This window comes from Aegilops tauschii, chromosome 2, assembly GCF_002575655.3.
Source record: "Aegilops tauschii subsp. strangulata cultivar AL8/78 chromosome 2, Aet v6.0, whole genome shotgun sequence".
In the NCBI taxonomy this organism is placed as follows: Eukaryota; Viridiplantae; Streptophyta; class Magnoliopsida; order Poales; family Poaceae; genus Aegilops; species Aegilops tauschii.
The window spans coordinates 398,490,648-398,562,473 of NC_053036.3; the positions used below are offsets into that span (position 1 = coordinate 398,490,648).

The window sequence follows — 71,826 nt, forward strand, 5'->3', positions numbered from 1 at the left end:
AGAAATTGCATCGTCATGTTCATCGGGAGCCAAACGGCTTGGATGGAACAGCCGATCGAAACGAGGCCTGGCGTACCGGAGAACGGAGGAAACAGCCTTGTGTTCGACCGGTCACGGTCGAAACGGGATCCTGTTCATCGGGAGGGGTGTGGCATACCGCAAAACGGAGGAAACGGACTTCTCTTGGACCTCCTACGGTCGAAACAGGGTCCTGTTGATCGGGAGGGTTGTGGCGTACCGCAAAACGGAGGAAATGGACTTGTGTTGGAGCGCTACGGTCGAAATGGGGGTCCTGTTCAGCGAGAGGGGTGTGGCGTACCGCAAAACGGAGGAAATGGACTTGTGTTGGAGCGCTACGGTCGAAATGGGGGTCCTGTTCAGTGGGAGGGGTGTGGCGTACCGCAAAACGGGACTCCATGGGATACTGTTCATGTCCATCGTCGACTGCCTCCAAGGGCTACTGTTCATCCACCGTCGACCTCCTCCAGCTTCCACCTGCGACTGTTCATCCACGGGCTCCTGTTCATCCAGCATCCACCGCTCCTCCACCGGCTACTGTTCAACCAACCCTCTCCACGGGGTCCTGTTCAACCACCCCTCCACGAGCTACTGTTCATCCAGCCCTCCACCAGCTACTGTTCAACCAGCCCTCCATGGGGTCGTCCTGTTCATCCAGCCCTCCACGGGGTCCTGTTCATCCACCCCCAACCGGCTCGATCGATTGGGGTCCTGTTCATCTAGCGGCAACGGCCTCTACTACCATGGGGTCCTGTTCATCCACCCCCCCACACCGGGAACTGTTCATCCAACCCCCCCCCCCAACAACGCTCACTATTCATCAAGGAAAGGAGGTAGCAAGGTTCGATCGGCTTCAGTTAGCAGCAGTAGCGAAGGAATCACTCGGGTTCAGTTAACAGCAAGGGATCAATCGGGGTTCAGTAACGTAGCTAGTGCAATCGCTCGGGTTCAGTTAGAGCCCAATGCCTCGCTCGGGTTCAGTTAGAGCGCAACGCTTCGCACACACGCGCGTACGTGTACGAGAGAAACGCGCAAACCTCCGTTTATCGCTCGGCCCAGACCACCCACCATAACCGGGAACTCCCCGATATTTTCCTCGCCCTCGCTTCTACCACGGTTTTTTCCGTCATGGACGGCCCAAAGAATGTCATGCAGCTGCGTCTCCGGCCCGCCCAGGATGAAAAGCCCATTTTCTGTCATGATTTTTTGTCATAGAAGTAGGAGCCCACCACATCTATGATGATACTGGGTTTTGTCACAATTATCGTCATAGAAGTGTCATAAGCATGACAGGAAAAAAATTCGTTCGGCCCAAAATGTCACGGATGTGTCTCTTTTTTGTAGTGTGTCAAACGTTTCCGCTTTCGGTCTACGAGGGTACGTAGACACACTCTCCCCCTCTCATTGCTTTGCATCTCCTAGATAGATCTTGCGTGAACGTAAGAATTTTTTTGAAATTGCATGCTACGTTTCCCAACAGTCGAGAGGTATGAAACCTCTGACAAGTACTTTGCCTACAAGATGGAGGAGAATGGCTCAGCCAGTGAGAATGTGCTCAAAATGTCTGGGTACTATAATCGCTTGAATCAAGTGGGACTTAATCTTCCAGATAAGATAGTGATTGATAAATTCTCTAGTCACTATCACCAAGCTACTAGAACTTCGTGATGAACTATAATATGCAAGGGATGATGAAAACGATCCCCAAGCTCTTCGCAATGCTGAAATCAGCGAAGGTAGAAATCAAGAAAGAGCATCAAGTGTTGATGATTAACACGACCACTAGTTTCAAGAAAAAGGGCAAGGGGAAGAAAGGGAACTTCAAGAAGAATGGCAAGCAAGTTGCCACTTGATACGTCTCCAACGTATCTATAATTTTTGATTGTTCCATGCTATTATATTATTTGTTTTGGATGTTTAATGGGCTTTATTATACACTTTTATATTATTTTTGGGACTAACCTACTAACCCAAGGCCCAGTGCAAATTGCTGTTTTTTTGCCTATTTCAGTGTTTCGCAGAAAAGGAATATCAAACGGAATCCAAACGGAATGAAACCTTCGGGAGAGTGATTTTTGGAACAAACATGATCTAGAGGACTTGGAGTGGATGTCAATAAAGAAGCGAGGAGGCCACGAGGCAGGGAGGCGTGCCTGCCCCCCTGGGCACGCCCCCCACCCTCGTGGGCCCCTCGCAGCTCCACCGACCTACTTCTTCCTCCTATATATACCCATATACCCCGAAACCATCCAGGAGCACCACGAAACCCTATTTCCACGGCCGCAACCTTGTGTACCCGTGAGATCCCATCTTGGGGCCTTTTCCGGCGCTCCGCCGGAGGGGAAATCGATCACGGAGGGCTTCTACATCAACACCATGGCCTCTCCGATGATGTGTGAGTAGTTTACCTCAGACCTTCGGGTCCATAGTTATTAGCTAGATGGATTCTTCTCTCTCTTTGGATCTCAATACAAAGTTCTCCTCGATCTTCTTGGAGATCTATTTGATGTAACTCTTTTTGCGGTGTGTTTGTCGAGATCCGATGAATTGTGGGTTTATGATCAAGATTATCTATGAACAATATTTGAATCTCCTCTGAATTCTTTTATGTATGATTTGTTATCTTTGCAAGTCTCTTCGAATTATCAGTTTGGTTTGGCCTACTAGATTGATCTTTCTTGCAATGGGAGAAGTGCTTAGCTTTGGGTTCAATCTTCGTTGCTCGATCCCAGTGACAGTAGGGAAACAACATGTATTGTATTGTTGCCATCGAGGATAAAAAGATGGGGTTTATATCATATTGCTTGAGTTTATCCCTCTACATCATGTCATCTTGCCTAATGCGTTACTCTGTTCATAAGAACTTAATACTCTAGATGCATGCTGGATAGCGGTCGATGTGTGGAGTAATAGTAGTAGATGCAGAATCGTTTCGGTCTACTTGTCACGGACGTGATGCCTATATACATGATCATGCCTAGATATTCTCATAACTATGCACTTTTCTATCAATTGCTCGACAGTAATTTGTTCACCCAACGTAATACTTATGCTATCTTGAGAGAAGCCACTAGTGAAACCTATGGCCCCCGGGTCTATTTTCCATCATATAAGTTTCCAATCTATTTTATTTTGCAATATTTACTTTCAATCTTTATCATAAAAATACCAAAAATATTATCTTATCATCTCTATCAGATCTCACTTTTGCAAGTGACCGTGAAGGGATTGACAACCCCTTTATCGCGTTGGTTGCAAGGTTCTTATTTGTTTGTGTAGGTACGAGGGACTTGTGTGTGGCCTCCTACTGGATTGATACCTTGGTTCTCAAAAACTGAGGGAATACTTACGCTACTTTGTTGCATCACCCTTTCCTCTTCAAGGGAAAACCAACGCATGCTCAAGAGGTAGCACCACTCCCGGGAAGAAGCCCAAAGCTGTACCCAAGCCTGAAACTGAGTGATTCTACTACAAAGGGAATGGTCACTGGAAGCGGAACTGCGCCAGATACTTGGCGGATAACAAGCATGGCAAAGTGAACAAAGGTATATTTGATATACATGTTATTGATGTGTACTTTACAAGTGTTTATAGCAACCCCTCGGAATTTGATGCGACTAGTTAAGAACGAGGTGACGATGTGTGTTGGAAGTAATTCCAAGGTTGATACGATCACCATCGTACATTCCCTCTACCTTCGGGATTAGTGTTGAACCTAAATAAATGTTATTTGGTGTTTGCGTTGAGCATGAATATGATTAGATCATGCTTATTGCAATACGGTTATTCATTTAAGTCAGAGAATAATTGTTGTTCTGTTTATATGAATAGAACCTTCTATGGTCATACACCCAATGTGAATGGTTTATTGAATCTCAATCGTAGTGATACACATATTCATAATATTGATGCCAAAAGATGCAAAGTTGATAATGATAGTGCAACATATTTGTGGCACTGCCGTTTAGGTCATATTGGTGTAAAGCGCATGAAGAAACTCCATGCAGATGGACTTTTGGAATCACTTGATTAGGAATCATTTGATACTTGCGAACCATGCCTCATGGGCAACATGGCTAAAACTCCGTTCTCCGGAACAATGGAGCAAGCTAACTAATGACTTACAGGAAATGTATGCGGTCCGATGAGTGTTGAAGCACGCGGTGGGCATCGTTATTTTCTGACCTTCATAGATGATCTGAGCAGATATGGGTATATCTACTTAATGAAACACAAGTCTGAAACATTTGAAAAGTTCAAAGAATTTCATAGTGAAGTGGAGAATCATCGTAACAAGAAAATAAAGTTTCTATGATCTGATCGCGGAGGCGAATATTTGAGTTACGAGTTTGGCCTTCATTTAAAACAATGCTGAATAGTTTCACAACTCATGCCACCTAGAACACCACAGCGAAATGGTTTGTCTGAACGTCGTAATCGTACCTTATTGGACATGGTGTGTTCTATGATGTCTCTTACCGATTTACCACAATTGTTTTGGGGTTATGCATTAGAGACAACTGCATTCACGTTAAATAGGGCACCGTCTAAATCCATTGAGACGACACCGTATGAACTGTGGTTTGGCAAGAAACCTAAGTTGTCGTTTCTTAAAGTTTGGGGTTGCGACACTTATATAAAAGGCTTCAGCCTAATAAGCTCGAACCAAAATCGAAGAAGTGTGTCTTCATAGGATACCCTAAGGAAACAATTGGGTACACCTTCTAGCACATATCCGAAGGCAAGATTTTTGTTGTCAAGAATGGAACCTTTCTAGAGAAGGAGTTTTCTCTCGAAAGAAGTGAGTGGGAGGAAAGTAGAACTTGATGAGGTAATTGTACCTTCTCTCGAATTGGAAAGTAGTACATCAGAGAAATCGTTCCCGTGATGCCTACACCAACTAAAGAGAGGAAGCTAATGATGATGATCATGAAACTTCAGATCAAGTTACTACTAGACCTCGTAGGTCGAACAGAGCACGATCCGCACCAGAGTGGTATGGTAATCCTGTCCTGGAAGTCATGTTACTAGACCATGGCGAACCTACGAACTATGAAGAAGTTATGATGAGCCCAGATTTCGACAGATGGCTTGAGGCCATGAAATCTGAGATAGGATCCATGTATGAGGAAAGTGTGGACTTTGGTGGACTTGCCCGATAATTGACAAGCCATAGAGAATAAATGGATCTTCAAGAAGAAGAATGACGCTAATGGTAATGTTACTGTCTACAGAGCTCGACTTGTCGCAAAAGGTTTTCGACAAGTTCAAGGGTTGACTACGATGAGAATTTCTCACCTGTAGCGATGCATAAGTCCATCCGAATCATGTTAGCAATTACCGCATTTTATGATTATGAAATCTGGCAAATGGACGTCAAAACCGCATTCCTTAATGCATTTCTTAAAGAAGAGTTATATATGATGCAACAGAAGGTTTTGTCGATCCTAAAGGTGCTAACAAAGTGTGCAAACTCCAGCGATCCATCTATGGACTGGTGCAAGCATCTCGGAGTTGGAATATACGCTTTGATGAGGTGATCAAAGCATATGGTTTTATACAGACTTTCGGTGAAGCCTCTATTTACAAGAAAGTGAGTGGGAGCTCTCTAGCATTTCTAATATTATATGTGGATGACATATTGTTGATTGGAAATGATATAGAATTTCTGGATAGCATAAAAGGATACTTGAATAAGAATTTTTCAACGAAAGACCTCGGTGAAGCTGCTTATATATTAGGCATCAAGATCTATAAAGATAGATCAAGACGCTTGATAAGATTTTTCAATGAGTACATACCTTGACAAGATTTTGAGGAGTTCAAAATGGATCAGTCAAAGAAGGATTTCTTGCCTGTATTGTAAGGTGTGAAGTTGAGTAAGACTCATAGCCTGACCACGGCATAAGATAGAAAGAGAATGAAAGTCATTCCTGTTGGGAAACGTAGCATGCAATTTCAAAAAAAATCCTACGCTCACGCAAGATCTATCTAGGAGATGCATAGCAACGAGAGAGAGTGTGTCTACGTACCCTCGTAGACCGAAAGCGGAAGCGTTTGACAATGCGGTTGATGTAGTCGAACTTCTTCACGTTCCGACCGATCAAGTACCAAACATACGGCACCTCCGAGTTCTACACACGTTCAGCTTGATGACGTCCCTCAAACTCTTGATCCAGCAAAGTGTCAAGGAAGTAGATGAGTTCCATCAGCACGACAGCGTGGTGACATTGATGGTGAAGTGATCCGCGCAGGGCTTCGCCTAAGCACTGCGAGAATATGACCGAGGGTGTAATCTGTGGAGGGGGGGCGCCGCACACGACTAACAGATGTTGTTATGTGTTCTGGGCGCCCCCTCCCCATGTATATATAGGTGGGACAGGGAGGGGAGCAGAAAGGAGGCGCCCCAAGTAGGAGGAATCCTACTTGGGCGCCTCCCCAATTCAGCCTTCCCCCTTCCATAAGTTCCGGAGGGGGAAGGAAGGAGGAGGGAGGAGGGAAGGAAGGGGGAGGCCGAATTCGTCCCCTTCCTTCTCTCTTCCCCTCTTTCCTTCTCCTATGGTTCGGCCCATATGGGGGGCGCAACAGCCCCTGCTGGCTGCTGCATTTCCCCTCTTGGCCCATTAGGCCCATATCTTTTGCCGGGGGTGCCCGGACCCCTTCCGGTGACCCGATATGTACTCGGTACCCTCCGGAACACTTCCGGTGTCTGAATACTATCGTCCTATATATCAGTCATTACCTCTCGGCCATTTTTAGACTCCTCGTCATGTACGTGATCTCATCTGGGACTCCGAACAACATTCACTCACCAAATCACATAACTCATATAATACAAAATCGTCATGGAACGTTAAGCGTGCGGACCCTATGGGTTCGAGAACTATGTAGACATGACTGAGACACATCTCTGGTCAATAACCAATAGCGGAATCTGGATGCTCATATTGGTTCCTACATATTTTACGAAGATCTTTATCGGTCGAACCGTTATGACAACATACGTTATTCCCTTTGTCATCGGTATGTTACTTGCCCGAGATTCGATCATCGGTATCCACATACCTAGTTCAATCTCGTTACCAGCAAGTCTCTTTACTCGTTCTGCAATACATCATCCTGCAACTAACTCATTAGTCACTTTGCTTGCAAGGCTTCTTATGATGTGTATTACCGAGAGGGCCCAGAGATACCTCTCCAATACTCAGAGTGACAAATCCTAATCTCGATCTATGCCAACCCAAGAAACACCTTTGGAGATACCTGTAGAGCATCTTTATAATCACCCAGTTACGTTGTGATGTTTGATAACACACAAGGCATTCCTCCGGTATTCGGGAGTTGCATAATCTCATAGTCGAAGGAATATGTATTTGACATGAAGAAAGCAATAGCAATAAAACTGAACGATCAAAATGCTATGCTAACGGATGGGTCTTGTACATCACATCATTCTCCTAATGATGTGATCCCGTTCATCAAATGACAACACATGTCTATGGTTAGGAAACTTAACCGTCTTTGATTAACGAGCTAGTCTAGTAGAGGCTTACTAGGGACACTGTGTTTTGTCTATGTATCCACACATGTATCAAGTTTCCGGTTAATACAATTCTAGCATGAATAATAAACATTTATCATGATATAAGGAAATATAAAATAACAACTTTATTATTGCCTCTAGGGCATATTTCCTTCAGTCTCCCACTTGCACTAGAGTCAATAATCTAATTCACATCGCCATGTGATTTAACACCAATAGTTCACATCTTTATGTGATTAACACCCATAGTTCACATCGCCATGTGACCAACACCCAAAGGTTTTACTAGAGTCAGTAATCTAGTTCACATTTCTATGTGATTAACACCCAAAGTGTACTAAGGTGTGATCATGTTTTGCTTGTGAGAGAAGTTTAGTCAACGGGTCTGCCACATTCAGATCCGTATGTATTTTGAAAATTTCAGTCTACAATGCTCTGCATGGAGCTACTCTAACTAATTGCTCCCACTTTCAATACGTATCCAGATTGAGACTCAGAGTTATCTTTATCGTTGTAAAAGCTTGCATCGACATAACTCTTTACGATGAACTCTTTATCACCTCCATAACAAAGAAATATTTCCTTAGTCCTCTAAGGATAATTTTGACCGTTGTCTAGTGATCTACTCCTGGATCACTATTGTACCCCCTTGCCAAACTCATGGCAAGGTACACAACAGTTTTGGTACACAACATGGCATACTTTATAGAACCTATGGCTGAGCCATAGGGAATGACTTTCATTCTCTCTCTATCTTCTGTCGTGGTCGGGCTTTGAGTCTTACTCAACTTCACACCTTACAATATAGGCTAGAACTCCTTCTTTGACTGATCCATTTTGAACTCCTTCAAAATCTTGTCAAGGTATGTACTCATTGAAAATCTTATCAAGCGTCTTGATCTATCTCTATAGATTTGATGCCCAATATGTAAGCAGCTTCACCGAGGTCTTTCATTGAAAAATTCTTATTCAAGTATCCTTTTATGCTATCCATAAATTCTACATCATTTCCAATCAGCAATATGTCATCCACATATAATATCAAAAATGCCATAGAGCTCCCACTCACTTTCTTGTAAATACAGGCTTCACCGTAAGTCTGTATAAACCATATGCTTCGATCACCTTATCAAAGCGTATATTCCAACTCCGAGATGCTTGCACCAGTCCATAGATGGATCGCTGGAGCTTGCACACTTTGTTAACACCTTTAGGATTGACAAAGCCTTCTGGTTGCATCATATACAACTCTTCTTTGAGATATCCGTGAAGGAATGCAGTTTGGCATCCATTTGCCAAATTTCATAATCATAAAATGTGGCAATTGCTAACATGATTCGGACGGACTTATGCATCGCTATGGGTGAGAAAGTCTCATCGTAGTCAACTCCTTGAACTTGTCGAAAACCTTTCGCGACAAGTCGAGCTTAGTAGACAGTAACATTACCATTAGCGTCAATCTTCTTCTTGAAGATCCATTTATTCTATATGGCTTGCCGATCATCGGGCATGTCCACCAAAGTCCACACTTTGTTCTTATACATGGATCCTATCTCGCATTTCATGGCCTCAAGCCATCTGTAGGAATCTGGTCTCATCATAGCTTCTTCATAGTTCGTAGGTTCGCCATGGTCTAGTAACATGACTTCCAGAACAGGTTATCGTACCACTCTGGTGCGAAACGTGCTCTGTTCGACCTACGAGGTCCAGTAGTAACTTGATATGAAGTTTCATGATCATCATCATTAGCTTCCTCTCTAGTTGGTGTAGGCATCACGGGAACAGATTTCTCCGATGTGCTACTTTCAAATTGAGAGAAGGTACTCCCTCTCTAGAAAAGACCCATTCTTAGCAACAAAGATCTTGCCTTCGGATCTGTGGTACAAGGTGTACCCAATAGTTTCCTTAGGGTATCCTATGAATACGCACTCTCCGATTTAGATTTGAGCTTATCAGGTTGAAGCCTTTTGACATAAGCGTCGCATCCCCAAACTTTAAGAAATGACAGCTTAGGTTTCTTGCCAAACCACACTTCATACGGTGTCGTCTCAATGGTTTTAGACGGTGCCCTATTTAATGTGAATGCACCTGTCTCTAATGCATTAACCCCAAAATGATAGTGGTAAATCGATAAGAGACATCATAGAACGCACCATATCCAATCAAGTGCGGCTACGATGTTCGGACACACCATTACGTTGTGGTGTTCCAGGTGGCATGAGTTGTGAAATAATTCCACATTGTTTTAAATGAAGGCCAAACTTGTAACTCAAATATTCGCCTCTGCGATCAGATCGTAGAAACTTTATTTTCTTGCTATGATGATTCTCTACTTCACTCTGAAATTCCTTGAACTTTTCAAATGTTTCAGACTTGTGTTTCATTAAGTAGATATACCCATATCTGCTTAAATCATCTGTGAAGGTCAGAAAATAATGATACCCGCCGCGTGCCTCAACACTCATCGGACCGCATACATCGGTATTATTTCCAATAAGTCATTGGCTCGCTCCATTGTTCCGGAAAACAGAGTTTTAGCCATCTTGCCCATGAGGCATGGTTTGCAAGCATCAAATGATTCATAATCAAGTGATTCCAAAAGCCCATCTGCATGGAGTTTCTTCATGCGCTTTTATACCAATATGACCTAAACGGCAGTACCACAAATATGTTGCACTATCATTATCAACTTTGCATCTTTTGGCATCCATATTATGAATATGTGTATCACTACGATTGAGATTCAATAAACCAATTACATTGGGTGTATGACCATAGAAGGTTTTATTCATGTAAACAGAACAATAATTATTCTCTGACTTAAATGAATAATCGTATCGCAATAAACATGATCCAATCATATTCATGCTCAACGCAAACACCAAATAATATTTATTTAGGTCCAAAACTAATACAATACCGAAGGTAGAGGGAGTGTGCGATGGTGATCTTATCAACCTTGGAATCACTTCCAACACACATCGTCACCTCGTCCTTAACTAGTTTCTGTTCATTTTGCAACTCCTGTTTCGAGTTACTAATCTTAGCAACTAAACCAGTATCAAATACCCAGGGACTACTATGAACACTAGTAAAGTACACATCAATGACATGTATATCAAATACACCTTTGTTCACTTTGCCATCCTTCTTATCCGCCAAGTATTTGGGGCAGTTCGGCTTCCAGTGACCAGTCCCTTTGCAGTAGAAGCACTCCATTTCATGCTTGGGTCTAGCTTTGGGCTTCTTCACGGGAGCGGCAACTTGCTTTCCATTCTTCTTTAAGTTCCCTTTCTTCCCCTTTTGCCCTTTTCTTGAAACTAGTGGTCTTGTTAACCATCAACATTTGATGTTCTTTCTTGATTTCCACCTTCACTGATTTCAGCATCGCGAAGAGCTCGGGAATCGTTTTCGTCATCCCTTGCATATTATAGTTCATCACAAAGTTCTAGCAGCTTGGTAATAGTGACTAGAGAACTCTGTCAATCACTATCTTATCTGGAAGATTAACTCCCACTTGATTCAAGCGATTGTACTACCCAGACATTCTGAGCATAGGCTCACTGGCTGAGCTATTCTCCTCCATCTTGTAGGCAAAGTACTTTTCAGAGGTCTCATACCTCTCGACACGAGCATGAGTCTGAAATAAATATTTCAGCTCTTGGAACATCTCATATGTTTCATGGCGTTCAAAACGTCTTTGAAGCCCCGATTCTAAGCCTTAAAGCATGGCACACTAAACTATCAAGTAGTCATCATATTGAGCTTGTCAAACGTTCATAACGTCTGCATCAGCTCCTGCAATAGGTCTGTCACCTAGCGGTGCATCAAGGACATAATTCTTCTGTGCAACAATGAGGATAATCCTCAGATCAAGGACCCAATCCGCATCATTGCTACTTTCATCTTTCAACTTAGTTTTCTCTTGGAACATATCAAAAACAAAGGGGAGCTGCAACGCGAGCTATTGATCTACAACATAATTTGCAAACCCTATCAGGACTAAGTTCATGATAAATTAAGTTCAATTAATCAAATTACTTAAGAACTCCCACTTAGATAGACATCCCTCAAGTCATCTAAATGATGTGTGATCCAAATCAACTAAACCATGTCTGATCATCACATCAGATGGAGTAGTCTTCAATGGTGAACATCTCTATGTTGATCATATCTACTATATGATTCACATTCGACCTTTCGGTCTCCAGTCTTCCAAGGCCATGTATGTACATGCCAGGCTCGTCAAGTTTAACCCGAGTATTCCGCATGTGCAAAACTATCTTGCACCCGTTGTATGTGAATGTAGAGCCTATCACACCCGATCATCACGTGGTGTCTCAACACGAAGAACTGTCGCAACGGTGCATACTCAGGGAGAACACTTATACCTTGAAATTTAGTTAAGGGATCATCTTATAATGCTACCGCCGTACTAAGCAAAATAAGATGCATAAAAGATAAACATCACATGCAATCAAAATATGTGACATGATATGGCCATCATCATGTTGTGCTTTTGATCTTCATCTCCAAAGCATCGTCATGATCTCCATTGTCACCGGCTCGACACCTTTATCTCCATCGTAGCGTCGTGGTCGTCTCGCCAACTATTGCTTCTACAACTATCGCTAACGCATAGTGATAAAGTAAAGCAATTACATGGCGTTTACATTTCATACAATAAAGAGACAACCATAAGGCTCCTGCCGGTTGCCGATAACTTTTACAAAACATGATCATCTCATACAAATAACGTATATCACATCATGTCTTTTTTTGACTATTATCACATCATGTCTTGACCATATAACATCACAACATGCCCTGCAAAAACAAGTTAGACGTCCTCCACTTTGTTGTTGCAAGTTTTACGTGGCTGCTATGGGCTTCTAGCAAGAACCGTTCTTACCTATGCATCAAAACCACAACGGTGATTTATCAAGTTTGTTGTTTTAACCTTCAACAAGGACCGACCAAAGTCAAATTCGATTCAACTAAAGTTGGAGAAACAGACACCCGTCAGCCACCTTTATGCAAAACTAGTTGCATGTCTGTCGATGGAACCGGTCTCATGAACGTGGTCATGTAAGGTTGGTCCCGGCCGCTTCATCCAACAATACCGCCGAACCAAAATAAGACATTGGTGGTAAGCAGTATGACTATCACCGCCCACAACTCTTTGTGTTCTACTCGTGCATATCATCTACGCATAGACCTTGCTTTGATACCACTATTGGGAAACGTAGCATGCAATTTCAAAAAAATTCCTACGCTCACGCAAGATCTATCTAGGAGATGCATATCAACGAGAGGGGGAGAGTGTGTCTATGTACCCTTGTAGACCGAAAGCGGAAGCGTTTAACAATGCGGTTGATGTAGTCGAACTTCTTCTCGTTCCGGCCGATCAAGTACCGAACGTACGGCACCTCCGAGTTCTGCACACGTTCAGCTCGATGACGTCCCTCGAACTCTTGATTCAGCAAAGTGTCGAGGAAGTAGATGAGTTCCTTCAGCACGACGGCGTGGTGACGGTGATGGTGAAGTGATCCGCGCAGGGCTTCGCCTAAGCACTGCGAGAATATGACCGAGGGTGTAATCTGTGGAGGGGGGGCGCCGCACACGACTAACAGATGTTGTTATGTGTTCTGGGCGCCCCCTCCCCATGTATATATAGGTGGGACAGGGAGGGGAGCAGAAAGGAGGCGCCCCAAGTAGGAGGAATCCTACTTGGGCGCCTCCCCAATTCAGCCTTCCCCCTTCCATAAGTTCCGGAGGGGGAAGGAAGGAGGAGGGAGGAGGGAAGGAAGGGGGAGGCCGAATTCGTCCCCTTCCTTCTCTCTTCCCCTCTTTCCTTCTCCTATGGTTCGGCCCATATGGGGGGCGCAACAGCCCCTGCTGGCTGCTGCATTTCCCCTCTTGGCCCATTAGGCCCATATCTTTTGCCGGGGGTGCCCGAAACCCCTTCCGGTGACCCAATATGTACCCGATACCCTCCGAAACACTTCCGGTGTCCGAATACTATCATACTATATATCAATATTTACCTCTCGACCATTTCGAGACTCCTCGTCATGTCCGTGGTCTCATCCGGGACTCCGGACAACATTCGGTCACCAAATCACATAACTCATATAATACAAAATCGTCATCGAACGTTAAGCGTGCGGACCCTACGGGTTCGAGAACTATGTAGACATGACTGAGAGACATCTCTGGTCAATAACCAATAGCGGAACCTAGATGCTCATATTGGTTCCTACATATTCTACGAAGATCTTTATCGGTCGAACCGTTATGACAACATACGTTATTCCCTTTGTCATCGGTATGTTACTTGCTCGAGATTCGATCGTCGGTATCCACATACCTAGTTCAATCTCGTTACCGGCAAGTCTCTTTACTCATTTCGTGATAGATCATCCTGCAACTAACTCATTAGTCACTTTGCTTGCAAGGCTTCTTATGATGTGTATTACTGAGAGGGCCCAGAGATACCTCTCCGGTACTTGGAGTGACAAATCCTAATCTCGATCTATGCCAACCCAACAAACACCTTCGGAGATACCTGTAGAGCATATTTATAATCACCCAGTTACGTTGTGACTTTTGATAGCACACAAGACATTCCTCCGGTATTCGGCAGTTGCATAATCTCATAGTCGAAGGAATATGTATTTGACATGAAGAAAGCAATAGGAATAAAACTGAACGATCAAAATGCTATGCTAACGGATGGGTCTTGTCCATCACATCATTCTCCTAATGATGTGACCATGTTCATCAAATGACAACATATGTCTATGGTTAGGAAACTTAACCATCTTTGATTAACGAGCTAGTCTAGTAGAGGCTTACTAGGGACACGGTGTTCTGTCTATGTATCCACACATGTATCAAGTTTCCGGTTAATACAATTCTAGCATGAATAATAAACATTTATCATGATAGAAATATAAAATAACAACTTTATTATTGCCTCTAGGGAATATTACCTTCAATTCCCTATGCCTCAGCCATAGGTTCTATAAACTACGCCATGCTGTGTACCAGACCTATTGTGTACCTTACCATGAGTTTGGCAAGGGGGTACAATAGTGATCCAGGAGTAGATCACTGGACAGCGGTCAAAATTATCCTTAGAGGACTAAGGAAATATTTCTCGGTTATGGAGGTGATAAAGAGTTCGTCGTAAAGAGTTACGTCGATGCAAGCTTTGACACCGATCTGGATGACTCTGAGTCTCGATCTGTATACATATTGAAAGTGGGATCAATTAGCTAGAGTAGTTCAATGCAGAGCATTGTAGACATAGAAATTTGCAAAATACATACGGATCTGAATGTGACTAAACTTCTCTCACAAGCAAAACATGATCACACCTTAGTACTCTTTGGGTGTTAATCACATGGCGATGTGAACTAGATTATTGACTCTAGTAAACCCTTTGGGTGTTGGTCACATGGCGATGTGAACTATGGGTGTTAATCACAAGACGATGTGAACTATTGGTGTTAAATCACATGGCGATGTGAACTAGATTATTGACTCTAGTGCAAGTGGGAGACTGAAGGAAATATGCCCTAGAGGCAATAATAAAGTTATTATTTTATATTTCCTTATTCATGATAAAGGTTTATTATTCATGCTAGAATTGTATTGATCGAAAACTTAAATACATGTGTGAATACATAAACAAATACCGTGTCCCTAGTAAGCCTCTACTAGACTAGCTCGTTGATCAAAGATGGATAAGGTTTCCTAACCATGGACATGTGTTGTCATTTGATAATGGAATCACATCATTAGGAGAATGATGTGATGGACAAGACCCACCCGTTAGCTTAGCATAATGATCGTTCAGTTTATTGCTATTGCTTTCTTCATGTCAAATACTTATTCCTTCGATTATGAGATTATGCAACTCCCGGAAACTGGAGGAATACCTTATGTGCTATCAAACGTCACAACGTAACTGGGTGATCACAAGGATACTCTACAGGTATCTACGAAGGTGTTTGAGTTGGCATAGATCGAGATTAGGATTGGTCATTCCGAGTATCGGAGAGGTATCTCTGGGCCCTCTCGGTAATACACATCATAAGCTTGCAAGCAAATGACTAAGGAGTTAGTCGCGAGGTGATGTATTATGGAACGAGTAAAGAGACTTGCCGGTAACGAGATTGAACTAGGTATGAAGATACCGACGATCGAATCTCGGGCAAGTAACATACCGATGACAAAGGGAATTACATATGTTGTCATAACGGTTCGATCGATAAAGATCTTCGTAGAATATGTAGGAGCCAATATGGGCATCCAGGTTCCGCTATTGGTTATTGACCGGAGAGGTGTCTCGGGCATGTCAACATAGTTCTCGAACCCGTAGGGTCCGCACGCTTAATGTTCGTTGACGATATATTGTTATATGAGTTATATGTTTTGGTGACCGAATGTTGTTCAGAGTCCTGGATGAGATCACGGACATGACGAGGAGTCTCGAAATGGTCGAGAGGTAAAGATTGATATATAGAACGATGGTATTTGGACACCGGAAGTGTTTCGGGACGTACCGGGAAAAAATCGGGTCACCAGAAGGGGTTCCGGGCACCCCCGGCATGTATTTGGGCTTAATGGGCCAAGGGAGGGACAGACCAGCCCACAGGGGGCTGGTGCGCCCCTTTCCCTAGCCAAACAACCCTAGGGAAGGAAAAGGGGGAGGGCTAGCCCCTCATGCCTTTCCCTCTCATGGGAGAAAGGAAGGGGGGCGCCACCCTCCCCTGCCATTCCCCCGCTCCTATATATGGCAGGGGGGCACCACCTTGGGAGAGACCCCAAGTAGGATTCCTCCTACTTGGGCTCCCCCTTGGCTGCTCCTCCCTCCCTCCCACCTATATATACGTGGGATGGGGGCGCCTAGCACACACCAGACAATTGCCTAGCCGTGTGCGGCGCCCCCCTCCACCGTTTACCCCCCCGGTCATATTTTCGTAGTGCTTAGGCGAAGCCCTGCGGAGAGCACTTCACCATCACCGTCACCACGCCGTCGTGTTGACGGAACTCATCTACTACCTCGACGTCTTGCTAGATCAAGAAGGCAAGGGACGTCACCGAGCTGAACGTGTGCAGAATGCGGAGGTGCCGTGCGTTCGGTACTTGATAGGTTGAAGCGCGAAGAAGTTCGACTACATCAACCGCGTTGTGAAACGCTTCTGCTTATGGTCTACGAGGGTACGTAGACACACTCCCCCCCCTCGTTGCTATGCATCTCCATGGATAGATCATTGCATGTGCATAGATTTTTTTTAATTTTCCTTGCAACGTTTTCCAACAGACGATGGGTCGTCAACTACTTTTGATTTTGAGAGGCCCGGAGTACACGTCCGACTCCCGAAACAAGATGCATCGCATGTTGTCAAATCCTTGGGTCGGTGTTGACAACTTCAAGATTATAATTGCATGTGCAACTACTATTTGATCTTGAAAAACATATGTGCATTTACACCGAGAAACTATTAAATTGGTGATGTCATATTAACTTTATGTTTAAACTATGTACTCCATATAACATATATGGTTGAACCATGTATTTTTTCTATTCAAAACATTTTAATGTTGAATTGTTGTGTGCTATTTGAATAGTTAAATGATTTGCGTAAAAATGGGGGTTTGAAAATGGAGAGAAAGTAAGCAGTTACCGGCCAGGTCAAAATTAATAATCTAGAACTATGTAAAATGGGTTCACCCCATGAGTTTCCGCCCTTTGGGGGGGGGGGGGATAGTCACGAAGTTTACGTGCAATTTTTGTAGCTTGCACGGGATTATTTTGACCACCATAGATGCGGTAATTACTGTAATGTTACAAATTCGACGTCAAATTTTAACCATGGCAAATCGAATGTTTTTATGCCAAATTTAATTGTCGTGAGAATGAAATTTTTCTTTAGTAAGCATACCAAATCCTGACAAAAAATTGAACATGGCAAGAATTTACCATAATTGCTAGGAAATTGCCATCCTCATGGTAATTAAATTTGACATGAAAACCGGTCTATTTGCCATACTAAAAAGTGAGTTCGATTTGTTTGGGTCAAAATAGCCCGTTATGATGATCGGAGATGCTCCGTAACGCGAGGCGGCCCGTCCTGTCTCGGCCCCATCATTTCCTCCCTTTGCCAGAGCGCGCGGCTGCGGCCCGCGCCGTGCCCACCTTCGCTGCGCCGCAGCAAGCGTTCCAAGGCCTCCCATGCCCACGCCGGCACGCCATTCTCCACACTGGACCTTCCACTAAGCCATGCTCCTCCTCACAAGGCTGGCCAAACCCGGGTGCTGCTCTCCGACGACCTCCCCGCGTGTCGCCCATGCCGCTCTCGGGTGGAACCGGTTCTTCCACACCGGCGACGCACACAATGTGTTCGGTGCGATGCCTGCACCGGACCACAGGCAGTGCAGTGAGCTGCTCAGGGCGCGCACCGCGAGCGGGGATCACTACGGGTCCGTCTGCCTCGTCCGCGGGATGCTCGGGCGGGACCTCCGGCCCGACAGGCTCGCGCTCGCCGCGGCGATCAAGTCGGCGTCGGCGCTCCCCGACAGCGGTGCCCTGGGGAGTTGCCTCCACGGGTTTGTTGTCAGGCTCGGGAACGCCGCGGGCGTGGCTGTGGCGAAGGCGATCATGGACATGTACGGGAGGCGTGGGGCTCTGACGGACGCCCGCCTGGTGTTTGATGAAATGGGCTGCCCTGACGCGGTTTGTTGGAACATCCTGATCACTGGGACCTCCCGGGCTGGGCATTTTGACGACGTATTTGCCTTGTTCCGGTCTATGCTTGCGTGTGGTGTAGATGAAAGCATGCCGACTGCGGTAACGGTGGCTGTCGTCATTCCGGTATGTGCAAAACTGAGAGATTTGACGGCTGGGAGGAGTGTCCATGGCTATGTCGTCAAGACTGGGTTGGAATCTGATACGTTGTGTGGGAATGCATTGGTATCAATGTATGCAAAATGTGGTGCAGGTGGAATCACGGATGATGTGCATAGAGCCTTTTCTTCAATTCATTGCAAGGATGTTGTTTCTTGGAATTCGATTATCGCAGGATACTCTGAGAATGGGTTGTTCGAAGAAGCACTCGTACTATTTGGTCAGATGATCTCAGAGGAATGTCTTCCGAATTATTCAACAGTAGCCAATATTCTTCCTGTATGCTCGTTTATGGAGTATGGGAGGAACTATGGCAAAGAAGTGCATGGTTTCGTGTTCCGGTTTGGCTTATATATGGACATGTCTGTTTGTAATGCGCTGATGACTCATTATTCCAAGGTGTGTGAAATGAGGGTTGTGGAATCAATATTCAGAAGTATGAATTCAAGAGATATTGTTACGTGGAACACAATAATTGCTGGATATGTGATAAACGGGTGCAACTCTAGGGTGTTAGGCCTGTTCCGTAGGCTTCTGTCTACAGGAATGACCTCTGATTCTGTTTCTTTCATTAGTCTGCTCACTGCTTGTGCTCAAGTAGGTGATGTCAAAGGAGGGATGGCAGTTCATGGTTATATTTATCGGCATCCAGTACTTCGTCAGGAAACATCCTTAATGAATGCTCTTATTAGTTTCTATAACCAGTGTGACAGATTTGATGATGCTCTTCATTCTTTTGCTGATATTTTGGACAAGGATTCAGTATCATGGAATGCAATTCTATCGGGCTGTGCTAACAGAAAAGAACATATTGAGGAGTTCGCCAAACTCTTCTGTGAAATGTGCCGCAAGGTAACTCGTTGTGACTCTGTCACAATCTTAAATTTTATCCGCATGAGTACCTTCTGTGGTGCTAAGAGGGTTCGGGAAGCTCATGGATATTCCTTGCGAGTTGGTTATATTGGGGAAATATCAGTTGCAAATGCTACTCTCGATGCATATGCAAAGTGTGGTCAGCCGCAGGATGCAGATACACTTTTCAGAAACCTAGCCGGTCGGAACATTGTAACAGGCAATACTATGATTTCTTGCTACCTGAAAAATAACAGTGTAGAGCAAGCTGAGAGAATCTTCAATCAAATGCCTGAGAAGGATAGGACAACATGGAATCTCATGATTCAGTTGTATGCACGCAATAATATGTCTGATCAAGCTTTCTGTCTGTTTCATCAGTTGCAGTGTCCCGATACTGTTGGCATTACAAATATTCTCCTCGCTTGCATCCATTTGAGTTCGGTACAACTTGTGAAACAATGCCATAGCTACATGCTCAGAGCATCCCTAGAAGACATCCATCTTGAAGGAGCTCTTCTTGATGCATATTCAAAGTGCGGGAATATAACCAATGCATACAATCTATTTCGAGTCAGCCCTAACAAAGACCTTGTCACATTCACTGCCATGATAGGAGGCTATGCAATGCATGGAATGGCAGAAGAGGCAGTGGAGCTGTTTTATGAAATGCTTACACTTGACATTAAGCCAGACCATGTAGCTCTAACTGCTCTGCTGTCAGCCTGCAGTCATGCTGGGCTTGTTGATGCAGGAATCAAGGTTTTCAAGTTCGCCAGAGATATTTACAGAGTTGAACCGACAGCAGAGCACTACACATGCATGGTTGACCTTCTTGCCCGCGGTGGGCGTCTCCAAGACGCATACAGTTTTGTGTTGGATATGCCCCCTCACATGGCCAATGCAAATGTATGGGGCTCTCTGCTAGGAGCATGCAAGGTCCATGGAGAGATCAGAATCGGCCAGCTCGCAGCTGATCACTTGTTCTCCATGGAGGCCGGGGACATAGGGAACTATATCATTGTGTCAAACATCTATGCAGCTGATGAGAAATGGGACGGTGTGGAGCATGTCAGGAAATTGATGAAGTCCAAGGATATGAAGAAACCTGCAGGATGCAGCCAGGCACTTGTTTATAGCCAGTGATGTTAATCACCAAGATAGTTCTTTTATCTACGACATGGTTGGAAGTTTGTATCAGCAAATCAAAGATACACAAGCTGGCAAAGAACATTCAGTTACAACTTTCAACATTAGTGCAATTGATCTGGTCACAGGGTTGCAGAAACTTGAGTTGGAGTTTTTCTTCTCAAACATGTCTTTTGGTAGCTCTTCCGATCCATAGTATTTATCTTTCTGAGGTATGCAAATACGAAATTACCTAAGCACATTAAATGCTTGCATTTTGGTCGTTTGCGCTATCATAGCATTTTTGTAAAGATAACAGCATGCTACCAGGCGTGTCCGAGAAAGCGTTACTTGATTGAATTTTGTGTATGCTCGTTTGTCTCCTGACATCCAGCGTTGGTTCAACTGTGGATGAACTTGATAACTTTGTATCCATTAGTTATGCTTATGCTAACAAATTCATCCTATTGGCAGAATTGAGACAAATAAGTAACATGGCTCCAGGCCACAGCATGCATCCTGGAGTTGAAGCAAGCAGCAAATATATCATGTGTCATCTCCATTGGAACTCTCTTCGGCTTTCTACTAAGTACCAACCAAGGTTCAGTGACATTTCGTTTTTGTTCATGCCTTTCATCACAACAATGCTGTTTGTTTCTGACATCTTAGTTGTCTTGTAAATATTTTATTATGACACTGAATTATAAAATAAGGGTGCCTGCTGATTAATTTTGTCTCCAGAGGGAAACTTATTGTGTGTTTTAATTTGCATGCTGACTTGCAAGAACACATTCTTGTTCGCGCATATGGGCTGCTGTACTTGTACCTAAATCCTGCATGTATGCCTTAAGATTTACCTTTCCGGCGATCCTTCCTCTGCTAAACTAGTAAAACTATCATGGCGATCATAGAGGGCAATGGAATTGTTTTCTTCATAAAGTTGCATCAGCATGGCCTTTCTGGCTGTCTTGCGCAACTCTTGCCTTAAGAACAAGAATCGAGACTAATTGATTAAGGAAAGGAGCCCAATGCGACTCCTGAAAGAAGTTGGAACTAATAAACTTAACTCCTTGATGACAGGTTCACTACTCTGGAAGTCTTGGTGACAGTTGCTGACTCACTGGCATTAGGAATTTCAGCAATGTTATCTTTTTGGGGAAATCTGATTGGAGGTCTGTTAACAGCGTCAGCCAGGCCGATGAAACAACACAAGTAGCAGGAGTGAGGGTGAGAGCTCTCGTTCGGCTCGCTTGGTGTTGATCGAAGATATCTGGGTCAGTAGCTCGCCTTCCTGCTTGTGTTGATATTTTCATGCATAAAATTGGTGAAAGATTCACGCTTGCCCCCCTGACTCGCCTGCATCATCAGTTGCGTACAGTTCTTCCTTTTCAGAGTTTACACCAAAATTTGTTCTCATCTTTGGGTAGCTGTACAGTTCTTCCTTTCAGTTGCGTTCTTAGGACCTCGTAGATTTCGTTATGCCTGTCTTTTTTCCTTTTTTTAAATGTTGTTGAGCCAGTCCGTAAGACCCGCACCGCGCACCTTCTCGGTGTTTTCTTCTAATTCAGGAAAACAAGATGATTGATGAAGATTTTGCATGTGTACTGCACCGGGTCGAGATCCTCTGTAGCAGTGCACGGTGCAGTAGTGCAGATGACGTGTGGGGTCAGGTCCACTGCACCCATTCTCTTTGACAATCTGCTGATCTGCAGATACATCATCATCAGTTTTTTTTTGAGGGGGACGTCATCATCAGGTGGCTAATGGAAAAAAATAAGACTGCATATACATCCCAGCCCGTCACAGCCCAGAAGACCCAGGCCCAACCGCGTTTGAGGAGTCAACTATACTTGCCGGGAACGGAAACGCGCACCGAGTCCAGCACTAACTTTCCTTATGGCACGCGCTTTTTACCTCCACCGTCCGAATCGGAAAGAGGACACCTCACGTCACCTACCCTATATAATAACGACCTTCACCACGAGTTTGTTCCCCTTCGCGACCTCGCGGACAGAAGAAGAAGAGAGAGAGAAAAAAAGATTCCCCCGACTTCGCTCTCCGGAATCCTCCGCCCGCCGCCGCCGCAGTTTATGGATTTCGGAAGGAACGCTGCAGCCCGGACTTGTGAAGCGAAGAGCAGCGTCTCCCCCCGCCCCTCCGGTCTGCCCTTCTCACCGGCCCCCTCCACGCCGTGGTTCCGTGAGCTGTGGGTCAACGCCCCCAAATAACACCCTTTTGCAGAGGTACGTACGTGCGCCTACCGGTCTATCTGAATAGTGAGTATATAGACCATGGGGAAAGCTTTAAGCTGTGGGCGGCTGGAGCTTGCGTGGTGGATTGCCTGTGCTATCAATCTGTGCAAATTTCTATTGGATCGCTGTTAAACTTGCGAGGGCTTGGTATTTGGGGGAAGGCAAAGAGGGTTGGACTGCCGCAAAAGTGGATTCGGTAAAAATAAGTGCACAGTAGCTTCTTATTTGTCTCGGGCGCTACTCGTAGTGAATATTGTGAAAGAGGATAGCTCTAAATTGATGAAGAACGACTTGGAAGGTGTCATAAAGAGTACGGGTCCATTCACGAATCATTGTTTCATTTATGACTTGATGATTGTTTCCAGCAATTGTTAATCAATAAAGTGGTGGAAACAATCATTAGTAGCAACTGTGACAAAGAAAATAACCTCAAGACTAATTTTAAACAGGACACTGGTTTGTATTGTGCAGTGTGACAGTTTGTGCCTTAAACAGTTACTACAAGCAAACGTGCATAATCATAGGTCTATTTGGAACTTATAAAATCACAGGGCTTACTGTCAGACATTCAAGTCAAAGGTCATAGGTCTACTAATGGAAAGACTCATTGTGAAAGAGGATAGCTCTAAATTGATGAAGAACGACTTGGAAGGCATCATAAAGAGTACAGGTCCATTCACGAATCATTTTTTCATTTATGACTTGATGATTGTTTCCAGCAATTGTTAATCAATAAAGTGGTGGAAACAATCATTAGTAACAACTGTGACAAAGAAAATAACCTCAAGGCTTATTTTAAACAGGACACTGGTTTGTAATTGTGCAGTTTGACAATTTGTGCCTTAAACAGTTAGTACAAGCAAACGTGCATAATCATAGGTCTATTTGGAACTTATAAAATCACAGGGCTTACTGTCAGACATTCAAGTCAAAGGTCCAATTATTTGCCTTAAAAAAAAGGTCCAATTATTTGTATTGTAACTTTTTTCTGTAACTAATGGAAAGACTCATTGGTACTAATAAGGTTTAATGCGAGAACATATCAGGTTCAACAAAACCTTGTTATGAAAATGAAAAAATGGCGTGGACCGTGTTGTTCTTGAACTTATTTATTACTGTTAGTGATATGTTTGTGTTCCAAGATTTGCCACTTTTGGCTGATTTATTATATGGTTGTATTAGATGAAGTGAGTTGACATCTTTGCCCACATTTTAGGTGGAAATTGGTGGATTTCTCGATTGGTTGAAGGAAGTAAAACAAAGGAGACCCACTACCCAGCGTCCTTTCGGCGAGTGTTGGGGTCTTACCTATTTAAGCTAAAATAAGGCCATTCAAGAAGGCTGTCAACTGTAAACATGTATAGGCCGAAGATCCCCAATTCGGGGTGGGCTGCTTTCGATCACAGGTTGCGTGGCACAGCTGATGGAGGCGATGATGTTGATGTCAACTCATTTCCTGCTCTCTCGGGTTCTAGAGGCTCCAGTTCTGCCAGCAGCTCAGCTATAGGAAATAATAATATGCCAAAGGCAAAGCCTTTTGCATCAGTGATTCGCCCCCCTGTTGAATTTGCAGTTGTTGGTAATGAAAATGGAAATAGGCATTTGACTGATCACATGGTGAGAACAAATTCTGGTGTAAACTCTGCATCTGGTAACAAAATTAAGCTCCTGAAGGATGCTCATAGTTGGGCCGACAGTAATTTAATTGAGGACATATTGGCTGGCGTGGATAATGATGTTGGCCAGTCATCTGTTTTGCTGAAATCCATGGTCGCTCCTGACTTTCTGCCAAGGGAGGGTAGAACAACTGGTCAATCTCCTTTTGAGATGAATAAAGCACATGGTTCAGTGTCAGGAAACACTATAGCAGAGAATAAACATTCAAATGAATCACAACTGTTGCCACCGCAAATGAATTTAATCTCTATACCCCAGGAGCCTGAATTAGAAGAGTTTGATGATGATTACTTAAACCACCGGAAAGATGCATTGAAGATGATGAGGTATATTGCAAATCCTTGTATTTGTTATGGGTTTCACTAGCTTATGCATATCAGAGTAGGCTGCATTCATGCAAACCCAGACAAATGTAGGTCGAATAAATGCAAACTTTCGTAGCAACATACTTCTGTAACTCATAGAGTATCTTGCATCAGCATGATGGTCAGAATCTGAGAGACAAGATTAGCTAACTTTGACCCCTTGAATGTGCCGCACTCCTGACGTTGAGTCTTTTCGTGTGACACTGACCCATTGTATTTCCTTTTGGTCATAGGGCTGCCACAAAGCATTCTCAGGCTGCCAGCAATGCATTCTTCAGAGGTGACCATGCTGCTGCCAAGGAACTCTCCCTCAGAGCTCAAGAAGAGCGGTTGGCTGCTGAAAAGTTAAATAATAAGGCAGCAGAAGAAATATTTCATCTCAGGAACAGCAACAATAACATTTGGAAGATAGACATGCATGGTCTACATGCATCAGAGGCTGTAACTGCATTGGAGAGGCATCTTCACATGTTAGAGTTCCAGCCACCAGGGAATAATCCAACTTCAACTGATGAATTAGATAAGTCTGAACCCACAATTGCTGTCCCAAATGAGGTTGCAGCAGAGAAAGTGGTGGTGTTTCTTCGCCCTAGACAGTCTGTCTTAGAGGTGATCACAGGTAATATATTGCCCTCTATTAACTTATTTGTTAATTACTCGAAACTTCTTGTTACCCCAATCACTGCCACATGAGGGCATCACTACTCTTTTGTAGCCGTACCTTGTGTAAGCAACACCAGATATAGTGAGATCTTATTGTTTTGCATCTTACAGGGATTGGCAGGCACAGCAAAGGACAGGCTTCACTGCCTGCTGCAGTCAGGGGCTTCCTTATTGAAAATGGGTACCGATTTGAGGAGCAGAGGCCTGGTGTTTTCTCTGTTCGCCCTAAATTTCGCCGCGGGTAAACCTGTGCAAGACTGAAACCATTCCATCAAGTTCCGTTGTTCGGCAAATAAATTTCTGTGAAATGTGCTGTCAACGAAATAGAACATAGGAATTTGGGCAACTCGTAGTTCGTGTATCTTGAATGTGGGAACTAGGCGTCGACCAGTTGGCTAGTGATGCGCTACCGGCTGCCCGCCCAGCCTTTCACCATCGTCCGAGCCTTGTGTTCCGCAGGGTGTGTGTGCCTGATTTTAATTTTTCTTAACAAATTGTCGTAGGGGCTAGTCCGTATGGGTCTCCTTTTTTTTTTGTATCTTGAATGTAACAAGTTTTACAGATACTAATGTTATTGTGTAGCCATCTGACAAGAGATGCATAATTGTATGTAACTATATACAAGATGACAATCAAGGCCACAATGTACTGTTATTTTGCTTACTGCTGCAACCAAGGTTTCTGATTACTCTATGATTTGAATGCCACAGAATTTCTCTTGGCAGTTTTTTCTATCTTTTGCCCCATGCAAAACATTGCATTGGAGCATGTGCAGTGCAATAAAAAATAAGAGGACAAGAAAAGAAGTGAAAGAAGAAAGAAAAAAAAACCTAGGTTCTTTTAGGAAATGTCATCATGGCTTAGCTTTATTTCACACTTCCTCCGTTCCATAATGTAATGCATATAGATTTTTTGAAAACTCAAACCTCACAAACTTTGACCAAGTTTGTGGAGGAAAACAATTACATGTAGAAAGCCAAACATATGTCATTAGATTCGTCATAAGATGTAGTTTTGTTTTTATATTTTTGATATTATAGATATATATAGTTTTCTCTATAAACTTGATCAAAATTTGCAAAGTTGACTTCTCAAATATGCACTGCATTAGGAACGGGGCAAACTAGGGTACATCATTTAAGTTAAAAAAAGACACATCATTCAAAAACCAACTGGTAATAAACCAGGAGGATTCTTCGTCCACAAACCCTAATCATACTAGCTAACTCGTGAGCAACACGGTTTGGAAAAAGGTCGCACACTAGGCAGGAGCCCATTTAGATTGGATCCGAGTGGAAATTGGTGTGGACTCCTAGTGGGCCAAGTGTTGAGCCCACGTCGGAGGTGTATATAAAGGGGAGTGGGGTGCACATTTTATGTTTGATATTTTTCTCCCTACCACAACCGCCGCCACTTCCGATGCCCCTATGCCTTGCGACCAGACCTAGCAGTCCACCGCCCGATGCTACTCCTCGTACGGGTGGATACCTTAAGTAAATTAAGGTATTAATTTACTTACCAACCTAGCAGTCCGTCGCCCAATGCTACTCCTCGTACGGGTGGATACCTTGGAGGCATCGCTATTGCTTCAGAAGGTAAGTAAATTAAAGTGGAATTGGTTCAGAAGGTAAGTAAATTAAGGTAATTTACTTACCTTAATCACAAGCTAACGCACTAGAATATTTATATCCCGTTGCAACGCACGGGCATTGTTCTAGTCAAACCAACTAAAAAAGCTTCACACACCAACATAAACTCATCAGATCCAAATAATCGGATGTGCAAGGACAGAAAACTCTAACTTCATAGCACCGCCAAAAGAACGATAGTACTTTTATTCTGACAAAATACAAAGATCACTAGACGTTGAAGAGGAACATAAAAATCTTGAAGATGCGAAGTCCCCCTAGCTCGCAACGCTAAGATGGCAGCCGGAGGCGAGGGGACCAAAGATCGCTGGCGACAGCTGTTGCTGCGCCGTTCACGAATCTAGCGTCGTGCTAATTGATTTTGTCTAGGGAGTCTCCTCTCACTTCTATTATTTCCTTTATCCCACCTTCTAGTGCAAGGGTAAATCAGTTCGTGGGCTTTGGTGAGTATATTTTCGCCATGACTTTTCCTTGAATTGCTCGAGGGGATCGAAGGATATTCTGTATATGTATATTTTCGTCATCTTCTACCTTCCATAATTCACATGTAGCCTTTTTTTGAAGGTTTGGATTTCATATCATATGTTGTGCCAAACATAAAATAAACCGTTTGTCAAGGTTGCATCAAAATTTACCATCTGGAAATATATAGGGCGTAGAACTTTGACATACAAAAATGAGTTATTTCTTTTTGCGACAAAAAATAGGTTATTCTCGATAGGACGCCAAACTTGTTTCCCAGTAGGGTCCTGTTAAAGTACACAATATCTCAAAACCGCATAACTCTTTCCTTTAGGGACATACATTTTTCACTAGGCAAACCAGTGTATATGTTTTTGGTTTTCCTCGTCACTCCACCAATGTCGTGACATCGCCTCCATAATTTCCTTGCAAAAAGAAATCCTAGATTGACGTTTCCTTTAGAGGGACTGTAAAGTAATCTTTACGAAAGGAATTGAGAGGAAAAAAACCGAAGAGAAGATAAAACGGGAAGCACAGCGGTTCATCGTTCAGGAATTTGCCACGTGGCTACAGATTTTACGACACGCTCTGTGGCCGCCGTCCGGTGGATGCCCGGCCATAGCCATACAGAAACCCTGAGTACTGGGCCCAGGTGTCAGTGACACACACCCACTGCTCGCCCCCTCCCCCGAAACTGTCCACGCCCCCACGGAGCTCCGAGTAGTCGGAGGCAGGCAGCGATGGCCTCGCCGGCGGTGGCGATGCGGCGCCCGTCCCCCACCGTCCTCGCCTCCGCCCCTCGCCGCCGTCCCCGCCTTCACGTGAGTGCCCACTCCCGTCGCTCTCGTGGCGCCCGCCTGCCGAAATTGTTTAGGCCCGTACCGTATCTGCGCGTTCTGATCTGGTGTCCCGGCCTAATAATTTCCGCGCTTTGATGGCGGAATTCTGAGCTTCGATTATGGAATGTCAAATCCTCTTGGAGCGATCCAGCTAGTCCAGCAGAGTTTGACTGCCGCACCGTTGGCGAGTCAGTAACTTAAGGGAATCGGTTGCTCTTGGATTAGCTCCACTTGAAGTGAGCGGACAGGACCATTACGTTTAAGCTTAAGATTGGTAGGATTTGGTTTGTGTGATAATAAGCCTGGTGAACTGGCAGTTAGAGAGTTGTTCCTGTCACATTTTTATATATACATGAAACCAATACCGATATGATGACTGTTAACGATTTAAGTATCTACACCCTTATGAACACGGTGTTCTATTAAACATTAGAGAAATGAATCATGTACACACTCCAATCCGGCTTTGCGCAACTTCCTCACCCCAGTCTACAAATGATATCCATTCTGGAATTTGTGTAATTCTTGTCCTGTGTAATGTTTCTTATTTTGTGCCAAATTCTGTTCCCAAGCCTTTGCTTATTCATTTCATCCACAATGATTTGCAGGAGTATTCACCTTCCAACATGGGCTCCCCAAGCTCGGCTTCACGGTTAAAAGTTACTGCACTTTTTGGGTGGATCAAGGGAGATAGATATTCGAGAACTCGTGAACTGATCCCTTCTGCTGAATCGTACACTCTCACAGGGTCAGCCTCAGAGGTGTTTCTGTGTTTCTTGAGTCAACTCTTTTTCCAGGACTTGTGCCCCTGATTCATGGCTTTCTTAACCATTTCTTGATTTTAGGTGGACATGAAGCCACGTGAGGTATCGATTTCTGTTGTCTCTTCTATCATGGACATACCTCCGGCAGAATGGGATGCATGTGCAGTTGATTCAGTTGAGCCTGAAAAGTTTAATCCTTTTCTTACACATGCATTTCTCTCGAGCTTAGAGGAATCAGGTTCTGCAGTGAAGGTGAGCATATAAAGCACCATTTCTTGATTCCGTACACCCACTATCAGACTTTATACTCATTTCATGGTTCATTTATTCGTGTTAATATACTCCCAGAAATTTCAATACCTAATATCTCTAACTTCTGTTCTATCCCGATAAGCATGGGCCCTACAATTTATAATTGTTATGAGCCTCCTTGAAATGTCATGTCTTGTACTGATTTCAGGAAACAGGGTGGTTACCTCTGCATGTTGTTGCACGGGACGAGAGCGAAAATATTTTAGGTGTTGTTCCGCTTTACCTTAAAAGGTTTAACATCATTAACACAATATCATCTACCGTTTCCCTAATTTCTGTACACTTCCCTTCATCTCATTCATTGGCTGAACGACCACAATGTGCATTTGCAGCCATTCTAGGGGTGAGTTTGTATTCGATCAGTCATGGGCGGAAGCTTACCACAGCTATGGACTTGAATACTATCCAAAGTTGCAGTCTTGTGTCCCTTTTACTCCAGTAACTGGTCAAAGAATATTACTTCGGGATACATCCTACCGGGATCAAGTTTTTGATGCTTTAGTAAAAGCTTTGAAGAATTTGGCTACCAAGGTAGTGAAGTCAGAATTCTAGCAATATATTGTTAACAGTCTCTTGGCTACCGAATAATTGTAGCAAAAGTTACAAAATGCTATTGTATGGTTGTGCTTTGCTTCATATGGCAATGGCAATATGACATTTTGATACTCAATAGGAATCATTATTCATCAATTTATGAATCAGTTGTCTTTTCATTTACTCTAGTTTTGTTGCCATTTCCAATGAATACAACAGGCCACCAGGTTTAGTTCACTGAATTGGAAGGCTCTGTTGTCTTCTTGCAGCTAATGTTTCGAAATCAATGCTTTGTCTTTATTGAATTGTCTAACAGCGATAAGTGAATGAGAGTAATGAGAGTTTTATAGTCAGAGTCTCTTTAGACCTGCTGAATCTTCATGGTGTTTGCTAATTTCGATTTTGGGGTATACAATGTTATAATAGCATGTAATTTGCCTATGCATTTTTTATTTCATTGATAGCTTCTGTGACTCTTAAATAGGTGGAAACCCTCCGATCCACTGGACGAATTGACAATCTTTTGTTTTCTGCTGCATTTCAGCTGAATGTGTCATCACTGCATATAACTTTTCCATCTGAAGGTGAATTTAGCAAGTTGAAGGATAGTGGATTGTTGCAAAGAATTGGGCTGCAATACCATTGGACAAACCGGAACTACAAATGGTACGTTAACATGAGATTTATAGAACTTCTGGATTGCAGTGGTTTAAAGTGCTCTTCTGACCACATAAGGCTATGACTCAGGGCCCACATTTAGTCATAAGCACGGCCTGGTAGACATATAAACAGGATTACATCACAAACAAGGGCACCTACAATTTTCATCACAATAATGCAACCTCCAGGATTTTCTTTTCAACAACCTTCCACACTTGTTAACATATCAAGATCCCAGATTGTTGATAACTTGATATACCTTTTCTTTCATTTTATCTGGGACTTTATTTGGGCAGTGTGGTGAACAAGCTAGTAATACAATCTTCTCAGACATTTCTTGGTGGTTATGAGATTGTTTCCCCCCTGTTTGGGTTTACATCTGCATGACCATCCCAATGGAATAGTTGATGTCGGCAGATAATTGTAGATAAGCAAGAGCTTATATGCAAGAAATGCGAGTCCCTATGTTAAAAGTATAAACATTCTACCTTGGGATTTATGATCATGCCATTGCCCTCATTTGCTACTTTTGGAAATTTTATGAGCTTACATGCTATTGATTATGTGATTATGATATATCAATATTTACTGATATCTCTTTGTTCCACCCTTCAGTTTTGATGATTTTTTGATGGATTTGAAGCAGCCCAAACGGAAGAATATCAGACAAGAACGTAAAAAGGTTTGCCTTTGTTTTGGATTCCCTTTTCAAATTTTGGATATAAATAACATTTATATTTTTATCCTGCTTTTCAGATTCCTGCCCAGAACTTAGAAATGAAGCGCCTCCGAGGAGATGAAATAAAGGTACTTACTTTACTCAGCTGCTTATTTGTACTCAGTATTAGTTTTCTTGGCATCATCAGATACTTCCACTAATACCTGCTCAGCCGCCTTTCTTTCTGAGGCACTTCAAGTTTATTTCACAAAACAGTTGCAGATTTTACCAACTTATAATGGTTTTCCTTCGCATTGCAGAGCAGCCACTGGGACACCTTCTATAAATTCTACCGTAACACAACTGATAATCAGTTTGGTCCAATAACACTCTCTCCTTGTAATTTACTTTCTGTATTTTTCATGTTAAACAATTCCCAAGTGGTTCTTTCCTGAACAAATCACAAGGTTTCTTCAAATAGTTGTCTATCTTCTGCGGACATTTTATTAAACTAAACTTTGCTAAATGAGTAACAGATTTCTACCAATGCATGCGTCACTGTGCAATAAGAGCTTGAAAGTAATTAAAGCAATAACAGCTGGCAAAATGCTTTTAATTGCTAAATAGTAGTGCATATACTTGTACTTTGATTGGACGCACAAAGTTCTAAAAATCATCCCCCTCACCCCCCCTCCCCCCCCACACACACACACTCTCGTTTTTGCTCGTATGACCCACAGAATATTTGTTGGTGGGTACTATTTGAATTTGTGGTACTTGCATAGAAGTTGTGTGACGTAATTTTTTCACTTATATGATAAGTTTGTTTGCAGCTGGGGCAGAGCATACTTGACGCGGGAGTTCTTTCACCTTTTGGGAGAAAAGATGGGGGACAAGGTAATGCTAATTGTTGCTGAACATGATGATAAAGTTGTCGCTGGAGCTCTTAATCTTATTGGAGGCGATACATTATATGGCCGCTTATGGGGATGCCTACCAGATGCCCATTTCCCCAATTTGCATTTTGAAGCTTGCTATTACCAGGTAATTCACACATCTTTGTACAATAATGTATACTGTATTAACTGAGAACTAATTTGTCATGGCAATACTGTCCCCAACTTTCATCGGGACATGCTTATTCGACCATTCTGCAAAAAGGTAGAGCTGTTTCGAATGATGGGATGGCCAGTTGATCATCAATTGCACTTGTGTTTTTCATCTGTTCATAAGAATCGATTTCCTGTAGAAGATTGAATTCAAAAGTCTCTTATATTTGTAGTGGACATATTATATCTGACTGGTACTCTGAACAATGTGGAGACACATATGGTTCTTATAGAATATTTATACGTTCAGGCAATCGAAGCGGCCATAGAACTAAACCTGAGTAAGGTGGAAGCTGGTGCCCAGGGAGAGCACAAGATCCAGCGTGGTTACCTCCCTGTGACAACTTACAGCTGCCACTACTTCTTAGAACCTGGTTTTGCGACAGCTATAGGAAATTTTCTTGTACATGAGACAGCTCAGGTATTCCACTTGAATACTCGATCAGTTGCCAGAGATTATTCAAAATATATTCCCTTAAATGTCACTTAGCCATCTTTTTTTGACTAAATGCTTTTGAGATCTTATGGGTTTCAGCTCTAGCCTACCCCAACTTGCTTCGGACTAAAGGCTTTGCTGTTGTGACTTAGCCATCTTTTTGTGTTTGCTTCAATATATGCCTCCTATGGATTTGTAAACCGCTTTCTTAAATATATTGCATCCACAATTGCTACTCAGCCATCTGCATGCATAGTATCTGCAATTACTTAGTGTTATGTCATCTGAAAGCCGAACTCATAGCAGAAGACTATTATTGCGTCCTTAATTGTGAAATGTAAACATGGTACCCTGTTTTCGATAGAACTATTCAAGTGTTATGGCTTTATGTTATGATGGCTGATAAGCCACTACTGTGCGGATTGATTGGTCTTAAGTTTGCACTGTGTAGAGCATGCATCACCATTAAACTCCCATGTAATTCTTCGGTGGACAGTTATGCATTCTGCTCCCTCTCTCACATTGAGCTTCAGCTTTTGCACTGTGTAGAGCATGCATCACCATTAAACTCCCATGTAATTCTTCGGTGGATAGTTATGCATTCTGCTCCCTCTCTCACATTGAGCTTCAGCTTTTGGAGCTAATAAATGCCAAACAATAGCGGCTACTGCTCTTGGAAAGGAGTGTATGCTTTCTTGCACACTTAAAAAAGGTGTATGTGTTAATATAGTAACTAGAATTTAATGATAACACTTGTCTAAATATGCATTTCCCACAGAAAAGAATATTGGTGCCGTGTATCGACCCTTCCACATTTCTTTTCTAAATTAACACTCGCGCGCAAAAGCAAAAACGAACTAGTAAATTTCAACTTTTCCATCTTAGAAATATATTAACCATTATAGACTACCTCCATTTCATGATGTCATGAGTAATTCTATGTTTTCTGACAAATAATACTTGTATACTTTTATCTCCATCTTGCATTTGTCCACTCTTTTGAATTTAGGGACAAACAGTAGAGAAAGCTGTTTTTTGTGCTGCTCCTTCATTTTATTAGAATCCTTCTATTTTCCAATAGGTGCTTATCCACCAAGTACGTTGCTGACAATTCCGACTAATGTTTTCTTGTTTGCGTTGATATCAGGTTAAGCATGTCATCAATGTCCTGCATGAATCAGGTCCATACAAGGAAGACATATTGAAAGAATTTGCACCTCAACCAGACGGTGAAATGTAGAACAGCGGAAGGAACTTGCAGCTATGCATGCAACGATAAATACAACAGACGTAGCAGTAGGAAGACGGGCGATCCCATGCGACAGGAGGCAATATTGTGATTTCAATGGCTCGGATCCCTCACCCACCTTTGTACATTATTATTACTAGGCATGTAAATAGCAAACATTTTATCTGGAATCATCTAATAGAAGGTCCCATCTGAAAGCAAACATTCTATCGCGCAATTTTGCTGTCTGAACTACTGCATGAATGCAATTACACGATTCAGGAGTACAATACATGGACGGTATAGACCTGACCTTTGAGACCATACTAGGGTGTCTGCATCATCTTTTTCTTTTCCCATCAGAAGATCTGGTGCTACTTTTAAGTCAACTTGTGCTGTTCTTTTCTCATGAGATCTGATGAACTAGTGAAACAGGTGAGCAGTCGCCCTCAACCAAGTGAAAGGCGAAGAAAAGTTCCCTGGATGTCACATCAGTAGATCAGCCAAGATCCAAGCCAAAAGGGACATCAGATACTGCCTGCCTCATTGTGCGTTTTGTACAAGGATGGATACAAGGGGTTCTTCCTCAACTCATCAGCCCAACAAGGCAAAGAACCGACGCCCGCCCGGTTAGAATCTCAAAGCAAACGAATCTACTACCTAAAGCTCCATCCATGGTTGTTGAAACATGGAGGTTCACTGCTCACTCATAAGCTACGACACAAGAGCTACTCCTCTTTGCAGAGCTGCAGCATGTCACTGGACCGCGGCACCATCACCTCAGGTAGGAGAGGAAGCAGCCGTTGGACCATCTGTGCAGGAGCTCGCCGACGCACAGGATGGCGTAGACCAGCAGGATGAACTTGAAGAGGAACGGGAAGTAGTGCGAGAGCCCGGCGCTCGACGAGTGGAGAACCTGAAAAAAAAAAAAACACAACAGCAAGCGAAGATGATGATGAGTCCTGGAACATCAGACGGTTAGACGACGGTGCGGTAATAAGATGGAGGTAGGGGTGGTGACGTGCCATGGCAATATCGGTGAGGTGTGCTCGCCGTCGGAGCGACGACTTGCCGTCGACAGCAGCTATGTGGTCCGCACTCTTGCTCACAGTGCTGCATGGAGGGTCCTTCGGCTTCGCGTTCGAGCAGCTCCTCAGGCGCGGCACATCCTTGCTCTGAAGAGGCTTCACGATGTAATCTTCAGCACCAGCCTTGAGGCATCTGTCCCCAGCAAAAAGTTAAGCCGGTTACTATCAGGTATCAGCTGCAGGATTCGGTATAGTACAATCAACAGATTACAAAGACACAATGAATGCACTGAGAAAAGCAGAGATCTCCATGGGATGTTCAAAATTCACTGATACTGATACATAATGGGAAGAGCAAGGACAGGCAGCATAATGAACTGACTGCAGGGTATTTACTGAAGCAGCAAGCACTGTGGCTACGAATCCATCTTATTAACTGAGCTTTAGCCCCATGATGTACTGTCTGCCTACTGTCGCAGCAAAGGCAATCCTTTTTTGCCCCCACCCCCATAGCTTCATCGACTTTGAACAAAAATGGATGCTCGAGTGAAGAAAAGGGGAAACAAAATCGAGGCTCACCTGCTGATCCTCTGGGGTTCGTTCTCCGACGACATGACGATCACCGGGATGGGCTTGAGAGGACTCATGGCCTGAAAACGTTCATGGAAATTAGTAATGGAATTCTGGGAGCATTGGACATGTTCTACCAGCCAGAATAATGACTGACACAGCACAAATGTGGAAGAAAACATAGGTATGTATGCATGCAGTGAGATGTGCACCTTGATGGCCTTGAGGAGGTCGTAGCCAGTCATCTCAGGCATGCAGTAGTCAGTGAGCACCATGTCGACGGCCTGCTCCTGCAGACAAACACCACAGGTGAAAGAAAACAATCAGTGCTAGCAGATTATTATTACCCTGCTAATCCAAGCAACACCTTTCTCCAACCGTGCCTTAAACTAGTGCTCTCATGTCCTGTGGCTACCAGACAGCCTCAGCAGGCCGCTGTAAGACGGCGAGTTTTTATCCCTTTCCCCCCATAAAAAAGTGGCGACCTTTTTCTGGCTCTCGTCCTCCCCTCCCAAGAACACAAAACCCTCACGCGCGCATGCGCGAGCCCGCCCCCTCCCCCCGTACGGTACGGCGGCCGGCGTGCCACCGACAAGTGGCGCGCCGCCGTGAAATGGGCGAAATTAAATAAGAGGAGAAGCAAGTCTTGCTTTGCAGTTGATGATTGCTCTGTGGTACTGAATGCGAGGCGATGTGCGGATGGAATTGTTAGTTACCTTGCCGTCCTTGAGCCCCAGGAACTCCATGGCCTTCTTGGCGCTGTCCACGGCGATGACTGTGTGATGTGGTAATAAGATTTTAGTTCAGAGCAAACGTGGTGGTAAAAAGCTCAGAAACGCCGCGGCAATGGGGAAGGAAAGGATGATTAAAAACATGGGACGATGACGATCGATTATGGTCTCTATCTTCAGTTTGCACACATGCTGTTCAAGAGAAGCACGCGCATGGGACGAGCAAATTAACAGAGCAAAAGCATGGGCGGCAGAGGAAAATTGAACGGCGGCCATTGAAGAGAATTCAATCTAAAGAGAGGCATGGAAGGGAAGGGAGCTGACCGTGGAAGGAGCCGGCGAAGGTGTTGCTGCCGAGCACCAGCTCCACCACCTTCCTGTCGACCGGGGAGTCGTCCACCACCAGCACCCTCGTCACGCCCTCCGCGCCTCCTCCTTCCATCTCCCTCTCCTCTCCTCTCCTCTCTACCAGACAAACAACCACTCCAGCAGCAGGTCCTCGGCCCTCCTACTAGTGGTAAGAAAGATACTAGAGGGTATTATCACTGCGAGTGCGAGGCGTTGCACCGGAGTGAGGTGAGGTCAGAGGCGGCACCGAGAATGGGCTTTTAAGCAGCCGGGCGGGAGGTGGGAGAGAGTACGCGCATTTGATTTGATGACCCGGCGCACCTGCAGGCCAGTGATGAAGGCTCCTCCCCTCTCCTCTCCTCCTCTTCTTCAGGGGGTGACCGCGAGCGTGGGAGAGAGAGAGAGGGAAGAGGCGGGGTGGGCCCGAGCCTCGCGCGCGCGGGGCCCGCCGGCGGTGGCCAGCTCGTGGGGCACGGGAAATGCTTTCCCCTCCCCCTCCTCTAGATTTTGCTGTCGGGGAATCTCTCCACCCCCTCCCCTCCCCTTTTCTCCGTTTCCCTTTCCCTTTTCCCCGGTCCGTTCGACACCACCAGAGAATCGCCACCGGTGGTACGACGGCGATCCGCGCGTCGTGGCGCCACGCGTTGCATCATATGATTCATATCATCGGCTAGTAAAACAATTCTCATTATCTTGGCGTTGGTGATTATGTTCGTTCGTGATTGAAAACCATTTGACCCGCGCGGGGTCCGATCGCGGGCATGATCGCGCCACGGCGTGGAGGGGGCTAAAGAAAGTCAGCACGTGGATTCGGCGCGGGATACGTTCCAACCGTTCCCTGGCTTGTTTTATGGCGCTGGCTGGAGATGTTTATTCGCATGTCTGTGCCAACTAAATCATGCTCTCGTGGATGCGTATCTTGCGGATTATGTATATGTGTTTCCGCTGCTTGAGTGCTGGCCGCGGATATGATGATATGGTGCGCACATGCCAGTGCCAATATATGCATAACCAGATAAGACACTCCATCTTTGCTTTGCTCGCCCTGTCTGCATCCAGCTAAATATATAGCAAGTGGAACAAGTATGGATCATGTCTATGTTTCAGGCTAGAACCGAAAAATCTTCTCCCCTCCCCTCCTCTCCCGAGGCGCTCCCGCGGGCGTCCTCGGGAGGCAACCCTAGCGCCGCCGCCCCCGTCTCCTCGCCCCGCACCCCATCCCTCACCGCCGCCGGCGGCGTCGCCGGCCAAAGGCCGCGTGGCGCAGGCGGCGGCGGGGCGTCTTCCTCCCACGCGCAGGTGACGGGCGGCGCGGGGCGCCCTCCCCTGCTCGGTTGCGCCGGGCGCCGGTCGGCCGCTGCTCCGTTTTCCTCCCTCCTCCCGGCGTCCTGGTGGACCGCCGGCGCTCCCTCCTCCCCTCCTCCTCCTCCTCCTCCTCGGCTCGTGGGGGCTGGAGGCACGGGGGCGTGCTGGCGGCGGATCTGGCAACCCTTGCCCAGATCCGGCTGGTGGTGGTGGTTGGCGGCGTCAGGGGTGGCCGGTGGCCCTTCCAAGGTGGCGGCGCTGCAACTGGTCCACGTTCTGCTCTGGTGGGGTGGCGGGGCATCGGCTGTTCCTGGCCAGGGCGTGGAGGCGCAGGTGGTGTGGTGGTGGTTGACGCTCTTGGCGGCCTTCTTCGGCGGCTGGGTGCAGTCGATCTGGCGGCCCTTGCCGGCGGACGGGTGGCTGCCTCTTCCTCGCAGGTTCTGGCCGGAGGCCGTGGTAGGGCGTCAGGGGTGACGCATGGGAGGCTGCTGGAGGGACAGGTAGACCGACTACCTGTCACCCGCGCAGGGGTGCGCCGGTCCGGACGACCTCCGCTCCCCCCTCCCCTTCTCCTGGCCTAGTGCCTCCTTGCCGCTGACAATTGTTCGGGGCGGGTCGGTCACCGGCGGTTCCGATGGTGCTAGGGGTTTGCCGGTCGGCTCAAAGCTCGTGCCTTTGATTGTCTCCGGAGTGTCCGGATGCAAGGCGGCGGCCTTGGTGGCGGGAGTTGCTGGCTCGTGGGCGGAGCTCGTGGCTTGGGCGCTGACGGGCTTGCTGTCATGGCCGAGTGGGCGGCATGGGGGTGGGCCTTCGACGATCTCGGTGGTGGTGCGGTCGGCGCTCTCATGTAGGGCCGTACCTTGGACGGAGGCTGAGGGTGGTGGCCGGGGTGAAAACCTCGTCTGGCTCGGAGCCAGACCGATGGCGGCGGCGTCCATGCGTCGTTCCCTTCTTGAAGGCTCCATCGCGGTGACCCTGCGTCCTTCGTGTTACTCCAGGTGAAAACCTAGATTCCCTGGATCGGGCGGTGGCGGCTCTTTGGTGCCGTTTCTTTCTTGAAAGCACCGCTTTGGAGTCCCTGGTCCGTCGAGTTGCGGCTTCGTCTCCTCGCGGTGCCTCGTTCACGGTGGAGAGCTCTTTAGACCCTTAGCTATGCTCTTCTGCCTACTTGTTGTTTGCTTTGGGGTGTTTAGAGTAGCGTTGTTGTTCGTCAGCTCCCTTGTATCTGCCTTGGGTGTGTGTGTGTGGTGTCGGGTGGTTTGCATCATGTATGTGGATCGGTGCTTTATATATAAAGCGGGGCGAAAGCCTTTTTCGATATGTTTCAGGCTAAACACACATCATTCGCAGGAACAACAACAAACAGTTAGTTGGAGGCTAGGCATCCCCTACTTGACTCTTCAACTTTGCAGTGGATTTCAGGAAAACATTCAGCAGCTAACGGGATTTAATATAGACAAGCAGAGATGACAAGTTATTTACATGAAAAAAACTTCCTCGATTGATTCATAAACTTTCACTATTAGTGAAATGAATAAAACACAATAGGTATTTCCTCACCTTCAAATGATTACATCAGCATATATGTGTTTTTGTTACTCCGGGTTTCTGACATCTAAACCATTTGCTTGAAATGGGCGATTAGGGTTGTGGGCTTGAGCGCACGAGCTGGTGCTGCTACTCTGGGTGGCTCCCCCGATGGGAGTGCGCCGAGGTTGGCTGCGTGGGGCGGACCTGAAGAGGGGGTTCTGGAAGATCCTTGACTCCTCCTTTCGATATCAACGAATAACATGCATGTCGATGATTAATGCACCAACGGAGAGGATCGTGGAAATAAATAGAGGGAATGGTGGTGCCCGAAGAGATCTCGACAATGTTGAAGGTGGTTCTACCCAGGTTCAGCCCCCCCCCCCCCATGCATAATAACCCAACGTTCTGCCTACCTATCTTTACTAATCAATGAGGGAGATTTTTTTGCGGGGGAATCAATGAGGGAGATTAAAATGGTGTTTTCCTATATATTGAGTTAGGTTACATATATGAGGCTCCTGCATGATCTTAAGCTTTTGACGGGGCTCCGTCTAGCCCTTATATAGGTAAACGACGACAAGTAATTTGATAGCTATCTCCGGTAGAAACGGAATTGCAGTTTCAAGCGGAAAACATATAAAACAAAATCTTCGTATCGACATGTGAGAAAATTTCTTATCTTGTACTCCCTCCGGTCCTTTTTACTCTGCATATAAGAACTTAACTCTCCCCTAATTTTGTGATCCTCCCGGGCTCCCATTCCCATCTTCCACTCCTCCTTGCATCTACGTTGGAGCGGTTTGACTATGTTTGTCTCTATGGTTCAAGGGTTTTTGAGTTCCAGAAAACTTTCTCTTTTTGTATCCAGGTCGACATTGTATTTGCTCTGAAATAGTTTTCAAATGTATCAACTTTGGTATTCATTTTCAGGATTTACGTGTTTGTTCCTCCTTCTCCTTCCGTTTAAAGATGCGGAAACAAATGTGGTGCACTTGGCTATATCAAGTGCATCATCTGAGTCTTCATCCATTTGAAGCCGTGCTGGGTGGTGTTGACATGAAGGCTCAGATTTGGCTTAAGTTTTTCAGATGGATTGTTACTTTATTTAATCTTCTTTCAAAAGTCAGAATTGTAAATATATTCTTAAAAAAGGGTAGTATAGTCTTTGACAAGGGTCGGAACTGTCAATTTTCACACATAATAAATCCCGGTGTTAGGAGTAGGTTTGAACGTTGGCGTGGTGGAGGGGCATCCTCCCCATGGACCTCGAATGACGAAGCCGACTTTGACAGGGTGTGCTAGCGCCACTAGTCCAGGTTAGAGGAAGATTTTCCGACATGACTAGGCAGACAGGCTCCTAGCTGCGTCGAATCCCGCGGACGCGACCTCCCGGACTGCGACGGAAGCAGCCCAGCACCCAACACGCACGCACGCACGCACGCATGAGATCTCTCTCTCTCTCTCTCACCGCCTGGCAGTGGCTGGTCTAAGATTGACTGGCGTCCGTAATAAAGCAGCACCACCGTGCACGTACGCGCCTCGCAGATCGCTTCCAGCACGCAATAAAACGTCGGCAGACAGCGTATACGTGACGATCTGATCTGAGCTGAGCTAGCGTATCCCAGACCCGATCCTCGTGTCATGTATGGCATGGGCGCTGTATACGTACGCGCCTGCTCTCCCCAGCATCGTATCCGGACGCAGGCGGCGGGAATGAAGGTGGTGTTTGGTTCTCTAGTCCTGGAACTTTTTCTAGTCCCAACTAAAAATCTCTAATCCCTAAAAAGTCCCTCCCTGTTTGTTTTCAGAGACTAAAAAGTCCCTAGCCCCTTCCTAGAGGTTATTAAATGACCATGTTGCCCCTAGTATATAGAAAAATAACAATCAAACAATACCATGGGGTGGCGGGCCAATGGTGCATGGAGGGGCATTATTGAAAAAGTCCCAAAAAGTCCCAAAAAGACTCTCCTTGAGAGTCTTCTTCATTTAGTAACAAATGCCTAATTTAGTCCCTAAAAAGTCCCTCCCATTTGGTAAAAAAGTCTTTAAGAGGGACTTTTTCCCTACACAAAAAAGTCCCTGAAAACAAACTCTCCTGAATTGATCCAGCGACCCGCATCAAATGGCCGGCCGTGGCTCCGGGCGCGGGCTGTGGCGTGTTGGCGACATGCGCATGTCGCCTTCCCAGAGGTCGGAATAACCGTAGAGGCCTCGTTGGGCAGATCTACGATGCTGGGCTCTGTCTGTAGGACTGTAGCACTCGCACTGGACTGGGCAGACCAAATCTGCTTCTGATGCACGGTTGTCTTAAATGAGAGCGCAGAGGGAGCGAGGGAGGGAGAAGATCCACTGACGAGGGTGGCATCGTAGCAAAGCAAGGCTGCTCATTCATTCATTCATTTTTGACGAAGACATTCTTTAACTGTCGTGCGTGGGGAGCTGGGAATGTGTCGCGCCTTTTGGGCCGATCGCCGTCTCTGTCCCGCGAAGATCGGCCGTGGGCCACCGAGCATTCAACCATAATATCCGCCCTCTCATCTCTCTCAAGTCTCATGGGCGAACGTGTGGGTTTTGGGAGCATCTGTTTGGCGACTGATTTGAACCTCCTTAAAGATATCAGCACCGATGAGCCCAAACTCCGAGTCCACATATGTTAATGTTAATTCAGGGGTCTGCATGTTGCATATACGAGAGGAAACATAGGAAGTCGCCGTATCAAACCAATCTGATATGGTCATTTTGGACCAAAAAGCCACTCTAATAAGGTCACAATCCGGCCCGGGTCGCCATAATTTATAGAGCTCGCTGCAAAACCGAGCTTGCAGCCTGTTTGGAGGCTGTGCAGCTTGCTCCAAACCCAACCGCTAGCGTGAGAGGAAAGTTTTAGCTTCTTCCCCCTCGCGCCACGCCCAGATTTTGAAGTTGTGCTGCCTCCCACAATCCGCCAACGAGCAACCACACGTCCATTAATGTTATGTCCGCTCCTTCGGAGGCACGGGAGGCGTTGCATGTGGGCCCCACATGCCCCTTGCCCGGCAGGCCTTGGGACGCAAGCCAGGGTCATGTCGGCTCAACAAGTGACCTCCTGACACACCCATTAAAAATATTTTTTAGGATTTTTCTAGACTTTTTATACACAAAATAAACACCATGGGATATTCTATTAGAAACAACATTAGTCTTGTTAGTTTTTATTCAAATCGTGTAAATTAGACGGCAAAAACACACCAAAAGTGTTTAGAAAAATAGACTTGTTTGAGTCACACATCATGAGCCAGCCGACTAGGGAGGAGTCCACCCTCCCGCGCCACAGGAGTCCTACCAGAACTCACGTGGGTTGCATTGGCCCTTAAGCCAGAGGGGTTCGGCCGACCTAGCACCACCATGATGCCTTGCCCCCCAAGCGCGCGCGTGTGTGTGGGAGGGGGGGCAGTGGTATCCTTAGGCGATGTTTCAGAACCTTATGGGCCTTCACAGAAGTTTCCACCATGTTCCAGAACCTCCCGATACACTTTCAGACATCACCGGAACATTCCGGGACCTACAGGAACACTTCCGAGATCCTCCGAAACTCTTTCGAAACCCTTCTCTCTCAATCTCCATTAAATCTCAGCATTCCTAAATGTCTCTAAGTGTTAAGTGTGTTACCCTATAGGTTCGAGAATATGTGGACTTGTCTCGAACACCTTCTGATTAATAATTGTTAGCATGATTTGGACACCCATAACGATTCTCATATATCATCAAAGATCTTTAGCGAGCAAACCTTGTATTACCGCATGCAATTCCATTTGCCTCACGAACATTACCTAACCAGTGGTGAGATTTTGACAGTATCGACGTGATCAATGCTACTTGTAAACTGCGTTGGGATTTTCCCCGAAGAGGAGGGGTGAAGCAGTACAGTAGAGATAAATATTTCTCTCAGCGAGAACCAAGGTTATCGAACCAATAGAAGAACCACGCAAATCTTCTTTCGCAAGACCCACACAAACAAAATCAAATACTTGCACCCAACGCGGGCAAGAGGGTTGTCAATCCCCTTGAACTCGTTACTTGCAAAGATTAATTTTGATAATGATAGATAGATAAAAAGAAAATAAAAATAAAAAGAATAAAATTGCAGCAAAATATTTTTGGTTTTAGCAATATGATAAAAGTAGACCCCGGGGTCATAGTTTTCACTAGAGGCTTCTCTCTTGGACACATAGCATCGGTGGGTAAACAAATTACTGTTGGGCTTTTGATAGAAAAGTGCATAGTTATGACGTATTCATGGCAATGATCAAGTATATAGGCTGAAGGAAATATGCCCTAGAGGCAATAATAAAGTTTTTATTTTATATTTCCTTATTCATGATAAAGGTCTATTATTCATGCTAGAATTGTATTGATCGGAAACGTAAATACATGTGTGAATACATAAACAAATATCGTGTCCCTAGTAAGCCTCTACTAGACTAGCTCGTTGATCAAAGATGATTAAGGTTTCCTAACCATAGACATGTGTTGTCATTTGATAACGGCATCACATCATTAGGAGAATGATGTGATGGACAAGATCCCTCCGTTAGCTTAGCATAATGATCATTCAGTTTTATTGCTATTGCTTTCTTCATGTCAAATACATATTCCTTTGACTATGAGATTATGCAACTTCCGGATACCGGAGGAATACCTTGTGTGCTATCAAACGTCACAACGTAACCGGGTGATCATAAAGATGCTCTAAAGGTATCTCCAAAGGTGTTTGTTGATTTGGCATAGATCGAGATTAGGATTTGTGAAAGTGCAACTATCCCTGGGTGGTTTTGGTAATTCCTAACAACATATAGCTCATTGAGCTAATACTATTTCAAGATAAATATTTCAGGAAAGCTCTGTTGGGGAACGTAGTAATTTCAAAAAAATTCCTACGCACACGCAAGATCATGGTGATGCATAGCAACGAGAGGGGAGAGTGTTGTCCACGTACCCTCGTAGACCGAAAGCGGAAGCGTTAGCACAACGCGGTTGATGTAGTCGTACGTCTTCACGATCCGACCGATCAAGTATCGAACGCACGGCACCTCCGAGTTTAGCACACGTTCAACCCGATGACGTCCCTCGAACTCCGATCCAGCTGAGTGTTGAGGGAGAGTTTCGTCAGCACGACGGCGTGGTGACGATGATGATGTTCTACCGACGCAGGGCTTCGCCTAAGCACCGCTACGATATTATCGAGGTGGACTATGGTGGAGGGGGGCACCGCACACGGCTAAAAGATCAATGATCAATTGTTGTGTCTATGGGGTGCCCCCTGCCCCCGTATATAAAGGAGCAAGGGGGGGGGAGAGGCGGCCGGCCAGGAGGAGGCGCGCCAGGAGGAGTCCTACTCCACCGGGAGTAGGACTCCCTCCCTTGTTGGATTAGGAGAAGGGGGGAATGAGGAGGAGGAGAAGAAGGAAAGGGGGGCGCCGCCCCCCCTTCCTTGTCCAATTCGGACTAGAGGGGGAGGGGGCGCGCGGCCTGCCCTGGCCGCCCCTCCTCTTCTCCATTAAGGCCCATGTAGGCCCATTAAACCCCCCCGGGGGGGGGGGGTTCCGATAACCCCCCGGTACTCCGGTATATATCCGATAACCCCCGGAACCATTCCGGTGTCCGAATATAGTCATCCAATATATCAATCTTCATGTCTCGACCATTTCGAGACCCCTCGTCATGTCCGAGATCACATCCGGGACTCCGAACTACCTTCGGTACATCAAAACATATAAACTCATAATATAACTGTCATCGAAACTTTAAGCGTGCGGACCCTACGGGTTCGAGAACTATGTAGACATGACCGAGACACGTCTCCGGTCAATAACCAATAGCGGAACCTGGATGCTCATATTGGCTCCCACATATTCTACGAAGATCTTTATCGGTCAAACCGCATAACAACATACGTTGTTCCCTTTGTCATCGGTATGTTACTTGCCCGAGATTCGATCGTCGGTATCTCAATACCTAGTTCAATCTCGTTACCGGCAAGTCTCTTTACTCGTTCCGTAATACATCATCTCGCAACTAACTCATTAGTTGCAATGCTTGCAAGGCTTAAGTGATGTGCATTACCGAGTGGGCCCAGAGATACCTCTCCGACAATCGGAGTGACAAATCCTAATCTCGAAATACGCCAACCCAACAAGTACCTTCGGAAACACCTGTAGAGCACCTTTATAATCACCCAGTTACGTTGTGACGTTTGGTAGCACACAAAGTGTTCCTCCGGTAAACGGGAGTTGCATAATCTCATAGTCATAGGAACATGTATAACTCATGAAGAAAGCAATAGCAGAATACTAAACGATCGCGTGCTAAGATAACGGAATGGGTCAAGTCAATCACATCATTCTCCTAATGATGTGACCCCGTTAATCAAAGGACATCTCATGTCTATGGCTAGGAAACTTAACCATCTTTGATCAACAAGCTAGTCAAGTAGAGGCATACTAGTGACACTCTGTTTGTCTATGTATTCACACATGTATCATGTTTCTGGTTAATACAATTCTAGCATGAATAATAAACATTTATCATGATATAAGGAAATAAATAATAACTTTATTATTGCCTCTAGGGCATATTTCCTTCAGTCTCCCACTTGGAGTAGAGTCAATAATCTAGATTACACAGTAATGATTCTAACACCCATGGAGCCTTGGTGCTGATCATGTTTTGCTCGTGGAAGAGGCTTAGTCAACGGGTCTGCAACATTCAGATCCGTATGTATCTTGTAAATTTCTATGTCTCCCACCTGGACTAGATCCCGGATGGAATTGAAGCGTCTCTTGATGTGCTTGGTTCTCTTGTGAAATCTGGATTCCTTCGCCAAGGCAATTGCACCAGTACTGTCACAAAAGATTTTCATTGGACCCGATGCACTAGGTATGACACCTAGATCGGATATGACCTCCTTCATCCAGACTCCTTCATTTGCTGCTTCCGAAGCAGCTATGTACTCCGCTTCACATGTAGATCCCGCCACAACGCTTTGTTTAGAACTGCACCAACTGACAGCTCCACCGTTCAATGTAAACACGTATCCGGTTTGCAATTTAGAATCGTCCGGATCAGTGTCAAAGCTTGCATCGACATAACCATTTACGACTAGCTCTTTGTCACCTCCATATACGAGAAACATATCCTTAGTCCTTTTCAGGTATTTCAGGATGTTCTTGACCGCTGTTCAGTGATCCACTCCTGGATTACTTTGGTACCTCCCTGCTAAACTTATAGCAAGGCACACATCAGGTCTGGTACACAACATTGCATACATGATAGAGCCTATGGCTGAAGCATAGGGAACATCTTTCATCTTCTTTCTATCTTCTGCAGTGGTCGGGCATTGAGTCTTACTCAACTTCACACCTTGTAACACAGGCAAGAACCCTTTCTTTGCTTGATCCATTTTGAACTTCTTCAAAACTTTGTCAAGGTATGTGCTTTGTGAACGTCCAATTAAGCATCTTGATCTATCTCTATAGATCTTGATGCCTAATATATAAGCAGCTTCACCGAGGTCCTTCATCGAAAAACTCTTATTCAAGTATCCTTTTATGCTATCCAGAAATTCTAAATCATTTCCAATCAGTAATATGTCATCCACATATAATATCAGAAATGCTACAGAGCTCCCACTCACTTTCTTGTAAATACAGGCTTCTCCAAAAGTCTGTATAAAACCAAATGCTTAGATCACACTATCAAAGCGTTTATTCCAACTCCGAGAGGCTTGCACCAGTCCATAAATGGATCGTTGGAGCTTGCACACTTTGCTAGCTCCTTTTGGATCGACAAAACCTTCCGGTTGGATCATATACAACTCTTCTTCCAGAAATCCATTCAGGAATGCAGTTTGACATCCATTTGCCAAATTTCATAATCATAAAATGCGGCAATTGCTAACATGATTCGGACAGACTTAAGCATCGCTACTGGTGAGAAAGTCTCATCGTAGTCAATCCCTTGAACTTGTCGAAAACCTTTTGCAACAAGTCGAGCTTTATAGACAGTAACATTACCGGCAGCGTCAGTCTTCTTCTGAAGATCCATTTATTCTCAATGGCTTGCCGATCATCGGGCAAGTCAACCAAAGTCCACACTTTGTTCTCATACATGGATCCCACCTCAAATTTCATGGCCTCAAGCCATTTTGCGGAATCTGGGCTCACCATCGCTTCTTCATAGTTCGTAGGTTTATCATGGTCTAGTAACATGACTTCCAGAACAGGATTACCGTACCACTCTGGTGCGGATCTTACTCTGGTTGATCTACGAGGTTCAGTAACAACTTAATCTGAAGTTTCATGATCATCATCATTAACTTCCTCACTAATTGGTGTAGGTGTCACAGAAACCAGTTTCTGTGATGAACTACTTTCCAATAAGGGAGCAGGTACAGCTACCTCATCAAGTTGTACTTTCCTCCCACTCACTTCTTTCGAGAGAAACTCCTTCTCTAGAAAGATTCCAAATTTAGCAACACAAGTCTTGCCTTCGGATCTGTGATAGAAGGTGTACCCAACAGTCTCTTTTGGGTATCCTATGAAGACACATTTTTCCGATTTGGGTTCGAGCTTATCAGGTTGAAGCTTTTTCACATAAGCATCGCAGCCCCAAACTTTAAGAAACGACAACTTTGGTTTCTTGCCAAACCACAGTTCATAAGGCGTCGTCTCAACGGATTTCGATGGTGTCCTATTTAACGTGAATGCAGCCGTCCCTAAAGCATAACCCCAAAACGATAGCAGTAAATCAGTAAGAGACATCATAGATCACACCATATCTAGTAAAGTACGATTACGACATTCGGACACACCATTTCGCTGTGGTGTTCCGGGTGGCGTGAGTTGCGAAACTATTCCGCGTTGTTTCAAATGAAGACCAAACTCGTAACTCAAATACTCTCCTCCACGATCAGATCGTAGAAACTTTATTTTCTTGTTACGATGATTTTCAACTTCACTCTGAAATTCTTTGAACTTTTCAAATGTTTCAGACTTATGTTTCATTAAGTAGATATATCCATATCTGCTTAAATCATCTGTGAAGGTGAGAAAATAACGATACCTGCCGCGAGCCTCAACGTTCATCGGACCACATACATCTGTATGTATGATTTCCAACAAATCTGTTGCTCGCTCCATAGTTCCAGAGAACGGCGTTTTAGTCATCTTGCCCATGAGGCACGGTTCGCAAGTACCAAGTGATTCATAATCAAGTGGTTCCAAAAGTCCATTAGTATGGAGTTTCTTCATGCGCTTTACACCAATATGACCTAAACGGTAGTGCCACAAATAAGTTGCACTATCATTATCAACTCTGCATCTTTTGGCTTCAATATTATGAATATGTGTATCACTACTATCGAGATTCAACAAAAATAGACCACTCTTCAAGGGTGCATGACCATAAAAGATATTACTCATATAAATAGAACAACCATTATTCTCTGATTTAAATGAATAACTGTCTCACATCAAACAAGATCCAGATATAATGTTCATGCTCAACACTGGCACCAAATAACAATTATTTAGGTCTAAAACTAATCCCGAAGGTAGATGTAGAGGTAGCGTGCCGACCGCGATCACATCGACTTTGGAACCATTTCCCACGCGCATCGTCACCTCGTCCTTAGCCAATCTTCGCTTAATCCGTAGTCCCTGTTTCGAGTTGCAAATATTAGCAACAGAACCAGTATCAAATACCCAGGTGCTACTGCGAGCATTAGTAAGGTACACATCAATAACATGTATATCACATATACCTTTGTTCACCTTGCCATCCTTCTTATCCGCCAAATACTTGGGGCAGTTCCGCTTCCAGTGACCAGTCTATTTGCAGTAGAAGCACTCAGTCTCAGGCTTAGGTCCAGACTTGGGTTTCTTCTCCTGAGCAGCAACTTGTTTGCTGTTCTTCTTGAAGTTCCCCTTCTTCTTCCCTTCGCCCTTTTTCTTGAAACTGGTGGTCTTGTTGACCATCAACACTTGATGCTCCTTCTTGATTTCTACCTCCGCAGCCTTTAGCATTGCGAAGAGCTCGGGAATTGTCTTATCCATCCCTTGCATGTTATAGTTCATCACGAAGCTCTTGTAGCTTGGTGGCAGTGATTGAAGAATTCTGTCAATGACGCTATCATTTGGAAGATTAACTCCCAGTTGAATCAAGTGATTGTTATACCCAGACATTTTGAGTATATGCTCACTGACAGAACTATTCTCCTCCATCTTACAGCTGTAGAACTTATTGGAGACTTCATATCTCTCAATCCGGGCATTTGCTTGAAATATTAACTTCAACTCCTGGAACATCTCATATGCTCCATGACGTTCAAAACGTCGTTGAAGTCCCGGTTCTAGGCCGTAAAGCATGGCACACTGAACTATCGAGTAGTCATCAGCTTTGCTCTGCCAGACGTTCATAACATCTGGTGTTGCTCCTGCAGCAGGTTTGGCACCTAGCGGTGCTTCCAGGACGTAATTCTTCTGTGCAGCAATGAGGATAATCCTCAAGTTACGGACCCAGTCCGTGTAATTGCTACCATCATCTTTCAACTTTGCTTTCTCAAGGAACGCGTTAAAATTCAACGGAACAACAGCACGGGCCATCTATCTACAATCAACATAGACAAGCAAAATACTATCAAATACTAAGTTCATGATAAATTTAAGGTCAATTAATCATATTACTTAAGAACTCCCACTTAGATAGACATCCCTCTAATCCTATAAGCGATCACATGATCCATATCAACTAAACCATGTCCGATCATCACGTGAGATGGAGTAGTTTCAATGGTGAACATCACTATGTTGATCATATCTACTATATGATTCACGCTCGACCTTTCGGTCTCCGTGTTCCGAGGCCATATCTGTTATATGCTAGGCTCGTCAAGTTTACCTGAGTATTCCGCGTGTGCAACTGTTTTGCACCCGTTGTATTTGAACGTAGAGCCTATCACACCCGATCATCACGTGGTGTCTCAGCACGAAGAACTTTCGCAACGGTGCATACTCAGGGAGAACACTTATACTTTGATAATTTAGTGAGAGATCATCTTATAATGCTACCGTCAATCAAAGCAAAATAAGATGCATAAAGGATAAACATCACATGCAATCAATATAAGTGATATGATATGGCCATCATCATCTTGTGCTTGTGATCTCCATCTCCGAAGCACCGTCATGATCACCATCGTCACCGGCGCGACACCTTGATCTCCATCTTAGCATCGTTGTCGTCTCGCCAACTATTGCTTCTACGACTATCGCTACCGCTTAGTGATAAAGTAAAGCATTACAGGGCGATTGCATTGCATACAATAAAGCGACAACCATATGGCTCCTGCCAGTTGCCGATAATTCGGTTACAAAACATGATCATCTCATACAATAAAATATAGCATCATGGCTTGACCATATCACATCACAACATGCCCTGCAAAAACAAGTTAGACGTCCTCTACTTTGTTGTTGCAAGTTTTACGTGGCTGCTACGGGCTGAGCAAGAACCGTTCTTACCTACGCATCAAAACCACAACGATAGTTCGTGAAGTTAGTGCTATTTTAACCTTCTCAAGGACCGGGCGTAGCCACACTCGGTTCAACTAAAGTTGGAGAAACTGACACCCGCCAGCCACCTGTGTGCAAAGCACGTCGGTAGAACCAGTCTCGCGTAAGCGTACGCGTAATGTCGGTCCGGGCCGCTTCATCCAACAATACCGCCGAACCAAAGTATGACATGCTAGTAAGCTGTATGACTTGTATCGCCCACAACTCACTTGTGTTCTACTCGTGCACATGACATCTATCCATAAAACCAGGCTCGGATGCCACTGTTGGGGAACGTAGTAATTTCAAAAAACAATCCTACGCACACGCAAGATCATGGTGATGCATAGCAACGAGAGGGGAGAGTGCTGTCCACGTACCCTCGTAGAACGAAAGCGGAAGCGTTAGCACAACGCGGTTGATGTAGTCGTACGTCTTCACGATCCGACCGATCCAGTACCGAACGCACGACACCTCCGAGTTCAGCACACGTTCAGCCCGATGACGTCCCTCGAACTCCGATCGAACCGAGTGTTGAGGGAGAGTTTCGTCAGCACGACGGTGTGGTGACGATGATGATATTCTACCGACGCAGGGCTTCGCCTAAGCACCGCTCCGATATTATCGAGGTGGACTATGGTGGAGGGGGCACCGCACACGGCTAAAAGATCAATGATCAATTGTTGTCTCTATGGGGTGCCCCCTGCCCCCGTATATAAAGGAGCAAGGGGGGAGAGGCGGCCGGCCAGGAGGAGGCGCGCCAGGAGGAGTCCTACTCCCACCGGGAGTAGGACTCCCTCCCTTCCTTGTTGGATTAGGAGAAGGGGGAAGGAGGAGAAGGAGAAGAAGAAGGAAAGGGGGCGCCGCCCCCTTCCTTGTCCAATTCGGACTAGAGGGGGAGGGGGCGCGCGGCCTGCCCTGGCCGCCCCTCCTCTTCTCCATTAAGGCCCATGTAGGCCCATTAAACCCCCCCGGGGGGTTCCCGTAACCCCCCGGTACTCCGGTATATATCCGATAACCCCCGGAACCATTCCGGTGTCCGAATATAGTCGTCCAATATATCAATCTTCATGGCTCGACCATTTCGAGACCCCTCGTCATGTCCGAGATCACATCCAGGACTCCGAACTACCTTCGGTACATCAAAACATATAAACTCATAATATAACTGTCATCAAAACTTTAAGCATGCGGACCCTACGGGTTCGAGAACTATGTAGACATGACCGAGACACGTCTCCGGTCAATAACCAATAGCGGAACCTGGATTCTCATATTGGCTCCCACATATTCTACGAAGATCTTTATAGGTCAAACCGCATAACAACATACGTTGTTCCCTTTGTCATCGGTATGTTACTTGCCCGAGATTCGATCGTCGGTATCTCAATACCTAGTTCAATCTCGTTACTGGCAAGTCTCTTTACTCGTTCCGTAATACATCATCCCGCAACTAACTCATTAGTTACAATGCTTGCAAGGCTTATAGTGATGTGTATTACTGAGTGGGCCCAGAGATACCTCTCCGACAATCAGAGTGACAAATCCTAATCTCGAAAATACGCCAACCCAACAAGTACCTTCGGAGACACCTGTAGAGCACCTTTATAATCACCCAATTACGTTGTGACGTTTGGTAGCACACAAAGTGTTCCTCCGGTAAATGGGAGTTGCATAATCTCATAGTCATAGGAACATGTATAAGTCATGAAGAAAGCAATAGCAACATACTAAACGATCGAGTGCTAAGCTAACGGAATGGGTCAAGTCAATCACATCATTCTCCTAATGACGTGATCCCATTAATCAAAGGACAACTCATGTCAATGGCTAGGAAACATAACCATCTTTGATCAACGAGCTAGTCAAGTAGAGGCATACTAGTGACACTCTGTTTGTCTATGTATTCACACATGTATCATGTTTCCGGTTAATACAATTCTAGCATGAATAATAAACATTTATCATGATATAAGGAAATAAATAATAACTTTATTATTGCCTCTAGGGCATATTTCCTTCAAGCTCAATGATTGGCATGGCATGGATTAGAAAGTGGACCCTTCAAAATGCTAAGGACAGAAGATTGGCTCAATCTCAAAGCAGAAGACTCTACATTTTCTATTTTAGTGATCCAAGATCACATTGAGTCTATAGGAAAAGCCAATACTATTAAGAAGGGGTGAGGTGTTGCTTAATGAGGTTCTTGCTCAAAATGCTTAGTGATATGCTCCAATACCCTCCACTACTTTCTCACATCCACATATGTCCCAAACCAAAAATTCCAACTTGGCCCCACCGAAATTTCGTATCCGGAGCCACCGAGTTCAGTTGACATAGCCACTGCCAGAAACCCTAGTCTTTTCGGTCTCACCGATAGGGATCTCGGTCTCATCGAGATGGGATTGCAAACTCTCTGTTTCCCTTCGTAACGTTTCGGTCAAACCGAGATGAGCGATCGGTCCCACCGAGATTGCAATGCAAACATTCTGTTTCCTTTTCGTAACGTTTCGGTCCAACCGAGATGAGCGAATAGGTCCCACCGAGTTTGCCTGACCAACTCTCTGTTTGCGTGTTACCAAAATCGGTCTCACCGAGTTTTTGTAATCAGTCTCACCGAGATTACGTTATGCCCTAACCCTAACGAAATCGGTCCCACCGAGTTGACATGTCGGTCCCACCGAAATGCCTAACGGTCACATTATGAACCAAATTGGTCTGACCGAGTTCTCTGAATCGGTCCCACCGAGTTTGGTGATTTGTGTGTAACGGTTAGATTTTGTGTGGAGGCTATATATACCCCTCCACCCACTCTTCATTCATGGAGAGAGCCATCAGAACATGCCTACACTTCCAACACATATTTTCTGATAGAGAACCACCTACACTTGTGTTGAGGTCAAGATATCCCATTCCAACCACATAAATCTTGATCTCTAGCCTTCCCCAAGTTGCTTTCCACTCAAATCTTCTTTCCACCAAATCCAAATCCTGAGAGAGAGAGAGTTGAGTGTTGGGGAGACTATCATTTGAAGCACAAGAGCAAGGAGTTCATCATCAACACACCATTTGTTACTTCTTGGAGAGTGGTGTCTCCTAGATTGGCTAGGTGTCGTGGCTTTGTCACGGCAGATGTCCTAGAGAAAGGACTTAGTCGTGGAGCCATCGCTACGGGTTAGCTTAAAGGGGTTAAAGCGGACAATGGATGCAAGAGAGTTTTATACTAGTTCGGCCCCTTACGATGAAGGTAAAAGCCTACGTCTAGTTGTGATGGAATTGATGGGGTTTCGATGACCAGGGAGCGAATACGCTTTGCCTGAGTCTCGAGTTGTTGTCTGTTGTCCCTGAACCGCCGCCGGGTCGTCCCCTTATATACATGGGTTGACGCCCGTCGGTTTACAGAGTCCCGAGGCCGGCTCATAATCGTGTCCGGCTCGGTCTCCGCTACTTCTATCTTACAACACAAGTTTACATATCAATACCGGTTTATGTCTACAGGCCTTAAACCGGCTTTGGGCCCTGGGCCTTCATAAAGCGTCATCGTCTGTCTTCATGGACTTCAGATACAGGTGAACTACTTATGGGGTTAACCCGGCCTCTCCTGGCCGGTTTACGCCCAGTGGTAATATCCCCAACATTAGGCCCCAGATTGATTTAAACTGGTTCATGTCAATCCTCGATACTTAAGAAAATTTCTTCTTCAACATCTTCACATAATCTTGTAAACCGCCTTGACATCATCTTCTAGGATCATGGTAAACCGCCGTGACGTCATCTGTCATTAACGAGCCTCTGACAATCGAGGCGACAGCTCCGCCTCATATCCAAAAATTTGGCTCCTCAATTTTCGCACCTGACGCTTATCTTTCTGCCCTTATAAATAGGGCCAGGGGGTCTTTCCATTCCCCCCTGTATCTCTTCACCTCGTCCTCTTCCTTGCGCTGCCCGACCTTTGGAGCTCCGCCGCCACCGCCGACCTTCGCTTCTGCCTCAACTCCGGCCGCTGCATCACCCTGAACGCACCAGAGAATCGCGACGCCTCTCCGCTCTTCCATCAGCATCGGTAAGCCTTCTTTCCTTCCGCCATAGATCTGTCATTAGGGTTTCAGTGTTCATCGGTGTTCGTCGGTGTTCGTCGTTGTGCAATAGCTCTTTGATTCAACCTTGATATTTATCCTGTACGGCGAGAGTCGTAGCCCTTCTTTTCCATCCACGCCTCTCGTTTAAGTAGAAAATCCCATCTGAACCTTCATCAACTATTTCGGTACCAATATTTAGGTCTGAATATATTTTCATTTTCTGACATGCGGTAGATCCAAAATTATAATGCCAACTTGTGAAACCTGTTTTTCTTTCACTTATGCCTCTTAGATCTGTATCTTCAATACCAGATTAGGCGGTTTAACTTCACAGAAAAAATGATGACCCGGTAGATACCATTAGTCCCTTGTTGAACCGCCAATGCATTACACTATTTCCATTGTCAGATTCTGGTTTACGAATAACCAACTCCGATTTATCAATATGCTTGTACCCTTATACCGCTGTATAGTTGTCCACCATGAATCTTAAACCGGCAATAATCATGTTTCAGACTTCCATTGCCATGGCCAAGCAAGTCTACGAATGCAACTGGGCTCCTTCTCGAGTGACCGAAGAACAGTTAAACAACCTTGTTAAAACGGGCACTTTAGCCAAGAAAGATGTCATCCACAAGAGGGTCCCTGGCCCGGAAAATCCTCCTACACCCAAGGATGGAGAGGTAGTCGTGTTTGCTGATCATCTCGGACGAGGGTTTAGCTCTCCCGGTTCAAAAAAATTCTGGGATGTACTGGCCAGTTTTCAACTGCGCCCTCAAGACATCGGTCCCAATTCTGTGACCAATATCTGCCACTTCCAAGTCTTCTGTGAGGTTTATCTGCAAGAGGAACCTACAGTCGAACTGTTTAGGGATTTCTTTCACTTAAACCGTCGCACAGAGTTCTCGGATGGACACAATACGAAACTAGGCGGAATGGTGGTTCAAAAAAAGGAAAGAAGTCACTTTCCCTCATCCCAAGCTCCACAGTCACCCCAAAGAGTGGAACCAGACTTGGTTTTATTGCATGGATACCTCTCCATCTGGTGGAAACCCCCTGCCGGGTTACCGCCCTGAACGCCTGAGCAACACACATCCTTTTCCTCAGAGGTTGACTGCAAGAGAAAGGGCCAACTATGCTCCTCAATTATCAAAGCTCAGAGCCTTCATGGCAAATGGTTTGACAGGAGTTGATCTTACTCGTTGTTGGATAAGCTGGAGCATTCTGCCCTTAAGCCGGCGCTCCGGTATGATGTGTGAGTATACGGGGAGTTTGAAGGATGCTCAGCGGCACATTGGCATTCAGCTTACAGATGCAGAAGTCACTGAGGCTGTGAAAAAGATACTGAACGAACTGGAGGCTGTCTGTGCCCAAACCGGACTACTCACTTTCTGCACCTTCAACAAACCACCAGCTGTAAGAATCATATAATCTTTTTATCTGAAGTTGCTTCTGTCCAAATATTTTCTGAAAGTGTGATTATTTTCTGACAGGGTGATGATCCGTTCTGGAACAAGAAACCATCACAAGACAAACCGGCAAAGCCGCAGGACAAACCGGTCAAGCCAGTTCATCCAAAGACCAAGGTTGTTAAAAAAAACCTGCCAAGAGAAGGACCACTGCATCCTCCGATCAACCGGCTGATGACGATGTGGGTAATCCGGAACCAGAGGTTGAACTTAACTCTCTTGGTTCATTTTTCCTACACCTCATTGACAATGATTATTATCAGGATGACGCTGAAGGCAGTCATGCTGAGGACATAGAGGTAACCATTCTTTCCTCCGATTCAGATCCTCTGCCAACATCAAAAATCCGTCAAGCAAACCGGAAAGTAAAATTTTCTCACCCTCTTGCTTACTTGGACCCAAACTTTCTTTTGAAGACGCAGCAGCACGAGGCTCGCCGTACAACCCGGCACAACGGCCAGGTAGTTACCTCCGCCGGTTTACCGAACAGTCCGGTTCGGAAACGCCGATCAGAGGTCTCTTATCCCATTGATACTTCATACCCCAAAGCAAGTTGTTACCGCCAGCCTCTTAACCCGTCTGATTCAAATTATCAGGGTACTTCTCACTCATCTTCTGGCGAGTCATCGGCCACACAGTTTCCACCCCTCAAAACAGTTCCTGGGTGAGCTATGCATGTGTCTTTATTCTTGATGTGTTATCTTTTCATACTGTACTAATTCTCATGTCTATCTTTTCTCAGCGCCAAGCCGAGACCCAGCAAGAAGGCTCGGTTAAGCAAACCGGCTGATGATAATGTAGCTGTTGAACTAGAAAAAAGCCAGATCCAGAAGAAACCGATGCTGACGACATGCTTAACGATCCTCCGCCTCAAGACCATGACTTCCTTGCCGAACAAGTGCAAGTTGACAATACAAGCCATGCAGACCAGCCAAACAGCCCTGTCCGAACTGATGACAAACCGGTAAGTCCAGTTAAGGACACTGACAAACCGCCAACTCCAGTGAAGGCTACTGATGACCAAGACGATGACATTATGATTACTAGCACTGGCCTCACCACTCCTGGCAATCCTGTCGCTTTGTCAAAGCATACTGCCAAGGACGAGCTCTCTGCTATCGGCAAAGGCAAATGGAATGCCGATTTATCAAGCTACGCCCATCTCAATGCTCAAGAAATTCACTCTGGCTTCTTGAACCGTCTGTATACCAGCCGTGACTATGAAGCTAGCTTGGTAAACTTGATGAAGGAGCGATATGAGGTAACTACTATTTTCCTCTTTTGTCCAATTACAGCTTATCAACTCCTAGTAGCCCCCAAGTGACGGTTTATGATACCAATCTAAACCGGGACTTTTTTCATAACTTAACTTTGCATAGTTAGCCTCCAGGGACCGGATTACTTCTTTATGATGAACCGGTTCCTTAAAATTTGCCGTACTGCTCTTTCACCGGTATAGCTCCCAAGGGCCGGTTTAACTTTATAAAGATGAACCGGGACTGTATAAGAATTCCCATACCAACAGTTTTTGAGGAAACACACATTAGCCCCCAAGTGCCAAGATTAATACTTGTATTGTGCTTGGGACTTGTAGAAATTTCTGATAAGGAGAAAATATGCATTAGCCCCAAGTATCAAGGGCATAACTTGTTATGTGCTTGGTACTTCAAATATGTACTATCAACTCATTATGTATCTGTCTCTTTATAGGCTGAACTGAGCAAGAAGGAAAGCCAAACCACTGATCTGCAAGAGAACATCAAGTCCCAGCAGGCCGAAACTTCCAAAGCGAAAGATGAGCTGACGAGCGCCTTAGCCGCTATGGAAAATCTAAAGGAGAGCTTCGCCAAGGAGCGGGCGGATTGGAACACAGAGAAATCCGCCTTGCGGAAAAGAGCTAAAGACGCAGAAGTAGCTCTCAAACTGGTGGTAGACGAGCTGACGGGTGTAAAGCGGCAGATACATGCCATGACTGCTGCTGTGTTCGGTAAGCATCCTTGCTTTATACTTTCAACATATCTTCCCATGCGTTGCTGGTTTACTGATGTTTGTAATGATGCAGGAACTCACATTAGTCATCTGGGATCTGATGTTTAGAAGAAGCTGAAGGCTGCCTACACGCTGATAGAGCAACTCTATACCGGCGCACAACGAATTATCTGCACCGCTTCTCACAATAAGCCGCCCCCGACGTTAATCAAGGATACCTTAGACAGGCTATCTATGCTGCCTGCCCGGGTAGAAGAGCTAAAGAGGTCTGCTGCAAGGGCTGGCACTCTGACCGCACTAACCCGGGCAAAAGCATGGGTGCCTGACCTTGATCCGGCGGATGTGGCTAAAGGCTACCCAAGCTTAAAAGAAGACGGATCAGAATTTGGCATTGAAGATCTCCGCGCCATAAACCGGGAAGTACGTCCACTGGCTTGTCAACTTGCTGAAGAGGTTGATCTTTCATTTTACCAGGCGAGTTATGATACCAATAACAAGCGGGTTGCTGCACCAACTCCTGAGGCTCAAAACCTGATCCCTCCAATCCGTAAGCACACTTATGCCCCTGACATTGAACCGTCCAACCTTATAAGCGATAAAGCTGTGTTCCAAGCTTTAACTGGGATCGACTGGACAACTGTTGACTTCCAGCCGCTGGGAAGGGATGAAGCAGATGAACCGGTGCAAGATGATCTGCAGCCGTCAGGTCAAGCTGATAAGCAATCATAATCCGGGGGCTGGTTTAGCCTTCCACGTGCTGTAATGCTTATTAAGAAACAATTATCCCTTTGGGCACTGAAACGCCTTGTAATAGGCTAGTTAAAACACTTGGTCTGTTATGCCTTCGTGCATATTTATCTGCAACTGATGCGTGCTAATCCGCCATGCTTAAGATATGATGTTTATAATTCATAGCTATTTGTTCAAGTTGTTCCTGCAGATAAGAAGCTTAAAGCGCCCTGGCGGTTTACCACCAGGCGGGTCATGATACCCAAATATATATATATATATGACCAAGGTTGTAAAAGATAACCAAATATGGAAATATATGATACCTGTGACCTTTAGGCATAGTGTTGGCTGACCAACCTTGTAATGAGGGTAATAACCCTAATCCGGAGTAGAGGTAACTCCTGTTATATGATGTCGGTTTACAATAAAACCGTTCCGGGCTATGATAAACACCGGTTTATTCTATACTGGTGACTTTGAGTCAAAATCAGACCGGGCTGATAGTCTCCGGATTATAATTTGATAGTATACTGTCAACTTGTAGTTGATAGCCTAACCGGGTTGATAAACACCGGTTTAAAAATGGCACAAATCTTATGAAAACAAAGAAAACTCAGCAAAAGGCAAATAAAAAACCGTTGTAGTCGAGGCTTTTCACGGGCTGCCAGGCCCCAAATTCGATCAAGAGGTGTAGCTATGGTTCGGGTTCGACCAAGCCCCCAAGTGATGCTGTGGCATTACGCCGATCAAGAGGTGTAGCTATGGTTCGGGTTCGACCAAGCCCCCAAGTGATGCTGTGGCATTACGCCGATCAAGAGGTGTAGCTATGGTTCGGGTTCGACCAAGCCCCCAAGTGATGCTGTGGCATTGCGCCGATCAAGAGGTGTAGCTATGGTTCGGATACGACCAAGCCCCCAAGTGATGCTGTGGCATTGCGCCGATCAAGAGGTGTAGCTATGGTTCGGATATGACCAAGCCCCCAAGTGATGCTGTGGCATTGCGCCGATCAAGAGGTGTAGCTATGGTTCGGATACGACCAAGCCCCCAAGTGATCTAATATCAAGCTTTGAGAAGCTAAATCAAGGGGTAAACCGGACGTCGCTTTGCAAGCTCCATGTAACCACACATGATGTAAGAAAACAACAGATACCCCGCTTTAGCTGAGGTTCCGGTTTATTATATTGATCATAATATATACAATGTCATAATATGTACATAAGCAGAGCCTGTAGCTCAAGTATAGTAGGGCCGAAGATGAGCAATATTCCACGGCCGGTTGGTCTCCTCCTCCGATTTACGTGAGTCTTTGCGCTCTCGAACATCAATTAGGTAGTATGACCCGTTGTGCAGATTCTTGCTGACCACAAAGGGTCCTTCCCAAGGGGGGAGAGCTTGTGCATATCTGTCTGATTCTGGATGAGTCAAAGCACCAAATCTCCTTCTTGAAAGGTTCCGGTTCTAACCCGACGGCTATGATAACGACGCAGATCTTGCTGATAAATCACCGAACGGGCTGCCGCCATGTCACGCTCCTCATCTAACAGGTCAAGAGCTTCCTGCCGTGCCTTCTCGTTGTCAGCTTCAACGTATGCCGCTACACGAGGTGAGTCATGACGGGTGTCACTAGGAAGAACCGCTTCCGCTCCATAAACCATGAAGAACGGTGTGTATCCTGTCGATCTGTTGGGTGTGGTATTGATGCTCCATAACACTGAAGGTAGCTCCTCAACCCAACAACTCGGCGTCCGTTGCAAAGGAACCATAAGCCGGGGTTTGATGCCTCTCAAGATCTCTTGATTGGCCCTCTCCGCTTGACCATTGGACTGGGGGTGAGCCACTGATGACACGTCAAGCCGGATGTGCTCACGTTGACAGAACTCCTTCATGGCACCCTTTGACAGATTGGTACCATTGTCTGTTATAATGCTATGTGGAAAGCCAAACCGGAAGATCACCTTTTTGATGAATTGAACCGCCGTGGCTGCGTCACACTTACTAACTGGCTCTACCTCCACCCACTTCGTCAACTTATCAACCGCCACCAAAAGGTGGGTCTTCTTGTCCTTGGACCTCTTGAAAGGCCCGACCATATCGAGCCCCCAAGTTGCAAACGGCCAGGTAATTGGAATCATCCTCAATTCCTGAGCTGGTACATGAGCGCGTCTTGAGAATTTCTGACAGCCATCACATCTTTTGACCAAGTCTTCGGCATCAGCATGAGTTGTCAACCAATAGAAACTGTGACGAAACGCCTTGGCCACCAAAGATTTTGAACCGATGTGGTGACCATAATCTCCTTCGTGGATCTCACGCAAAATTTCACGGCCTTCCTCAGGAGAGACACAACATTGAAACGCTCCTATCACACTGCAATGATGTAACTCTCCTTTGATAATAGTCATGGACTTGGACCGCCGGATTATCTGCCTGGCCAAAGTTTCATCCTCTGGTAACTCGCCCCGGTTCATATACGCCAGATACGGAACCGTCCAATCCGGGATAACATGAAGAGCTACCACCAACTGAGCCTCCTGATAAGGAACAGCCAAATCCTCTTCACCAGGGAGCTTGACGGACGGACTATGCAAAACATCCAGGAAGACGTTAGGTGGAACCGGTTTATGTTGGGAACCCAGGCGGCTGAAAGCATCCGCCGCTTCATTCTTCCGCCGATCCACATGATCCACCTGATAACCCTTAAAGTGACCTGCAACAACATCCACCTCACGACGATATGCTGCCATGAGTGGGTCCTTGGAATCCCAAGTGCCGGACACTTGTTGAGCCACCAGATCCGAGTCACCGAAGCACTTAACTCGGCTTAGGTTCATCTCCTTAGCCACCCGAAGACCATGGAGTAAAGCCTCATATTCAGCTGCATTGTTAGTGCAAGGGAACATTAAACGGAGAACATAACAAAACTTATCACCTCGTGGGGAAGTTAATACGACTCCAGCCCCCGAGCCCTCCAATTGCCTGGACCCGTCAAAATGTATAGTCCAATAAGTATGATCTGGCTTTTCCTCTGGCGCTTGTAACTCTGTCCAATCGTTGATGAAATCCACAAGTGCCTGAGATTTGATCGCCGTTCGGGGTATGTATTTCAACCCGTGAGGCCCGAGCTCGATAGCCCACTTAGCAATCCGGCCAGTTGCTTCCCTGTTCTGGATTATATCTCCCAAAGGAGCAGAGCTGACCACCGTGATGGGATGACCTTGGAAATACTGCTTAAGCTTCCGGCTTGCCATGAAAACCCCATACACCAATTTTTGCCAATGCGAGTACCCCTGCTTGGACTCAATAAGTACCTCACTGGTATAGTAAACCGGCCGCTGAACCGGACATTCCTTTCCTGCCTCTTTGCGCTCCACCACAATAGCCACACTAACAGCCCGAGCGTTAGCTGCCACATATAGCAACAATGGTTCTTTGTCAACCGAAGCAGCGAGAATCGGCGGATTAGCTAACTGCCGTTTTAAGTCCTCAAATGCTTTATTAGGGGCGTCACTCGAGACGAAGTTATCTGTTTTCTTCAGCATCTGATGCAAAGGGATGGCCTTCTCGCCAAGGTGACTGACAAACTGGCTCAACGCGGCAATCCGGCCTGCCAGGCGTTGAACATCATTGATACACTTCGGTTTAGCCAAGGAGGTGATGGCCTTGATCTTTTCCGGATTAGCTTCAATGCCCCTGTTAGACACCAAAAAGCCCAAGAGCTTGCCTGCAGGTACACCAAAGACACACTTGGCCGGATTTAGCATCATTTTATAAACCCGCAGGTTATCAAAGGTTTCCTTCAAGTCATCAATCAATGTCTCCTTCTTCCTTGGTTTTACCACAATATCTTCCACATAGGCGTGAACATTGCGGCTGATCTGTTTATGAAGACAATTCTGCACACACTGTTGATAAGTCGCCTGGGCACTCTTGAGCCCAAAGGGCATGGACACATAGCAGAAGGCTCCAAAGGAAGTTATGAAGGTTGTCTTCTCTTGGTCCTTAACTGCCATTTTGATCTGATGATAACCAGAATATGCATCCAAAAAACTTAAACGCTCACAACCCGCCATAGCATCAATAATTTGATCAATACGGGGGAGGGCAAAAGGATCTGCTGGACAAGCTTTGTTGAGATCTGTGTAGTCCACACACATACGCCAAGTGCCGTTCTTTTTAAGGACCAGCACCGGATTAGCTAACCACTCAGGATGGAATACTTCAATGATAAATCCAGCTGCCAAGAGTCTGGCTACTTCTTCTCCAATAGCCTTGCGTCTTTCTTCATTGAACTGGCGAAGAAACTGCTTGACCGGTTTATACTTAGGATCAACATTGTGAGTGTGCTCAGCGAGTTCTCTCGGTACACCTGGCATGTCAGAAGGCTTCCATGCAAAGATGTCCCGATTCTCACGGATGAACTCGATGAGCGCGCTTTCCTATTTCGGATCCAAGTTAGCACTGATGCTAAACTGCTTGGACGAATCGCCAGGCACGAAGTCAAAAAGCTTAGTCTCATCAGCCGATTTAAACTTCAGGGCCGGATCATGCTCTGTAGTTGGTTTCTTCAACGAAGTCATATCTGCCGGATCAACATTGTCCTTGTAAAAGTTCAACTCTTCTGTTGCACAAACCGACTCAGCATAAGCCGCGTCACCTTCTTCACACTCCAGAGCAATCTTACGGCTCCCATGCACGGTTATAGTTCCCTTGTGACCCGGCATCTCGAGCTGCAGATAGACATAGCAAGGCCGTGCCATAAACTTAGCATAAGCTGGCCGTCCAAATAGGGCATGATACGGGCTGCTGATTTTCACCACTTCAAAGGTCAAGGTTTCTGATCTCGAGTCATGCTCATCTCCAAAAGCCACCTCCAGAGCTATCTTACCAACAGGATATGCCGACTTACCAGGCACCACACCATGGAACACCGTATTGGACGGTTTAAGATTTTTATCTGTTAACCCCATGCGACGGAAAGTTTCATAATAAAGGATATTGATACTACTCCCTCCATCCATGAGTACCTTAGTGAACTTATAACCTCCCACCTGAGGTGCCACCACCAGAGCCAGATGACCCGGATTGTCAACCCGAGGTGGATGATCTTCTCTACTCCACACAATCGGCTACTCGGGCCAACGCAAATAACGGGGCACCGCCGGCTCAATGGCATTCACCACCCATTTATGAAGCTTCTGATCGCGCTTGTACAAGCTAGTGGTGAAGACATGATACTGTCCGCTATTCAACTGCTTCGGGTTGCTCTGGTAACCCGACTGCTGCTGCTGCTGATTGCCCTGATGATTATAGCCACCTTGATTGCCCTGATTACTTTGACTGTTATGTCCACCCTGATTACCGTGGAAGCCTGAACCGGAATTTCCTCCGCCATAACCCGGCCCATGAGACCCGGGGCCCGAACTGCCTCCTGATCCCTGATCATACCGGAAAGAAACATAATTTTTGAACTCTTGCATGATGTAACAATCTTTCCAGAGGTGTGTGGATGGGTCCTCCTTCGTCCCATGCTTTGGACAGGGCTGGTTCAACAGACAAGACAAACGGTCCGGATTAGGACTGGGCCTTCCATCGCGCTGGGGCGGTTTACCCTTACGCTGCTGGCCCTTGTCACGTGTATTAGTGTTAGCCACAAAGTCTAAACCGTGGTCCGCCTTACGCTTGCCGCCGTTTCCATGACCCGCCGGGTTGTGGTGCTGCCCCTTGGCGTTGCTGCTCTTCTTTCCCTTCCCTGTCTTATCATCGTCAGACTCGGGATCCTTGGTACTATCAGAGTCGGCATACTTCACCAGTGCTGCCATGAGGGTTCCCATCTCATTACAATGACGTTTGAGCCGTCCCAACTTCAACTTCAGGTGTTCAAACCGGCAATTGCCTTCCAATGTTAAAACTGCGGTGTCAGCGTTGATGCGGTCCGATGAATGCAAAATCTCCGAAACCCGGCGCACCCAATGGGTTGTTGACTCTCCTTCCTCCTGGACACAGGCAGCTAAGTCCACAATTGACATGGGCTGCTTGCATGTATCCTTGAAATTCTGAATAAACCGGGCTCTCAACTCGGCCCATGACCTGATAGAATTAGCCGGTAAGCTGTAGCGACCAGACCTCAAACAGTCTGTGCTGCTGTGCATCAGTGTCATCCCTGGATCAGTAATGCTGACACGCACAGTACAAATGGAGGATTTATAACAGAGTAGCAATCACACACTTATTACAATGAGTATCTCAAAAGAGAAATAAGTATGATAAATATGGCTTAAGGCCATCTAATACGATAACAGCGGAAGACTTGGAAGATAAGTGAGTCCATCAACTCCAACGGCATCACTGAGTATAAGACCACGACCTAAGGCACCTTACTCGTTGTCTGAAAAGTCTGCAACATAAAACGTTGCAGCCCGAAAACGGGTCAGCACATGGAATATGCTGGCAATGTAACACATAGAGAGTAATGAACATAATAATGCTACACTACATGCATATATGGCTGGTAGAAGGCTCTATGGTTACAGTTTTGCGAAAAGCCAATTTTTCCCTACTGCAAAGGAATAAATTTTATTTAACTATCATGGTGGTTGTTAGACATTGAGATGGTTGACAGCATCTCAATCCCAATTAAGTATCATCGTTAACCCAACAAATTTAATTAAAGTAACATGGTGATGAGATTCACATGATAATCCAAGTACTAGATACTCAAGATGTCCATAACCGGGGACACGGCTAACCATGATTAGTTTGTACACTCTGCAGAGGTTTGTGCACTTTTCCCCACAAGACTCGATCGCCTCCGCTTGATTCTCGCACTACATGATGTTTGAGAAACGGATGACCGAGACACAGTCTTTCAGAAACAATAACTCTTTACTCCGGGTGGACAGTTACACCTACTTTCCCCTACATCTGCTAGCCCACCTCTTCAAGAGATCATGTAACCTACTCAACTATGCTAGAGCCCATAATAGCTTGTGGCTGCACACGGAAGTTTCTAGCATGAATAATCTTATGATCCCTTTGAGCCTGGGTGGCGGTCCTTAGAAAAACAGGCAACACTGGGTTCTCCAGGTGCCTCAATCCACCCAGATGTGAGTTTTAGTTGCCACCTTAAGTAAACCATTAATTAACAATCTCACATCTGTCGTGAATATCTCTCAAACACAATCCACGTCTACTAGCATAGCATAGCGATATAAGCAAACGTAGAAGTAACTCCCAAGGGTTTGATAATAAACAGGTAATAGGTACGACCTCAACTACATCCCAATACCCACAATTTAATTAGATCCTAACCATGCAATGTTTGAGGGTTGGTCTAATGCAATAAAACTGGGTAGTAAAAGATATGATCAACGTGTTACTTGCCTTGCTGATGATCCGTGAAACTTAGCGATTCGAAGTAGCAAGCGGCGCACTCCGGGTACTCTATCGCAAACAAACAAGCATACAATAAGCACTCATAAAATGCATAGGTAAAACTCAAATAACGATCTAACCAGAAAGATCAACTTAAGAACTCCGGTTTGCAAAAAGAATCAAATCAAACGAAGCAACGAAAATCAAACGGCGAGAGAAACAAGCTTCGTTTACTAATCTGGATCTAGGTCAAATTTTACAGTAGAAAAAACTTGTTTGAGGGGGTTAAACGGAAAGAGAATTTCGAGACGAAACTCCAGGTGCTTGAATCGCCTGATTCCGATAAACGAGCGAAAAGATAAACGAAAACGAAAATCTGATCAGAAATCACGATCTGGAATAATCGCGGAAAATCCGACGAAAAAGAAAACTGACGAACAGTTAAACAAACGGACGTTCGTTAACAGCGTCTAACCGACGAACACGTTCGTTAAAACGAACGGGTCGGTGAACGTTCACTAATTAAATAAACCGAAAAGAAACAAACCAATCTATATAAAAAAACTAGGGTTTCAAAAAAATAAACCGGGGTGGTTTAAAAAAACGGACGGTGAACGGTAGCGGCTCCGGCTAACCTCCGGCGAGGCTCGGGACGGGGCTCCGGCGGGTCGGGCGAGGGCGGCGAGGGGCGGCGGGGCTGCGGGCGTCGAAGGGCGACGAGGGCGGTGGCGTACGGCGTCGGGGCGGCGAGCTCCTCGGGCGGCGGCGTCGGGCTGCGGCGGCAGCGTCTCCTCGGGCGGCGGCGGCTTCGGATCGGGGCGGGGACGGGGTGAGGAGAGGGCGGCGGGGCTGGGGTATAAAAGGAGGGGGGTGCCGTGGGGGAGGGGGCAAGGCGGCGGGCGGCGGCCGTGCTCGAGCGGGACTCGCGCGGCGGCGGCGGTGTCGTGCCCGAGAGGGAGACAGGGCGCGGGGCAGCTGGGCCGTCGGCTGGGCTTCGGCCGAGTCAGCGCGCTCGGCGTTTTTTTTAAATAATTCCGCCGAATCTAAAAAAATCATAGAAAAATAAATAAAAATCCAAAAATGCTAAAACAAATTTTCACCGTCTAATTAAAATAATTAGAACAAGATGAACATTTTTCTTGGCCCAGAAATGCAGTTTTGAAAACGTGCAATTTTTCTTATGCATTTAAAATTGCAAATAAAATCCGAATAAAATCAAATATTTGATTTAAAATTTTTCCTCCAATATTTCTATTATTTTGGAGAAGTCATATTTTCTCCTCTCATTTATTTTAATTACGAAATATTTTTCGGAGAGAAAAATAATTAAAACCAAAAATCCTCGTTTTATTATTTGATAAAAATCAAATATGAAAACCGGGAAAAAATCCCCAACTCTCTCCGAGGGTCCTTGAGTTGCTTAGGATTTTCGAGGATTTGCCAAAATGCAATAAAATATGCTATGCAATGATGATCTAATGTATAACATTCCAAATTGAAAATTTGGGATGTTACAAACCTACCCCCTTAAGATGAATCTCGCCCTCAAGATTCGGGTTGGCTAGAAAATAGGTGAGAGTGGTTCTTCCGTAGATCTTCCTCTCGCTCCCAGGTGGCTTCATCTTGAGTGTGGTGACTCCACTGAACTTTGCAGAACTTGATAACTTTGCTGCGGGTGACTCGGCTGGCATACTCAAGAATCTTAACTGGTTTCTCCTCATAGGTCAAATCACTTTCCAACTGAATCGCTTCCAGGGGCACTGTATCTCTCAGTGGTATCTCAGCCATCTCTGCGTGGCACTTCTTTAACTGGGAAACGTGAAATACATCATGAACTCCTGACAATCCTTCAGGCAATTCCAGCTTGTAAGCAACTTCTCCCATACGCTCCAAAACTCTGTATGGTCCGATAAAACGGGGCGCTAACTTTCCTTTAACTCCAAAGCGCTTCACTCCTCGAAGTGGTGATACTTGAAGATAAACTCTGTCTCCGACTTCGTGAACTGTCTCCTTACGTTTAGAATCCGCATAACTCTTCTGCCTGGACTGGGCTACCTTGAGCCTATCGCGAATCAACTTCACTTTCTGTTCTGATTCCTTAATCAAATCTGGTCCAAACAACTGGCGGTCTCCAACTTCGTCCCATAACAATGGTGTTCTACACCTCCTTCCGTACAAGGCTTCGAAAGGGGCCATCTTCAAACTGGTTTGATAGCTGTTGTTGTAAGAAAATTTTGCATATGGCAAATTGTCGTCCCAACTAGATCCATAATCTAGCGCACAAGCTCTCAGCATATCTTCCAAAATCTGATTGACTCTCTCGGTCTGTCCGTCTATCTGTGGGTGAAAAGCTGTACTGAATTCTAGCCTGGTTCCCAAAGTTTCATGTAACTGATTCCAAAACTTCGAGGTAAACTGGGTTCCTCTGTCTGATACAATGGTCCTCGGAACTCCATGCAAACATACGATTCTGGTCATGTATATCTTTGCCAACTTAGCACTGGTGTAAGTGGTCTTCACTGGGATGAAATGAGCTACTTTCGTCAAACGATCGACTACAACCCATATTGAGTCATAGCCTGAACGAGTCCTGGGCAATCCCGTGATAAAATCCATGCCTAGTTTATCCCACTTCCATTCGGGTATCGGCAATGGCTGTAGCAATCCTGCTGGCTTCTGATGCTCTGCCTTCACTCTCTGACATACATCACAAACTGCTACATACTCCGCAATATCCTTCTTCATTCCGGTCCACCAGAAAGTATCCTTTAAATCCAAATACATCTTGGTATTTCCTGGGTGAGTCAAATACGGTGAATCATGGGCCTCATGCAAGATCAACTTCCTGATCTCCGGATCATTGGGCACAAAAACGCGGTCCTCAAACCATAAGGTATCGTGCTCATCCTCACGAAATCCCTTGGCTTTACCTTTGCTCATCCTTTCCTTTATCTCATCAATCTCCTTGTCTGTCTTCTGAGCTTCTCTGATCTTTTCCATCAAGGTAGACTGAATCTCCAATGTTGCTAAGTAGCCTCTTGGAACTATCTCCAAACATAGCTCGCGAAGATCCTCGGCTAATAATTTCGGTAATTCTCCGGTCATGAGGGTGTTAACATGGCTCTTGCGGCTCAACGCATCAGCTACTATGTTAGCCTTCCCTGGGTGATAATGCAATCTCATATCATAATCCTTAATGAGCTCCAACCATCTCCTTTGCCTGAGATTTAACTCCTTCTGCGTGAAAATGTACTTCAAACTCTTGTGATCCGTGTACACCTCACAATGGTTTCCGATGAGAAAATGTCTCCATGTTTTCAACGCATGCACTACGGCTGCTAACTCCAAATCATGCGTGGCATAATTCTTCTCATGGGGTTTAAGTTGTCGTGAAGCATATGAAACAACTCTTCCCTCCTGCATTAGCACTGCTCCAAGTCCTCGACGTGAAGCGTCGCAATATACTTCGTATTCCTTGCGCTGATCTGGCAGAATCAACACTGGTGATGTAACCAAACGTTTCTTCAACTCTTGGAAACTAGCTTCACATTCCTCAGTCCAATTGAATTTGATGTCCTTCTTTAACAGCTCTGTCATGGGCTTAGCGATTCTCGAGAAATTCTCAATGAACCTCCGGTAGTATCCTGCAAGTCCAAGAAAACTCCGGATTTCTCCAACTGACGTGGGTGATTCCCAGTTTGTTACTATGTCAACTTTGGCGGGGTCTACGGCTATTCCTTCTCCGGATATAACATGTACGAGGAATCCAACTTCCTTCAGCCAAAACTCACATTTGCTAAACTTGGCGTATAACTGGTGTTCTCTGAGCTTCTCAAGTACCAAACGCAAATGCTCCTTATGCTCCTCTTCGTTCTTTGAGTAGACCAAAATGTCATCAATGAACACCACGATGAACTTATCCAAAAACTCCATAAACACTTGTTCATCAGGTTCATGAAATAGGCAGGTGCGTTAGTCAGACCAAATGACATAATGGTATACTCATACAGCCCATACCTGGTGGTAAAAGCTGTCTTAGGTATATCCTGCTCTCGAATCTTTAACTGATGGTATCCTGATCGTAGATCGATCTTGGAAAATACCTTAGCTCCTTGCAATCGGTCAAACAGATCATTGATCATTGGCAGTGGGTACTTGTTCTTGATGGTCACTTCATTCAATCCACGATAATCAACGACCATCCTCAACGATCCATATTTCTTCTCCACTAGAAGTACTGGTGATCCCCAAGGTGACGAACTTGGGCGAATATAGCCTTTATCCAGTAACTCCTTAATCTGCTTCTTAATCTCCTCCAAATCTTTTGCGGGCATCCTGTACGGTCTCTTAGATATTGGCCCTGTGCCTGGCAAAAGTTCAATCAAGAACTCAATGTCTCTATTTGGTGGCATGCCTGGCAACTCTTCTGGAAATACATCCGGGTAATCTTTCACCACTGGTACTTCCTCCTGTACAACTCCTGATAAGGAATTCACCTGAGTCCTCTTCGGCATATGCCGGGATACATACTTAATCCTTCTTCCTTCTGGGGTGGTAAGCAAAATTGTCTTACTGGCGCAATCGACGTTTCCTCCATACATCGATAGCCAATCCATTCCCAAAATCACATCCAAACCTTGCGACTCCCAAACTATTAGGTCTGAGGGGAAAACATGCCTACCTATGGCCAACGGCATCTGAAAACATCCTTGGCTTGCCATATACTCTGCTCCTGGCGAGGTTACTAACATAGGTGTTCTAAGAACTTTGGTGGGCAATTTATACTTATCCACAAATCCCCTTGATATGTATGAATGCGATGCACCATTATCAAAAAGAACGATTGCAGCAAATGACTTAACCAAAAACTTGCCTATTACTGCATCGGGCTGTGCTTCAACCTCCTCCACATAAACGTGGTTCATTTGTCCTTTATTGAACGGGTTAGGCTTCTTCCCAGAGCTTCCATTGCCATTTCCATTCTGGGCTTCCGGCCATTTAGTTGCATAATGTCCAGTC

At 45.3% G+C, this 71,826-nt stretch overlaps 4 protein-coding genes across 5 annotated transcripts; 3 read left to right on the forward strand and 1 right to left on the reverse strand.

The window, feature by feature from the left end:
- The first annotated feature begins 17,714 nt into the window (after positions 1–17,714).
- On the forward strand, positions 17,715–21,065 carry LOC109736738 (putative pentatricopeptide repeat-containing protein At5g08490). The gene is made up of 2 exons (XM_073508642.1): positions 17,715–20,692; positions 20,934–21,065. The coding sequence occupies exon 1, from the start codon at positions 17,856–17,858 to the stop codon at positions 20,475–20,477; it is 2,622 nt and encodes an 873-aa protein (XP_073364743.1). The 5' UTR covers positions 17,715–17,855; the 3' UTR covers positions 20,478–20,692; positions 20,934–21,065.
- A 1,370-nt stretch (positions 21,066–22,435) lies between these two features.
- Positions 22,436–26,079, forward strand: LOC109736742 (uncharacterized). Its single transcript, XM_020295949.4, has 4 exons — positions 22,436–22,702; positions 23,928–24,714; positions 24,987–25,372; positions 25,528–26,079. Exons 2-4 carry the CDS (start codon positions 24,068–24,070, stop codon positions 25,659–25,661), a joined length of 1,167 nt encoding a protein of 388 aa, XP_020151538.1. The 5' UTR covers positions 22,436–22,702; positions 23,928–24,067; the 3' UTR covers positions 25,662–26,079.
- A 225-nt stretch (positions 26,080–26,304) lies between these two features.
- Positions 26,305–34,290, forward strand: LOC109736739 (uncharacterized). 2 transcript variants are annotated; one of them, XM_020295947.4, is made up of 12 exons: positions 26,305–28,348; positions 28,975–29,127; positions 29,212–29,382; positions 29,591–29,673; positions 29,775–29,973; positions 30,521–30,642; positions 31,252–31,318; positions 31,393–31,443; positions 31,615–31,667; positions 32,128–32,338; positions 32,654–32,824; positions 33,987–34,290. In XM_020295947.4, exons 1-12 carry the CDS (start codon positions 28,268–28,270, stop codon positions 34,077–34,079), a joined length of 1,455 nt encoding a protein of 484 aa, XP_020151536.1. In that variant the 5' UTR covers positions 26,305–28,267; the 3' UTR covers positions 34,080–34,290. The 2 variants fall into 2 exon arrangements, with proteins under 2 accessions (XP_020151536.1, XP_073364744.1); XM_073508643.1 differs by having other exon boundaries at positions 28,172–28,348; positions 28,975–29,114.
- A 213-nt stretch (positions 34,291–34,503) lies between these two features.
- LOC109736741 (two-component response regulator ORR1) lies at positions 34,504–37,317 on the reverse strand. The gene is made up of 6 exons (XM_020295948.4): positions 36,721–37,317; positions 36,382–36,440; positions 35,878–35,955; positions 35,675–35,745; positions 35,093–35,288; positions 34,504–34,983 (listed from the first exon to the last, which is right to left on the reverse strand). Exons 1-6 carry the CDS (start codon positions 36,836–36,838, stop codon positions 34,843–34,845), a joined length of 663 nt encoding a protein of 220 aa, XP_020151537.1. The 5' UTR covers positions 36,839–37,317; the 3' UTR covers positions 34,504–34,842.
- Between the last annotated feature and the right edge of the window lie 34,509 nt (positions 37,318–71,826).

Bases quoted from the DNA above. Each gene is read 5' to 3' on its own strand.
- LOC109736738 (XM_073508642.1), top strand. From the start codon at position 17,856: ATGCTCCTCCTCACAAGGCTGGCCAAACCCGGGTGCTGCTCTCCGACG.
- LOC109736742 (XM_020295949.4), top strand. From the start codon at position 24,068: ATGTATAGGCCGAAGATCCCCAATTCGGGGTGGGCTGCTTTCGATCAC. The intron at 24,715-24,986 runs GTATATTGCAAA...TTTTGGTCATAG, and splicing joins GATGCATTGAAGATGATGAG to GGCTGCCACAAAGCATTCTC. The intron at 25,373-25,527 runs GTAATATATTGC...TGCATCTTACAG, and splicing joins TGTCTTAGAGGTGATCACAG to GGATTGGCAGGCACAGCAAA.
- LOC109736739 (XM_020295947.4), top strand. From the start codon at position 28,268: ATGGCCTCGCCGGCGGTGGCGATGCGGCGCCCGTCCCCCACCGTCCTC. The intron at 30,643-31,251 runs GTACGTTAACAT...TCCACCCTTCAG, and splicing joins ACAAACCGGAACTACAAATG to TTTTGATGATTTTTTGATGG. The intron at 32,825-33,986 runs GTATTCCACTTG...CGTTGATATCAG, and splicing joins TTGTACATGAGACAGCTCAG to GTTAAGCATGTCATCAATGT.
- LOC109736741 (XM_020295948.4), bottom strand. From the start codon at position 36,838: ATGGAAGGAGGAGGCGCGGAGGGCGTGACGAGGGTGCTGGTGGTGGAC. The intron at 35,746-35,877 runs GTGCACATCTCA...GAACGTTTTCAG, and splicing joins ACCTCCTCAAGGCCATCAAG to GCCATGAGTCCTCTCAAGCC. The intron at 34,984-35,092 runs GCACGTCACCAC...TTTTTTTTTCAG, and splicing joins ACCTCACCGATATTGCCATG to GTTCTCCACTCGTCGAGCGC.